Source organism: Rutidosis leptorrhynchoides, chromosome 1 (genome assembly GCF_046630445.1).
Source record: "Rutidosis leptorrhynchoides isolate AG116_Rl617_1_P2 chromosome 1, CSIRO_AGI_Rlap_v1, whole genome shotgun sequence".
In the NCBI taxonomy this organism is placed as follows: domain Eukaryota; kingdom Viridiplantae; phylum Streptophyta; class Magnoliopsida; order Asterales; family Asteraceae; genus Rutidosis; species Rutidosis leptorrhynchoides.
The window spans coordinates 62275788-62347876 of NC_092333.1; the positions used below are offsets into that span (position 1 = coordinate 62275788).

The following is a 72089-nucleotide window of genomic DNA, read 5'->3' on the forward strand; positions in this document are numbered from 1 at the left end:
GGTAACCAGTTACAGACTTTCTGTTTAATTTGCATTTAGCCCAATCAGAATCACAGAATGCATGTAAAGAGAAGTTATTACCTTTGACCAAATTGATACCTCTACCTGGAGTATTTTTAAGATATCTTAAAGTTCTAAAAGCAAGATTAAGATGAGACTTTAAAGGAGCATGCATATATTGACTTAAAACTTAAACAACAAATGAAATATCAGGTCTGGTCAAAGTTAAGTAAATAAGTCTACCAACAAGCTTTTGATATTCAGTCACATTAATAAGCAGACTATCTTTTTCACTTGGTTCACTATTAATATTAGCATTGCATCCAATTGGTGTACCAATAGGTTTACTTCCCAACAAACCATAATCATTAAGCAATTCAAGACAATATTTTCTTTGAGAAAGACAAATTCCATCATTTTGATTAAGAATTTCAATTCCTAGAAAATATTTAAGTTTACCCAAATCTTTTATCATAAACTTTGTTTGCAGAAAAGCTTTGAATTTTTTAATCTCAATTTCACTATTTCCTGTAATAACAATATCATCAACATAGACTAACAAAGCTGTGAAAACATCATCAGAATTTTTAACATACAAAGAATAGTAAGACTTGCTTTGAACAAAACCACTTTCAACAAAAGCAGCATTAAGTTTTTCATTCTATTGTCTTGGAGCCTGTTTTAGGCCATATAAGGATTTTGTTAATTTATACACTTTATTAGTGTTTGCAGCTTCAGTATAATATCCTTCAGGTATAGTCATATAAATCTCTTCTTTTAAATCTCCATATAAGAAAGCATTATTGATGTCAAGTTGATACAATGGCCAATTATTTTGAACAGCCAAAGTAATAAAACATCTAACAGTAACATGCTTTACAACAGGACTAAAGGTTTCTTCATAATCAATATGTTCTTTTTGACTGTAACCTTTAGCAACAATTCTAGCTTTGTATCTTTCAATTTCTCCATTAGCTTTATATTTGATTCTGAAAACCCATTTGGAACCAACAGGTTTTCTGTTAAAGGGTAAATCAGTAATTATCCAAGTGTTATTTCTGTTTAAAGCTTCAATTTCAAGATTCATAGCTTCAATCCAATTAGGATCAAGACAAGCTTGTTGATAACTTTTTGGTTCAATGATTTTATTAAGATTAGAAATGAAAGAATAATTATTTGAATTAAGATTACTGTAATTAACAACTCTTTCAATTCCATATTTGACTTTTCCATCAAAACAAAATCATCAAATTTCTTAGGAAAAATAGTGCTTCTAGAAGATCTCCTTAAATTAGTATTTTCAAAAGAATCATTAGAATTGGTATTGCCCTCAGGGATAAATGTATTATCTTCATGATGTGTTGCTGTAGGACAATGATCATATTCATGATTATCATCACTACTGCCATCACTATGTTCAGCAGCTCTCCCTTCATCATTGGGACTTAGAGTGTTTACAGAAGTTCCAAAAATATCATCAAAAAGACTTGATTGACTTAAATATTTTGTTTGAAAAAGATTTTCAGAAGAAACAGAAAAAACATCTTTATGTTTAACTTTTAAAGGAAAAACAGTCTCATAAAAAGTAACATCTCTAGAATAAAAAATAGACTTGTCCTCAAGACTCAAAAGTTTATTACCTTTTTTAACAGTAGAAAAACCAATTAAAACACACTTTATTGATCTACTTGAAAACTTGTTTGAAGGATTTAAATCAGTTGCATAATAAAGACATCCAAAACACTTAAGGTGGGAGAGATTAGGATCAGTTTTATAAATCATTTCATAAGGAGATTTTTCATTTAGCACATCAGAGGTAGTCCTATTAATCAAATAACATGCAGTTAGAATACAATCAGACCACATGTTCAAAGGTAAGCCTCCTTGGAACATAAGAGATCTTGCAACATTAAGTAAATGTCTATATTTTCTTTCAACAACACCATTTTGTTGTGGTGTATATGAACAAGAGGTTTGATGAACAATTCCTTTACTGTTGGTAAGACTTGTTAAACTTTGATTTATAAATTCATTTCCATTATCACTTCTTATAATTTTAACATGTTTGTTAAACTGATTTTCAACAATGTTAATAAAACTTTTAACATTTTCAAACACATCTTCTTTACTTTTAATCAGAAAAATCCAAACAGCTCTAGAATAGTCATCAACAACAGTTAAAAAATATTTAAAACATTCTCTTGTTTGAACTTTAAAAGGACCCCACAAATCAAGATGAATTACTTCACCTAAATCTGTGGTTTTATGATCACTTAAAGGAAAAGATTTTCTGCTTTGTTTAGCTTTATGACAAATATCCCATGGTCCAGTTAAAACCTTATCTTTTAATTTCATCTTGTCTTTTAGAACATTCAAGACTTGATCAGATGGATGACCAAGCCTTGAATGCCAGATATTAACAGAAGAATAACAATGAGTCTGATTTAAGTATGGTATCTTACCAGCATTATCATTTTTATCAAAAATATACAGACCACCATTTTGATTACCAATCTCCTTGACTTTCTTGTTTTTCAAATCCTGAATATAACATTTATCATTATCAAAGCTTATAATTAACTTATTATCTTTAGTAAGCTTGTGAACAGACATGAGATTAACACATTATTCTGGAACAACAAGTATATCTTTACGAATGATATACTCATTTATAACCAGATTACCAGATCTAACAAAACCAGACAAATCACAAAATTAGGAAACCCTAATTTTCTTCAAACACCAACTGAAGAAATCGAAGAATAGATCACCACGAACGATCTTGCCGCTCTGATACCATGTAAAAAATAACCAATATGATGTTATGCGAGGGGTATATGAAATAGTATTAATTTTTACAAGGAAATACTATTAAATACGATACAATTTTACACAAGTGATTTATTTATTTATAGAGTGGATATACATAAATCTTGCTACAATACTTATAGGCAGTGTACCTAATCGTACAGTAGTGTAGTTTTTAGTAAGTCCGGTTCGTTACACATGGATCTTTTAAACAAGCTTAACGCTATATTTTTAAAAACTATATTTGTAAAAATACAAAAATATATAAGTAATATTATTATTATAAAAGGGGATTTTTACCGTTTAATGACCGGTTTGTCGATTTTAAAACTTTAGTCGCAGTTAAAACCTAATGTAAAATATTAAAAATAAATATAACTTAATTTAAAGCGTAAAGTAAATAACGATAATGAAATTGCGATAAATAAAAGTGCGATAAAATAAAATTGCGATAATTAAAGAGTACGATAATTAAAAATGCAATTAAATAAAATGACAATAAATAAAAGTGAGATAATTAAAAGTGAAATTAAATATGAAATATATAGATTATGCTTATTTAAACTTCCGTAATTATGATATTTGACGTGTTGATTTTAGTTTTATTACCATGGGTTAATTGTCCTTTGTCCTGAATTATTTGATATGTCCATACGGATTTGTCCATAATAGTCCATCAGTCATAATCATAAAGTGCGAAAGTCTTCGTCAAATTATTCTTATTCCCGAAGTCAAATATTCCAACTAATTGGGGATTCGAATTGTAACAAAGTCTTAATACTTTGTTTAATGAATACACCAGGTTATCGACTGCGTGTAGTCCAAGGTTTTACTACTTTGTTAACAATTACACCAATTACCCTTGAATGTAATCCACCCCTGTTTCAACAAGTCTATTAACTATTAATCCAATCCCGTGTCCGGTAAAATGAACAAATATTGGTATTTATAGATATCCCGCCCACCGTACCCAGTCAAGCGTATGTGGTTATATATAAATACGTTAAATTATAAGTCTATATATTAAATTAACGAGGTATCGTTTAGTTAATATAAAGCCCATTAATAGCCCATAGTCTAATTTCTACAAGTGTCGTTCTTTTATCCAAACCCCAATTATGGTACAAAGCCCAATTACCCAATTTTAATATTTAGCCCAACATCACGATTACTTCGGCATTAAATAAGCATAATAATAACTTAGCTACGAGACATTAATTTAAAAAGGTTGAACATAACTTACAATGATTAATAATAGCGTAGCGTTACACGGACAGAATTTCGACTTACACCCTTACAACATTCGCTAACATACCCTTATTATTAGAATTTAAAATTAAAATTAAAATTATAATATATATATATATATATATATATATATATATATATATATATATATATATATATATATATATATATTTACGTATGAGTAAGAAGAAGGAAAAAGATGGTTTTAATCGATCACCAAACTGCGAATTTATAGGCATGTGGCCACAAAAAGTGGCCCATGCGATCGCATGGAAAATATGCCTACAGGCCATGCGATCGCATGGAGGTAGGTACCAGCTCACATAATTTTGTTTTCAAGCTTGTCGACGTTTTTTATAAATAAATATAATATATAAATAATTTTTAGAATTATTTAAATATTATATTATATTTATGTGCATAGTTGACTCATAATTTTTAGTCCGTTGCGTCGATCGTTGAGAGTTGACTTTGGTCCCGGTTCCGGATTTTCGAACGTCCTTGCGTACAATTTAATATCTTGTATTTTGCGTTTTGCGTCTTGTACTCTTGTAATTTTGAGACGTTTCTCATCAATAATTTGAACCACTTTGATTGTACTTTGTACTTTTGAGCTTTTTGATTATTTGCGTCTTCAATTCGTCGAATCTGTCTTTTGTCTTCACCTTTTATTATTTAAACGAATATCACTTGTAAATAGAACACTTGCAACTAAAAGCTTGTCTTTCTTGAGGGATAATGCTATGAAATATATGTTCGTTTTTAGCATTGTCACAATAACACAAGAAAACTTCAATCTCAGCAATCAAGATTCACTTATAGACAAAATTACACAACCGTTTGATAGAACACTAAAGATGAAAAAAGAAAATACTCCAAACTATTATAGAGAATCACACTACAATTGATCTTGCTCAGAATCAATCACCAGAAATTTAAACGGCACATCAAGATGATGTGTATTAAGATGAAAAAGATAAAAACCCTAGAATTGTAATCGAGAGTGATTGCAGATAAAAATAAAGTGAATAAGTTAAATGATAAAAGGATTAAGAAAATCCTTTTATACTACAAATAAATTAATAGGCTTTGGGCTTCATTCCTTGCATAAGTCTAATAAACTTCTTTTGCATAGTCCACTAGCATAATACTTCAAAAGCTTAAGCCCACCGGAACTCAACTTCCACAATTAACCAAAACAAGTCCTTCAGCTTTAAGAAAACATGCAGATAGTACATACACATACTTGCAACAACAAGTAAGTCAACTATGAATGAAAAATAGAAACAAACTAAGCTTGTTAAAAAATGTATAACATTTTCAACACATAGAGCAAACTTAGAACACATGAAAAATGAACCGGGTTGCTAACCTTCAGTAGGAGGGAAAAGAAAGCCGAGTTCGCTCCAATTGGAATTTCAGCTGTGTTAAGGAAGCATCGTATCATGACATAACATATCCCAAAAGTGCTTAATAAATCTGAACGAGTAGCCATTCAAACCCGGAACTTTAGAGCTAACACAATCCCACACAGCCCTCTTAATTTCCTCATCATCAAACTCCCATTCTAGAAAAGAAGCATCCGTATTCGATAACACCTGATGTGGAATGATGATATATTTACTACAATTGCTTTTACTTTCAATAAGCGTAGCCGTCAACTATTAACACAAAAGATAAGATTTTTCTCAAATACCATGTATTTGTTGATATTTATATGAATAGTTAACTACTCACGACTATTTAACTATTTCGCAAGCTAGTTTGTGATAAATACCTCTGTGTTTGCAATATTAACTAATTGTTATAGATTATATTTGATAAAATTTATTTATTGGTTTGGCTCGTATATTTGTTCAATTTAAAACGGTGATGATTGTTAACTTATTTTCTCAATATTATATTTTTTACAATTTATAGATAGAATTATTATTGTAATTATTTAACTGTTAACTGATATCACAACCCACTAAGCTTGTGGCTCAACCTATTCAGCTTGTAGTCTAATTGTGAGATATTAACCCATAATCGAAAGATGCAAAAATTCCATGGAAGTTATTATAGAACTCTCTCCTTAGTTCATATTTGGAATCATGTGAAAACTCTATGAATATCTCTAAAATTATGTACATATATGAAGTTTCTAATACTTTGATCATAGCCATTCATTTCATTTAATGTTATTCATTCATTATGTAGTAAGAGTGGTATAAATATGGGTAACCTCATTTGTCACAACACACATCAAATTTTTTGTATTATCCCTTGTAAAATTCCATCAATCTATATACGTATTTTCCTTTATTCTCATATGTTTTCTAGCGGTTACTTAATCCGTTGGAACATCCGAGTAAGATTGACTTAGTAGTGACCAAGTATCGGACGAGGAGATTAATCAAAATAAGTCCATGACACTGAGCCCACTCATTTTTAAAATCTGGCTCCGCCACTGTTAATTATGTTCTTATTTTTTTGTTATTCAAATATGAAGTAACATTTAAGAATTTTCTTGGTAAGTTAATGAAGCAAAATATATTATTGCTTTTCGAGGCTAAAATTTTGAAAATAAATATATTTTAAGAGTTTATTTACAAATTATTAACAAACTTCTGTTTGTCTTTTTGTTTTTTAAATATACGTGGCAAATAATTTTTTAAACAATTACAATAATGACACCTAGATGTTTTGCCAATATGTCAACCTAAGAATTATTATTTGAAGATATTCATCTTCAAATGAATAACCATCACGTCTCCAAACATATTGATCCACATGATCATGCATTAACACATTCATACATTTATATTCCATCAGAGTGTAATACCTTTAGTGTAAACAGAGCATATCATAAATGATAGTAGATAACCCCTCCATTTCTATTTATAGTGTTTAAAGATCCAATGCAATGCACCCTTTATCTATGCGCTAACTTAAAATTTAGTGTGCGCGCCATTACTGCCCATGTATATCTTGCGCAACTTAGTATGTGCACCCGCACATACGATCTATGATCAATGAGATATCCTTAGAGCAAAAAATATTGTAATAATAATGTTAAAGATCTTTTTATATCGCAAATATTTTCGGCAAAAACGCGCGAGCTTAGTACCACTCGTTATAATTATAATTATTGTAATTTGTAATTAATTATAATCCTAAAAATAACAATAATATTAATGTTTAATATGTAAAATAGTGAGGTAATTTTGGCTGAATTAGAATTCAAAAATGAAAAATGTATTACTCCGTTACCATTACAAATCTCATCGATAAACCTCGTGATTATCAGCCGACTAAAAGCCTCAATCTCTTATTCCTCTCACAACACCTCGTGATTATCAGTTGACTAAACCCTCAATTTAAACAACTTATATTTGAAATCAAATAGCTATAAATTTGTAATCACAATCACTGTTTCAAACGATGTGGAGCAACAATGACACCAGTTTCACTGCACTAGCCTTTCCCTTTGAAACACCTCACCGAAGTTATTTTTCTCCGCCGCCTGCCACCATGCATCGCCGTTTTCGGTATTTCGAAAAGAAACAGAAACCACAAGTTGATGTTGATTTTTACTTAGTTGGTTTCTTTATGGCCCATGTTTAGGCCCGTTCATCATTTATTGTTAGCCCTTGTAGTTGGGTTTTAAGTTCCTATTTTGTTTCTTTCTTTATGGCCGATGTTTAGACCCATTATCGAACCCACCAAGGTGAGCTGCCCATAAGCATAGTAGAAGAGATGAATTTTAATCGAACCCAACATGGCGAACCTGACCAAACCGGAGGGCGGAATTGATTATATAAGTATTCGTTTTAATATAAAGACTAACTTTTAAATTAACAGGTTAGATTTTACAATTTGGTGTACTTTATAACCTCTCCATTTTTCACTCTATATATACATATGTACTCATAATTTGATTTATGTATTGTTTGTCACAGGAGATGATGTACTTAGATATTGTTGCATGTTTTTGAGCATGTTGATAGCTAGTTTTGATGTATTCATGCGTACAAGTTCTAAACCGCCATTCCATAGACAAGCGTACATTCTCGTTCCAAGAATGTTAGTATTCGCCATATGTGCATCAGTTTCAATCCGACGGTTACATCCCCGAATTTGGATACAGACAACACCGTATGCATCCTTCACACTATTCATGGTAGTATGCGTGCTATTGGAGAATACGACTGTACAACTATTAGTGACGTTATTTCACGCATTATAGTATTGTGTTATTTCAAGTAGGGCTGTTAACGAACCGAACTCGAGTGAGCAGGAAGAATTTGAGCTCGGCTTGTTTAACTATTACTCGATTCGAACTCGATTAAAACTTTCATACTTTGTTCGAGTTCGAACTCGATTATTTTTCCTATGTTCAAATTCGAACTCGATGTTCGTTTAAAATTTTTTAAGTCTCGAATTTTAACTCGAGCACAAGCTCGTTTAAGCTCGAACTCGAGCTCGATTAAGCTCATTTAGATCTTAAAAACATCTTTTTCATGGTTAAAAAGAAACTAAAATATTGGTATAAAAATAACTCAAATATTAAAGATAGTTATCATATTTGAATAACTAAATGTATGCATTTATTTATAGCTAATACATTTTAAATATTCTTCAAGTTGAAAGCTTGTTTAACTTCTCTAATTATACTTAGAGTCTCTCCTTATAAGTTTCTTCCACCATCCAATGTGGAATGGAACTTTTTTACTTATTATATTTTTTTCATAATTAACAACAATTTTTTAAATAATATCACATAGATTACTTAAAATTTTATATAAATTTTTTCTTGTGTATATGTGACTGAATCGTACTCAAGTAAAATGAAGGCTTTTCGAAAGTTCTATTCCATTCTTTGCTCCATTAGAAATTTAAAATGGCACAATGTATTAAAAGTTCAAATAGATGCAAATTTACAAATAGAAGTATTATATATATATATATATATATATATATATATATATATATATATATATATATATATATATATATATATATATATATATATATATATAGTAGAAGGATCAAATGAGAACTTTTTTTTTTGTGTGAGAACTCTGAGAACTCCAAAATACCCAAAAATACACTGAAATTCGAGCAAAAAGGGACACGGACGAGCAAAAAAGGGGATAGTCGAGCAAAAAACAGGAAATTCGAACAAAAAACATGATATTCGAACAAAAAAAAAAAAAGGTGGGCGAACAATTTGTGTTCTACATTTTGGATAGTAGAACTAAAAAATGTAGAACACGTTGATAGTCGAACAAAAAACGCGATATTCGAACAAAAATGTGTTCTACATTTTGGTATTCGAACATAAAAAAAAAATTACACTGGGTCTATATATATATATATATATATATATATATATATATATATATATATATATATATATTCCATTTTTTGTGTTTATTGGATGTAATTCAAAATTACAAATTCAAATAGATGTTTCCTATAACTATAGAAAAATGTGAATGTCAATAAACTAAATTTAAAAGTAAAATATTCATCACACGATTTATTTTATAGATATTCTTGATATATAACGAAAAGACTATTCAGTGAAAAAGTGAAATTATGATTTTTAGTTATATTTGTAAATATAAATTTGAATATTCTACATGATGAGTTGTAATCCCTTCAATCCAATAATTTGCTTGAAATTCAACGAACCAATCAGAGCGACATGTGGCGTGACAATCACATGTGATTGAAAAAAAAAAAAATTTTAAAAAAAATTATTTTTGAATTTTTTTTTTCGAAATTTAAAAGAAAAAAAAATTTAATTTAAAAAAAAAAATTATTATGTCAAATCCAATCACGTGTGATTGTAAAACTCAATCACATGTGATTCTGCATGTAAAATCCAATCACATATGATTCAATATTTATTTTTTTCAATCACATGTGATTGAATTTGACATGCAGAATCACATGTGATTGGGTTTTACAATCACATGTGATTGACATGCAGAATCACATGTGATTTACTACATGTCAAATCCTACGTGATTGAAAAAAATTGAAAAAAAAAAATTTTTGAATTTTTTTTCCAATCACGTGTGATTATCGCGTCACATGTCGCACTCTGATTGGTCTCTTAGATCTCAACTTAAAAGTTGGATTCATTTGAATATTCCTCTCTACATGATATATTACTTTAATGTAAAATATTTAATATTTATAAATAATTTATTAATGGCGAAAGATATTTTCGTCATATTTCTTTAAGCGTATATTTATTTTCGTCATATTTCTTCAAATGTATAGTTACTTTTCTTGTATAGTTATTTGTCTTTGGGTTGAGTTAATATTTAACACAGTTAATATTTAACTGTGACGTTTTTTTCAGAAATGAAATATTAAAAGTAGAAGATATAAGTACCATCAATTACCATTACAATAATAAAATGTCTTGTAGCTTAATGGTAAAATGTCGAAAATTTATCCATGTAGTCTTGGGTTTGAAACTCGCAACTATACGTTACTTTATGTTTTTCTGCAAGGCTCTTGGCATTTATTGATATTCGAGAATATAAACTCGAGTAACTCGTTCGAGTATTCGAGCGAGCCGAGTCGAATATTAACTTTTTATACTCGGCTCGTGAAAGTAATCGAACAATATTTTTTGTTCGAATTTGACTCGAGTTCGAAATCGTTAACGCTCGAATTCGAATTAAACGAGCTCAAACTCGAGTAGCTTGTTAAAAGCTCGGTTCATTAACAGTCCTAATTTCAAGGGTAGCAAGGCTCTTGGCATTTATTGATATTCGAGAATATAAACTCGAGTAACTCGTTCGAGTATTCGAGCGAGCCGAGTCGAATATTAACTTTTTATACTCGGCTCGTGAAAGTAATCGAACAATATTTTTTGTTCGAATTTGACTCGAGTTCGAAATCGTTAACGCTCGAATTCGAATTAAACGAGCTCAAACTCGAGTAGCTTGTTAAAAGCTCGGTTCATTAACAGTCCTAATTTCAAGGGTGCCTGAGGCCGAAAAAGAAGAAAAAAAGTAAAGAGGTCCTTAACAAGGGTGTGCGTATACCAAAAATTTCATAACGTTACATTGGATATGTTGATTTTGTTACCTTTTGTTATGTGATGGATTATTATGTTTTGGTTTTTGTAGCTGGAATGTTGGTATTTTAGTATTTTTTTTTGACAAAATTACACAGATAGTCCTTGTGGTTTTCTAAAAAATATAGGGATAGTCCAAACTTGTTTTTTTTACATAAATAGTTCAAAAGTATGCAATTTCTTTGTAGATAGTCCAATATCGGCACAGACGTTAAATTTATCCGTTAACCCCAAGCATGTGCGAGGCATGTGAGGGCATTTTCGTCCTTTTATTCATTTTCTTCTCCAACTCATATCTCACCTTCATTTTATCCTCTTTATCTCAAAACTCAAAAAAGAAACAAACCCTAATTTCTTCAACAAATAGACACACACACACACACACACACACACACACACACACACACACACATATATATATATATATATATATATATATATATATATGACCCGTGGAACCACGGGTTTGTATAAACGAAACAGTTTAATAATATGTTTTAAGTATTAAGTTAATGCAAATGCTAAAGTTATTTAGTTTAATGACCCGTGCAACCACAGAGTCCGACCAAAAATTCGTCAGCTCAACATTTCATCAAACACCTAAAATGGATATTAAATAATCCACATCCAATCATAAGAGATAATATTGGTTGTCGTTTTATTTTAAGAGTGTAAATTAAAATATAATTTTTGTATTATTTTCCTTCTACCTAGCTTTTATACCTATTATTTAATTTTAATAATTAATATATTATTAATAAGATTTAACAATAATTAATTAATAAGATTTAATTTTGATGCAAAATTATATAGATTAATGACATCACCCACCATGCTTAGATTTTTTTTTTCTTTACAAAGAAATTAGTCTAATAATAACATCATTATTATAGAATTTTAATATAACTATATATATATATATATATATATATATATATATATATATATATATATATAGTGGTAGCATCAAGGGGGAAGTAACCATTCGGGGGGAAGAATTTTTTTTTTTTCGTTTTTTGAAAATACTTTGTTTACGAATATTATAGATTGGATGAAAATATGAACATTTAATAAAGACACTTTGTGAAATGTTTTTATTTTGGCGGAAAAACGCTCGAAGAAGTAATATTTAACAATTATCGTGTTTTTCGAGCGTATGTTGAAGTTTTAGATATTAGGGTTTAGATATTAGGGTTTATAGAGTTTAGATATTAGGGTTTAGAAATTTAGGGTTTAAGGTTTAGATTTAAGATTTAGATTGAGTTTTTAACACAAACAGTTTAGAGTTTAGGGTTTAGGGTTTAGGGTTTGTGGTTTTGGGTTTGGGGTTTGGGGTTTTGGGTTTAGGGACTAAACCCAAAACACCAAACCCTAAACCCTAAACTCTAAATCAGACTAAATTTTACTTCATAAAACATGAAGAAAAAAAACGTTAACATTCTTCACAGTCAATATTATCTTGAATGTTATTTTTGTCGATCGTTTTCCTACCTAAATAATAACATTCATCACGAAGTGTCTTTTCTAAATGTTCATATTTTCGTGTGATCTTGATTACTGAAAAAAAGAATTCCAAAAAAATGAAGAAATTTTTTTTTTTGCTTCCCCCCGCTTCCCCCTATTGGTTACTTCCCCATTAATCATGCATATATATATATATATATATATATATATATATATATATATATATATATATAACTTTTTTAGTGTGAGAACTCTAGAAACTAAAAAATACATTGATATTCGAGCAAAAAAAATGGCGGACGAGCAAAAAAGGGAATTCGAGCAAAAATACAAAACACGGACGAACAAAAATTTATTAGTCGAGCAAATTTTTTTTTTTCCGAAAAAAAATGTAAAACACATTTTTGTTCGAATATCAAAATTTTTGTTCGACTAGCTATGTGTTCTACATTTTTGTGTTCGAATTTCAAAAATCTAGAACACATTTTTGTTCGAATATCACAATTTTTGTTCGGATATCAAATTTTTGTTCGTCCTTCTTTTTTTTGTTCGACTTTCTCCATTTTTGCTCGACTATCATGTTTTTTGCTCGTCCGTGTCCTATATTTTGCTCGAATTTCAGTGTATTTTTGAGTTCTCAGGGTTCTCACACAAAAAAGTTCTCATTTGATGCCTCTACTATATATATATATATATATATATATATATATATATATATATATATATATATTTATATATATATATATATATATATATATATTGGGGCATGATCAATGGGGAAGTAACTAATAGGGCAATAGGGGAAGCGGGGGAAGCAAAATTTTTATTTTTTTCGTTTTTTTGGAATTTTTTTTCAGGCATCAAGATCACACGAAAATATGAACATTTAGAAAAGAGACTTCGTGATGAATGTCATTATTTAGGCGGGAAAACGATCGAGAAAAATAACATTCAAGATAATATTGATTGTGAAGAATGTCAACGTTTTTTTTTTCTTCATGTTTTGTGAAGTAAAATTTAGCTCGATTTAGAGTTTAGGGTTTAGGGTTTAGGGTTTGGTGTTTTGGGTTTAGTCCCTAAACCCAAAACCCTAAACCCTAAACCGTTCGTGTTAAAAACTCAATCTAAATTCTAAATCTAAACCCTAAATCTAAACCCTAAACCCTAATATCTAAACCCTACAAACCCTAATATCTAAACCCTAATATGTAAAACTAATATCTAAAACCTCAACATACGCTCGAAAAACACGATAATTGTTATATATTACTTCTTCGAAAACATTTATCACAAAGTGTTTGTATTAAATGTTCATATTTTTATCCAATCTATAATATTCGTGAACAAAGTTTTTTTCAAAAACGAAAAAAAAAAATTGCTTTCCCCCGCTTGGTTATTCCCTATTGATCCTACCACTATATATATATATATATATATATATATATATTATTATTATTATTATTATTATTATTATTACATAATACTACGTACATAATATAAAGCACAAAGACAAAGACATGTCACGTGTCCTTCTGCTAATCACATTTTAATTAAGTTAATCCACATGTGAACCTATGATTAGTGGGATTAATTAACTTTAACAGTCCTCAAATGAGGCCACGTGTCTGCTAACACCGATTAATTAAACCATTATAACGGCGGTACAACCAATTAATTAAACCCTCTCTCTTCACCCCTCTCTCCACCCTCTGCCTCTTCGCCGGAGAATATGGTCTCATGTCGCCTTAATAGAGAACGGCGGTACCACCAATTAATCGGTAACGATTTACTCTTCATAACGGTATAAAATTTATATATTTTTGGGTTCTATGCGAAAAACATCTACAACTCAGTTAGGGTTTCGTTCAAATTAGGGATTTTGATTTCATCGACTGTTACGTGATTGTTTGCTTCGAAAAAGTTGGATTCAACCTTCAATCGTGATTGTTTGATCCACCGTCGTTTACAACTGATAACAGGTATATTTATTCGATTTGATTTCGCTTCTTTTAACAAATAAATGTTTCAGTTATGTTTCTTGACTTCCTGTATAATTGTTTCAGTTAAGTTTTTGTTCGATTCATGATGGTTTTCTGTTATTGGCATTCGATCCAGCCCTGTTTGCTATATTTAAAGATATATCGTAATCCAAAATCGTACATCTATCGTACCTTCATAAGAATGATTCATGTCAGGTATTCGATACTCCGATTTTCATATTTAATATTTAAACCGTATGAAGTTTTTTAAATTTTTTCAATTCTGTTACAAGTGTGTTCCATTTTAAGTGATTTTGGATGTATTTTTTTTGCCACTAGAGTTTGATTATCCTAGCAATGTAGATAAATATTACTCCGTATATTTTTGGGCCTTCTATATAATGTCTATAGGTGGAGTGTTCAATTTAAAGTCACATGAGACATCATCAAGGCTGTTCTCAACAATATATTCGGGCTTATTCCTCTTCAAAATGTAGTCTACAAGACTGTTACGAGAGGTATATACAAATGCCTCTGATTTCATATTCTTAAGTTTGTATTATGAGGTGGCATTTGAACCCGTTTTTTATGAATGAATGTTTGGGTTTAGTTTATCTAAAATGTGGTCAAACAAACAAATTTTGTTAAAAGGGGATTTTAAGATACAATTTTGATAGGTGTAGTGGGTCGAAATTTGTCCAAATTTAGTGCAAGTTATAAAAAAATTCTTCAAATCTCACATCAAAGTTCTAAAAGGTTAAAATTATACAGCCTGCACAGATAATTACCTGCACGTTTGGGTCGGACAATTAACCGAATATAGTCTTATTTTCGATGGTTTTGAGTTATTCATTTCATGACACCTACTCCTTTAGGTTTCTGTTTTGTTACTACATTAAGTTAGCTTGTGATTGATGTCTTATTGGGTCAGACTTTTAAACAGGTCCAAATGGGTTAGGTTGGGTCGGTTTGGGTGTAGGTTGTTTTTGACATCAAATTTTAAACACGTTTGTCTTTGTAGTTTTGGCTGGTGATTTGGTTGTAAGAGTAGTACCTGCTAATAGGCTGTATTTGGACTGTTAAATAGGCTGTTCCTGGACAGTTATTGAAGTTATTTTGGGACAAATTATGACGCTGTTTTGGACAGCTTTTTGGATTGTTTTAGGCAGATTTTAGACAGCTTTTCAACTGTTTAAAAGCTGATAAAAGCTGATTGGGTTCATCTTGACCCATACGAAACTCTAATTATATTATTTTTATGATTTTAGTAACGGTTCCGTTACCCATCGTTATGGTAGGAGTTGGAGAACACACCGTGATGAATCCATTTGATGACAATACACCTTCTTGAGGATTCAACAATTCAGGTTCGTATTTCATCAAACGATATCATGTTGGCTTTTCATTTTTTGTTTTGAGTTTGTTCAATTATCTACTGCATTAACTATCAATGGACCGGTAACTAAGGATTGACTGTTTTTAAAGATATGCAATTTGTGATGAGTGTTTTAAGTGTATGACTTCATGCAGTTATTAACAACATGAGAGTTTTATATCAATCAAGATTGCTTTAAAAAAAAAAAAAAAAAAAAAAAAAAAAAAAAAAAAAACTTGCACATAATCTGATGGACATATATTTAATTTTACAAGTCACACTTTAATATGTATTTTACACATGACGCTAACTGACTATCTATAAACACAATGTCAGGATGATGACCATAGTGATTATGGAAACATAAGGATTTATCTAATGGATCTTATTCTAACAAGGTGACAATTTTGACCCATTTATGTATTTTACATGGTATTCACGTTCTATGCAACTTTTAATCCATAATTTGTTAGCTTTTGTCAAGTTACATCATAAAGTAAGTACATGTGTGTAATACAATTTGTAAATGTTTTTGCTTAATCGCCATTCATGTGTAGTTCAACTGCCTTAAAATAAAAAAAATGCTTTTGTCTCTGTTTTTAAATATATAAAAAAACACAAACCAATTTATGGAGTACATAAGAAAAACGTTTTTGAGGTAAAATAGAACATTTTGATTCACCTATACCAACTAACAAAAAGTACATCAAACATGTTTGTAGTCATAGTCAACCATGGATATTATGTCTTGTGTTGGGTGGCAATTTGGGCATTGTTTGATAGTAAAACATTTGATTGTTTAATTGTTTAAATGATGGCATAATGATGATGATATGTCTACAAAAAGTTTTTGCACCATGGAGCTGGAAGGAGGATAGATGATGATAACTCTTGGTTCTATCAAATACTTTGCATGTTAACCAAATTTAGACAAAAGACAAATAAGAATTCAGGTAGGTTCCTAATTTTTGAGTTTCAAATCACTATTTTCATATTATTATTGTTGTTTAGACATTTAATGTTAAAATTTTGTTGTCGGGGTTGTTTATCTTTTTAACGTTAAGTTTTTATTACCATTCAGGCTTTCTTTGAGTTAGTTTCGTATAGGCTTACATGGTTTTTTAGGCTGCTTGACTCCCAACAAAATCAGGCACTATTCTATTCTACATGGATTACAACAACAACAACAACAACATTACCCAATTCCACTAAAGTGGAGTATGGGGGAGGTTAGATGTAGACAGTCCTTTCCTCTACCCTAAAGTAAAAGGGAAGTCATTCTTCTACCCAGGATACCTATCGGTCCCCAGGTAGAGGAAGTCGTCCCTCCCTATTCTGTAGAGCAGAGACGCTGCTTCCTAGAGACCTCCGACCAGAAAGAACCATGAAATCCGATATGTGAAGTAAAAATATACAAGTAAAATTGATAAAATAGAAACTTTACCATGAATAATGTATACTCCAATACGATATATATAGGTAAATAAAGCATATAACAATATAATGTAATATAACATATACGAAAATATGTGAGTGTCAAATATGCAAGTATAACAAGTCATGTAAGTACAATAAGTATATGTAAACATGTTGGTAAGAAGCATGTAGGTATAATATGTAGTATAAAATAGATGGGATACTATGTAGGCATAGACAAATAAGTATACTATGTAGCATAAAACATGTGATATGTAAGTACGTATAAATTAATTGCTATATAATGTAATGCAAACATGTAACCATATAGTGCAATAAAGCATGTGAATATGCTACAATAAGTATAGATATATTATATATCCATAAAACATGTCCAGCCAATACGTAAAGTCCCACGAAAAAAAGAAAAAAGAAAAAATAATAATAATAATAATAATAAAATAATAAAGACATATATAAAGTGCACACAAGCAAGTAGGCAAGAAATATAATATAAATATATAAAATAAATAAACACCATGTAGAACCTATTCATCTATTCTAATTCTACTCCTCCACAAATTCCTATCAGAAGTCATGTCCTCGGTCAATAAGAGCTCCTTCATGTCAAGCTTCAATCTATCCTCCAACCTACGTTTGGGTCTACCCCTTCTCCTTACGCCCCCAACAACAAGGGTCTCGACTCTCCTAACCGGGGCTAAAAGTGGACGCCTCATAACATGCCCGAACCATCTAAGTCGTCCTTCCCTCAATTTGTTGGTTATGTTCCCAACTTCCAAGTTCTCCCTAAAAACTCCATTTGGTATCATATCTAGCATGGTCTTGCCACACGTCCACCTAAGCATCCTCATTTCTGCCACCTCCATCCTCCTCTCTTGGGCTTTCGTCATTGGCCAACACTCTGAGCCGTACAACATGGCCGGTCTGATTGCGACCTTGAAAAATTTCCCTTTCAATTTAAGGGGTACCTTCTTGTCGCACAACACCCCTTTCGCTGCCCTCCACTTCAACCATCCTACTCGTATACGATGCGTCACGTCCTCATCTATCCTTCCCGATTTGTTAAGCATCGAGCCTAAATATCTAAAAGACTCTTGTGGGGGTAAAATCTGATCCCCAATTCTGACATCCACTAAATCCTCTTGTTCTTCTTCGCTCGTCTTGAAATCGCATCTAAGGTACTCCGATTTAAGTCTGCTAATCCGTAGGCTATTTGATTCTAGTGCAGTCCTCCATTGCTCTAGCCTTCTGTTAAGCTCCTCCTGGGAATCCGAAACTAAAACAATATCGTCGGCGAATATTAGGCACCATGGGATGTTATCTTGTATCCTCTTAGTTAGTTCGTCTAGGATCAAAGCGAAAAGATATGGGCTAAGGGCCGATCCCTGATGTAAACCTACCTCAACCGGGAAAAACTCTGTGTTTCCTACTGCCGTGCGTACGCGAGTCTTCGCCCCATCGTACATATCTCTAATAGTTCTTATATATCTACTTGGGACACCCCTAGCGTTAAGAGTCTTCCAAATCAGCTCGCGCGGGACACAGTCATAAGCCTTTTCCAGGTCTAAGAACGCCATGTGTAGGTTCTTTTGTTTTTCCCTATACTTCTCCATAAGGCTTCTAACGATGTGAATCGCCTCAGTCGACGAGCGTCCTGGCATGAAACCGAATTGGTTCTCTGAAACCTTTGTCTCGCGTCGGAGCCTCGTCTCAATCACTCTCTCCCAAAGCTTCATAGTATGACTAAGTAACTTTATGCCTCTGTAATTACTACATATTTGTGCATCTCCCTTGTTCTTGTAAATGGGGATGACCTCACTGAGTCTCCATTCCATAGGCATCTTTGCGCTTCTAAACGTCGTGTTGAAAAGGTTTGTCAACCATCTAACCCCATCGCCTCCTAGGCACCTCCACGCCTCAATCGGGATTTGGTCTGGTCCTACTGCTTTGTTTCTCCCCATCTTTCGTAGGGCTGATCTAACTTCCTCCTGGTTAATCCTCGTGCAGAAACAGTTGTTTTGATATTCACGAACCTCGTGGAGTTCCTCGTTCCGCTCTGTTCTTTCCCTACCAAAAAGGGATGCAAAATACTCTTCCCATCTTTTCTTAATAAGGTCTTCTCTCACTATACTTTGACCCGCTTCATCCTTGATATATTTGACGTTAACTAAGTCCCTGCCTCTTCGCTCCCTAGCTTTAGCTATTCTATATATGTCATTGGCTCCCTCTTTAGAGTCTAGTTTCCTATATAAATCTTCATAAGCTTTGTCTTTTGCAATTGCTACGGCCTTCTTTGCTTCTCTTTTAGCTTCTTTATATCTTTCTTCTACCCTAGTTCTCTCTGCAGGTGTCCCTTCTCCAAAAGTAATGAGCTCCCTAAACCTCGCCTGCTTTAACGCGACTTTCGTTTGGACATCGTCACTAAGCCACCATGATTCTCTACTACTCTTATGGGCTCTCGATGTCCCTAATGCCATCCCTAAAGCTTCTTTTGCCACCTCTCTGATAGTGGACGCCATGCGGTTCCATAACTGGTCAACGTCAGCAGGGGCTACGTTATCCCCTTCTACACACAATCTATCGGCCACAGTCGTTCTAAAAGTCTCTGCCTTCGCTCCATGTAGGTTCTTCCAAAGGATTCTATGTTGCACAACCTTAGCCCTCCTACGAACTCTTCCCCGGGTAACTAGGTCCATGATCAACAATCTGTGCTGGGAGGAGCACGTATATGCTGGAAGGACCTTACAGTCCCTACATGTCCTAAGTTCCCCTTTACGAAGGAGCAAAAAGTCAATATGGGTGCAACGGCCCCCGCTATAAAAAGTGGCTAACTGAGCATCCCTCTTCTCGAAAAAAGAGTTAGCTACAACCAACTCGTGGGCAATGGCAGACTCAAGGGTTGAGCGCCCTTCTTCATTTCTAGGACCAAACCCAAAACCCTCATGGGCTCCCTCGTAACCTTCTGCCTCCACTCCTATGTGTCCATTCAGATCACCCCCTATAATTAGTCGATGATCCGCTGGGCACCCCCTCACTACCTCATCTAACAATTCCCAAAAACTCTTCTTTTCCGCATCACTTAAACCCGCATGAGGTGCGTACGCGCTAATGACCGTGAAAGTTTCCTCCTTAATAATTAGACTAACCGACATAATCCTATCGCTAAACCTACCCACGTCAATAACGTTATCCTTATGTAGATTTCCCAAAAAGATACCTACCCCGTTCCGTGCTATCCTAGAACCCGAGTACCACAACCTATAGTCCTTAATATCTACCGCCCCTTCACCCTTCCATCTAGTCTCTTGAACATACCCTATGTCCACATTACTCTTGATAAAGGTATCAACGAGCTCAATCCTCTTGCCCGTCAAGGTTCCTATATTCCAACTACCCACTCTAATCTTACCAAGGGTGGCTACCCTACTACCGCCTCTATCCCCTCTAGGCCTACCCACCCATAAACTAGGAGGACATGACCTCAAGTGACCATAGGTATGCGTAAGATCTATATTAACCTATACACCAAAAGATGACCTAAGTAAAAGCTAAAATATGACTATGTTAAATAAGTATTTATAGTTACCTACACTATTAAAAACAGAAGATAAATAGAAATAGATGTAAGTTATAGCTAATATAGATTTCAAAATGGAAAGCAAAAATAACAGTAATATCTATAACTACACAAATATGATATAAATATATGAATATATATAACAATGATATATATATATAGATAAGGGTTTACTCCTAATATATATAAGTATAGGCAGGAATTAGCAAGCAATTAACAAAAAGATAGATCGAGAGAGAGAAACGTAACCGGCCGAAAAGATAAATTTCCGGTTACAAGCGGCGGCGGCGGCCGGCGGGAGAATTGTGGTGAAGCAAAGGGTGGTAATTTCCTATGCGAAGAAACGATCTTGGGCCAGGTATGAGGTCTGTGATTGTTCGCTCGCCGGAAATTGGCCGGAAAAGCTTGTAAATTGACCGGAAAAAGTCACATACGACGGTCGTTCTTGGCGGCGCGTGGGGTCTCCGTCACCGGCGAGAGTGGTCTCGTTCTGATCGTTAGCTATAAACAGGTTAAATGAAAGTGGTGGTGTCTTTTTAAAATCAACAGGTTTGAAGAATTTTGACAAGCAAGATAAATGCACTCTTGGTAATCTTCATGGATTGTGATTCGATACAGGTCATGGTTACAACTGTACTGGGGTCAAATGCACCTCCCTTATTAGTAAAACTCATGCAAGTTTTCACCTTTGGTTCATAATATGCTTCAATCATTAGGCAGGTGAGTTACGATTATGTTTTTAGTTATTGGATATATGCTTATAGTTAATAAAGAGGCCAGTAGTTATTATGATTAGCATAAAGTTGTTGATCAATGATATTTGATTATTGTGTCGTCTATCACTTATGCATTTCAGGAACTCAAATTTGAGGAGTTTATTTTGCTTTTGAGGTACTCATTGTTGTGCAACCAAGTGATCTTCTAAAGCTTTGCTTTTGAGGTACAATCATAAATAAAAATCGTTATTAGTTGTTCTTGATTATATTTAATCTGTTACTTAAATTTTTATTATCATTATGTATTATAAATTAAATTAAATTTATTATTTGTTATATATACGCATACATCTTTTTTTTTTTTTTTTTTTTTTTTTTTTATTATGAATGTTTAAGCTTTTATCATCAAAGTACCAAAAAAAAAAAAAAAAAAAAAAATTTAGGTTCCATGATCCCTACTTTTAATGAGTTATGATTACCTGTTTTTTAAAGTTTTTACTTACTCACAACCTGTAAGTGACCATAGCATTTTCTTTAGGCAATTTAATTTATTTATATTAACTTATTCAGTTGACTAACTAAAAGTTGAATAATCGTCTAAAATTAAGGGACGATGAATTGAGGAATTTGTTTGAATATTGTTGTACTTAGATAATCCGTTTGTTAATTTGCAAACGAGCGATCAAGGTTGTGGATCTTCCAAGATTCAAGGGATAATGTTCTATCAATAACTTATTGTTGCATTCTAAGGTTATTGTTTCATGGCGTTTACGAACTCATTTTTACTATTTCTTTAGTTTCAATACATATACTACTAAAGTGTTTTGTCATTAAACTGGTATCAACAACAAAAATATCGTACAAATAGTAACGAATACGAAAACTATTTTTTAAAGCCACCGTGCAACTCACGGGCTCTTAAAATCTATATATTAATATGTTTCATTTGGGACATTATGCGTAGTTGACGTGTCCATTTTCACATTAGTCGTTCGTAAATGACGAAATGGAACACTTTTTACCAAGTTTAATGAACAAATTGGGACACATTAAAAAGTATGTTTACCAATGTGTAACATTGAAATGATTATGATGCTATATGACAATACCGTTCATTCTTAGGTACACAAAAGTTTGTTAGCTGGAACATAAGTTGACCAAGTTTTGAGTTTGTTTTATGCAATTTGCCAATAGTAAAAATTGTTGCATTCTAATGTGTGGTTATACGGAACAGGACAGTGAAATTAATGGGCTTACAGAGCAGCTGGAAGAGGATTCACGTGTTCTTGAACATCTTCAACTGCAGTTGCTGGATGAACGAAGCAAATGTGCAGACGTTGAACGACAGAATAAAATGCTACAAAATCAGGTTGATATGCTGATGAATATGCTTCAGGACCCTGAAAATATGGATGATGAGATGCCCCACAGGAACCGTAAGTTCTTCTTTAGGAAATCGCCTTATTAAAAACGCCATTTCGTTCTTCTAAAGTTATATGTGTAGAGGATGACAACTGCTGATCATGAGGAAAAAATGACGGCAATGACTGATGATTAAGAAGCAGTCAACTTCAACGTGTTTACTATATGCTTTTAATCAGTGTATGTTACTCCGTAGTAAATAGCAATTGTTGTAAATGTAAAATCCGTTGTATAGTTTTTTTTACGTGTTATTATGTATCAACTGCAGGTTGCTAACAATGTATGCCTTTGATCGTAATATGTGACATTAGCATAGGTACGCAAATACGATGGCATTCAACGACATGACAAAGGATAGAGGTACTGATTGATCATACAAAGACAAGATGGATGTCACAAGCTTGATGTTTAGTTAGTTTCTTTATCTACCTGTTGTTATACTGCAATTTTGCACATATAGGCTGAATAAACAATTAAAATGTCGGATTTAGTAGCAGTAATCAATGGTTTTTGTGTAAAACAAATTGTGATATTGTCTTATCTGTTAATTGATGACACTATACGTTTTCAGTTTGTTTGATTAAGAGTAACCGTGCAACGCACGGACTCTTAAAGGCTAGTATATATAGAATTGCATATCATATTCAAATTAAAATATACAATTCAGTTTCAAATCTCAAATTCGGTTGTTAGGTGACGTATCTCGAACGTCGCGTCATCGCCGATCCCCATACGAAGTGGTCGTAAAATGGAAACGAAACACAATAGATATGTCGGCCATTTTTTGAGGTTTCTAAGATAGGGATTTTAAGAAGTCCAGAGCACACCCACATAGGTGGTTACTTCGTATATGACTTTAATCAAATAAGAACGTAAATTGTTGGTACCATCACCATCGTAAATCATTGTAAATTCCGCTTCTAGTTGTGAACCACCACCAACGAACGAAATCTGCACCGTCAACGTCGTCGGAACAAGAAACATCAACCAGAAAATCGTGTCTTCAAACCACAAAATCGCAACAACGCCGAAGTTGATTCCGGTAACAACAACGTTGTAGTTTAGGACCCTTGTTCAATCACGGGGTTACAATTGCAGATCTTGAACAAGGGATAATGTTTGTGATATTTGAAAGTGTAGATCTAGTGTTTATGGCACACGCTATGACTTAACAGTCATAGAAGCAACATTTTGTAGTTTAGGACCCTTGTTCAATCTACAGGTGGTGAGTTTTGTTATTTGGTGGAGTATGAACTCATAATATTAGAAGCAACATTTTGTGAATTTAATCTTTTATTTGTTGTTGTAGGTTTAAGCTTTTATCTGTTTTTAGATGTATTCTGTAGAAGAAAATGGAAGGGATGATGATAAAAACTTTTGAACCAGAACTAACACTATAACAGTATAAGCAAAGGGCTCAAACTTTTTGAACGCCCATACACACTTTATTGTCCTTGAGGCGATCGTACAACCAAATCCAGTTACTATATATCGAATAACACTAACAATACCAGTTTCTTTAATGGCTATTTGTATTGTATGATTATGATAGCTAATGTATCATTTTATATATCGACAATTTTAGTCACATATGTCAATTATACTGATATCAGTTGCTTTATTAGCGCTTATAAAAAAGAAATTAAAGAAGCATCTAACGGATCACTGCATCTAAACAGAATCTGTTTTGACTAAAAACGCAACCAGAGCATTCGTATTTAGAGTGACATAGGGCAAGCTTAGAACTAGTGGCGGATCTAGGAATTATACACACTGGTTGCACATAATAATAATTAATAAATTTTAATATAAGTTTTTTTTTTTAAGCAACAAACGTCTTTCCTTAAGCCTATTGCTTTTTGTGAGAACAAATGACCATTTGGTTTACATGGTCCTCATTGCCAATATAGTCGCCTTATTTCTCTCTTTGATTATGATTATAGTCTAAATTTCGTTTTCTATCCGCGGGATCCCATGAAAGACCATTTACATCGATTTTGAGCATTGAAGGTGCGGAGCTAAGTTGTGAATTATATTGACTTGAAGATTCTCCATCAACTGATGATATTTTTATTTTTGAAATATTTTTCCATTAAGAACACAATGTCTGAAATGAACATTTTGTACTTATGTAACATTAACATATATCTTTTCCAAACAAAGTCAAAAACACCAACCATTAAATTAGAATACAATTAAACAGAACCATTAAATCGATCCAGTCTTCATGATTTTCCTAAAAATCACGGTATTGACTCGCTTGGACAAAAATCAGTTTTTAGGCAAATCGTCCAAGATTTGAACAAAACCAACCCAAAAAAACAAAATATAAGTCAGCTTCCAGCTCCTTATCATGATCAAGATATAAATTTTATAACAAATACATTAATAACTTCAGTTTTCAGGCATCATCATCATCATGATTTTGAACAAAACCTACCCACTGAACACTTGAATTGGGTAATGTTTCACTGTCAAAATGTGTTCTTTGAACCTAGAATAAAGAATCTTGATATCCATAAATTATAATTATAAGATAGGAGAGATTATTTACCCGAAGTTGTTTGAGAATTGACAGTCGGTCGCAGTTGGCTTGCAAGATACGGAGTATGAGACTGGAAGATGCAGAATCGAATAGACTTAAGAACATTTAACATGGGCTTAAAGGTGCACTCAATTAATCCAATGGTTTCATTACCTTAAGGCCAAAAGAATTTACACTAAATAGGCTTTTTTTTTAATGGTTGCAATTGCAACCAGTACCACCACATTACATCCGCCCAGAACACATGAAAAATGACATTTGCTTTCATTTAATGAATTTAAATCGAATACCTCTCAGAGGTGTTGCACAATTACCTTGCCAAAATGCAACTCCATAAATACATTATAAATCTCAATTGTGCAAAAAATTGAAAGAAAAACACATGTAATATCCAGGCATATCATGCTATTCTTACAACCATTTTATTCTTCTTACCAGCAGATAACAACAAAACTTTACCATCCACAATATCATCAACTTCAATCTTTTTCCCTTCATTATCAACTCTCCCATTATTCAAATACAATCCACCTTGCTTTAACAACCTCTTAGCAGCCCCTTTACTCTCAATTAAACCCGTAGAAACCGATAAATCAACAACACCAACATCCAAAACCCGATCATAAGCCAAAGAACACGAAGGCACATCCTCTGCAATCCCCTCAATCGTCTTCCAATCTAATCTCGTCTCAGAACCCGGCCTCAACGCTTCGGTCGCTTTAATCGCTTCCTCCAAACCATCAACCCCGTGCACGAAACGTGTCACCTCTTCCGCTAACCTAATTTGAGCTGTATTCGGTACATAACCATCTTTCTTCATATCCATTTCAATCTCACTAATCTCATCCAAACTCAAAAAAGTTAAAATCTTTAAAAACCTAACCACATCAGCATCAGGAACAGAAAAGAAATACTGATAAAACTTATAAGGTGACAACATTGTCTCCGAAAGCCAAATCGCACCATCTTCCGACTTTCCAAATTTCGTTCCGTCCGACTTTAACAGCAACGGAAATGTAACACCGTAAACTGAATCAGACTGATGAAGCTTCCGAATCAATTCGGTTCCAGCAGTAATATTCCCCCATTGATCTGATCCACCGATTTGAATCGTCACATTTTCGTTTTTAAACAAGTGAACGAAATCGTAGCCTTGTAATAATTGATAAGTGAATTCAGTGTAACTTAATCCTTGATCAGATGATTCTAATCTTCTTTTAACACTTTCTTTAGCCATCATAGTATTAACCCTAGCAAACCTCCCAACATCTTTTAAAAAATCAAGTAATTTAACATCTTTCCACCAATCATAGTTATTCAAAACCCTAACCCTAACTTCACCATCATTATTATCACCCCTTCTATCTAGAATTTTAACAATTGTATTCGAAATACCAGAAATGTTACGCTCTAGGGTTTGTACATCAAGTTCCGGCCGTTCAAGCGATTTTCCAGAAGGATCACCGACACGGCCGGTGGCGCCACCGACGAGTGCGACGGCAGAATGACCACAGCGGATAAACCACGACAACACAATGATTCCAATTAGGTTACCAAGGTGGAGACTTTCGGCGGTTGGATCAAAACCACAGTATACACTTAGAGACGAATTTGTGCAAATTGAGCGGAGATTTTCGCCGGTGATGGATTCAAGTAAGCCTCTTTCTTCAAGGATTTCCACTACGTTAGGTCGATTCTGTTGTGGTGATTGTGAAGATGAGAAATTGCGAGTGAATTGGTAATGCCGGCGGTGATTTTTAGGGTTTAGGGTTTGTAATTTGGGGAAAAGAGATGAAATTGGGGATTTGGAGTACTTAGGTTTGACGATGAAGAAAGTAGATGTTCTGAAGATGGCAGCAGCGGCTGCCATTTTGAAAAAGTTAATGTTGGAGTTGCCGAAATTGGATAAGGTATTTGATATGATAGATACACCGAGTTATAATTAAAGTTTTGGCACCAAAGTTTCTGTTTTTAAAAAATGACCACTAAACTAATTATGTTCTACACAACACAGGTAACAGTATTTGTTCCTTACCTGCTCGTGCTCGGTATTTAAGTAACTAGGATTACAAAAAAGTATTATTACAATAAGAACATAAATGTCGAATAGTGTAGGATGTTGCATACATTAATAAAAGAATTTGGGCGACTTTCAATTTGTTTCTCTTGTAGCTACTGCATAAATAAATTGGTTAAAATCTAGTCTTAAATCTTAATACACCTCATTGAATACACTCACAACCAAAACAGGATCTTGTCATAAATTGAATACACCTCATTGAAGATAATCTGAACCAAGTCAGGGTTTAAGTTTAACCTCCGACTCTGGAGATGAAAATTCGTCATCACTCACGGCTCGTGAAGAATGAACATCACCGTCACTTGCACTAGACGCGTACTCATGATCGCTACCCCTCTCCTTTAATTCTGCAATCTTCTCTAACGCCATCTTAAAATCCCACCTCTTTTCAACGTTCCACTCGCAACAACACATACCGATCTTCAAAAGTTTCAACATCTCCCCCTCACAGTTACTTGTCCCTTTCATATCTTTATCGAACACTTCACCGGTCCACTCTTCCCGAACCACTGAGTTGACCCATGTCTCCAAATCCGAGTTACCCCCTTTCCCTTGTTTAAGATAGTTTGCCGGAAATATCCCCGTCAGCATCTCTAAAATGAGAATCCCGAGGCACCAAACGTCTGTCTTGTGCGTGGTGCGATCATGGTAACTAAACTCGGGTGACTTGTAAGCAACCATGAATTCTCGAGCATGGTGCTTGTTTACAATAGGAACTAGAGCGTAATCCGCTAAGAGTGGATTAAAGTCATTGTCGAGAAGCACGTTTGACGATTTTAGGTGACCGTGAGGTAACGATAGGTGTGGAAGCTGCTTGTAGAGATAGTCGAGACCCTGCGCTATACCCTTGATTATGTTTAGCCGAGTTGGCCAGTCCAATCCTGGCTCGTTTGGCTTTCGATTCCCTATACGTTTATACAACAATAGACACCATTCAAGTCAGCATATGACATGTCAAGAAACATTATAAGCATAAGCGTTTTATTCAAATAACTATCTTTCTTTACTGAACCTGAATTCTATACCTAGACATGAGAATACCGATCACTTACTTATAAATGGTTCAATTAGGGTTATGTTTTCGTGTATAATGGGTCATAGTGAAAAAGACTAGCAGATTTGGGACGACATGTGGGTCAAAACTTTCCTTAAATTTATTTTTTTTAATGCATAAAATCTCCTAAATCATTTTATCCAAGTTAAAAATCACAAATTAACCCATATTTAGGACCCTGATATCTTTTAAACAGGTCTCAGAATCTTGTGGTGGTCAGGGCCTGAAACAACCAAGAATTAATCCTGTTGGACTGCGTACATTAGAATATGGAGTGGATTACTCGCTGTCGTATAACCGAACATGGAAAACCTTATTACTTTTTTGGGTATGAAAAGATTGTATGTTTTGAAGTAGTACCCGACCCGAAAAATTCGAAACTATGTTTAAATAACATACCATGAAGGTGACTAGCCAAGCTACCATTTTCTGCAAACTCTGTGATCAAAAGCTTTTCATCTTTCTTATAATAGAAAGCCACTATGGGAAGCAAATTAGGGTGTGAAAATCTTCCAAGTCTAGTCAAATGCACATAAAACTCTTCTTTTCTCACATTATTCATATCCCTAAACCGCTTGACCACCACCGCTGGACCATCATTCATGGCCGCCTTGTACGACGATCCAAAACTACCACCACCCAAAACATCAGCCGAAGCTCGTAAGAGCTCATTTAAGCCGAACCTTTCTCGATCACTCCTCACAAACTGAAGCTTCCCGTTGTTTTGTGGTCGTTTGTTGTTCTCTTCTTCATCACTGTGCGTTTGCATATCTTTTGAGCTTGTTCTGTAAGGATTGTTTTTGTTTAGTTTCTTTATTTGGTTGTTTTTGCATTCGTTTTTGGGTGTTCTTTGGGTGCGACATACACGTAAGGTGACGAGTATGAGTGCTAGAACTAAAACGACAAATATGATGGCTAGGATTAGTGCTTTTTGAGTGTGTTTCTCTTTGGTGATCTTGCACGTGCTCTTTACTGGTTTACCACATACATTGTTACCTGTATGAGCCAAACAGGATAACTCAGTCAAGTTAATATAACATCTTCTGTAGTACAGTTAATAGCTTGCTGTCACTCAAATATAGAGCTAATTACACGAATCGTTTTCGTGTTTTATTGTTTTTTCCAACACATCATCCCTGTTGGAATATCATTTCAGTGGACATCCTTGATTTGCAGTTTTGATCGATTGAGTTCTCTTTTATCAGAATAAACAAAATGCCTAGGACTTATATGGTCATAAACAGCAAACAGGGGGGGCGATTGATCAATTAGTTCAGGTGGAGGGACTAAAAGGGTGATGGTACTCTACCAAAATTTAATCATACATCACTACATATATGTTTTACACATAATATTATACAATACAACTCTTTAATGTACGTTTAGTGATCTACCAATAAATTTTGGGTGCTGATTCGTACACCACCAAAATTATTCATACACCACTAAATATGTAACACAGTGTTGTACTGTACAACTCTCTAAAGCATATTTAGTGGTGTATGGATAATTTCAAGTGGTGTACGAATCAGTTCCCATAAATTTTACTTGTGTACTGATCATTCCCTTAATAAAAGTTGATATTTATGTGGGATTTTAATAATCTACTAATTATTTTTATTTAATTAGATATGGATATAGATATGTTGATTGTGTAGGTGTACATGTACTTGCAAATTTGTATACATGTTTTTTTTTTTTCTGTTGTCTTACCTATTGTCATTTTAAAGTCAAATTATTTCTGTTTGTAGAACGTGCTATCCACTTCTAAGTCTTTTGTAAATGTCACTTTTCTTTAACAAGATTAAATATGTAATCTTGTATTGTTTACGAGATTAAAGATTGCACCACAAACACTAGTTTCAACTTTCAATAGTTCTCCTTATTCCTTATGCACGTCTTAAGAAACTGGGTTTCCATTAATGACTTTAAGAAAACACTTAATTCATCAACAAAACATTAAATTATTAAACTTTGTTAATACTTCTCCTAATAACTTTTTAGCGTATTAACAATTTGTATTAATTGGATAAAATGAAAATGTTTGTGAGTTAAGCCAACTGACTTGGTATACAGCTAAACTTAGGAGGTTCTATCTATGCAGTACTCGGGGAGGACGACCCGTAACCTCTCGTGAGGAAATCAGGGCCCAATTACTAGGTCATCTTGAGACGGTTTAAGCAAATGGGCTTGAAACGTAGTAAAAACAACCATTTTAATGGCATTATGAACAAGTACAATGGTTACAAACAAACTGATTCGTACCTGAAAATGAGCTTGGATCCTGATTCCTGAGCCCCGGAGGTATCTGACCCGAAAGTCTGTTATTTGCAAAATTCACTTTCAAGTTTTTCTGCTCAAAATCTGGTATCTCCCCTTCAAATTCATTATCTTGCAACTGCAAATCAACAAGAATGTTCAACCCGTTAAGCGACCCAGGAATTCGCCCTGTAAATTTATTATTCCCGAGCTGCACTTTCCTCATCGAACTCATACCCATAAACATATCATCTCTAATCACCCCCGAAAACTTATTATTCGATAAATAAATTCCTCTCAAGGCACGAATTTTGCTCACATCAGGCATTGATCCTTCAAAACTGTTGTTTGCAAAACTCAGTGTCCGAATCGTAGACAACTCAGCCAATGCATCCATATCTATGGTCCCATTTAAACCCATGTTCTCCAGTTGCAACCCGAACACGGTTCCATCTTTCCCACATATAACACCCGACCAATTCGGTCTCGCCCCGTTACATGGTGCAACATTCGTGTCCCAGTCGTTTAGTGCTGCTGCATTCGCTAGCGACTTCTTGAACGTAATGAGTTTCGTGATGTCATTACTATCTGATAAAACAATTGTAAAACAGAGTAATGTGTAAATAAGAAGCAGCATATGTTTATATGTTGTGTGGTTCGAACCCATATTGGATACGGTTCGGGCCAATTCAGGTGGTGATCAGGTGGATGAAATAGGAGATAAAGAGAGTTGGTAATGATGTAGGAGTGGGGAAATATTAAGGGAGATTTTGATAGAAGACATTTGAGATGGTGAAGTTGACAAAGTCTGTTGGATGATTGTTGCAAAAACATGTGTATCGGCATGGACATGTTAGCCCTGTGTTGACTTTGTCAACCCATCCAGCGGTCCCCGGTAGCCCACTGGAGCCTGGCGAAACACCATCACCCATTTCCCCACAGCATGCCAGGCCCGAGATTCGAACCTGCATCGTTATTGTTGCAATCTTCGCATGCGTGGGACCAAGGGATCATTTGAGCCCGGTAAGAATGGTTTTTGATCCAATTATTTGGAAAATCCTCACCTAGTGGGAATCGAACCCTCACCTCCCCTAAGGGAGAGTGAGTCATTCACCACTAGACTATTGGCCCATTCTTGTCTGTTGGATGATTAGCTAGTGGTTAAGGCCGGCTAAGTCTAGTTTGGCCCAACTCTAAGTGTCAATGGGTTAAGGTTGATTACTTGATATATATATATATATATATATATATATATATATATATATATATATATATATATATATATATATATATATATATATATATATATATATATATATATATATATATATATAGAGAGAGAGAGAGAGAGAGGAAAAATAAATAGAATCGAAATAGAATCGAGTAGGAATATTACTTTGTTTTTTGTTTGTACAATGATATATTTTGATGTGGTTATTTTGAAATATTAATGAGATACAATTTTTTTTTTATTTGAATGTTTCTTGTCTTAAATTTTATCAAAGTTCTTGATCATAGGGTTTCATTCAGTTACGGATCTTATAAGCTTGAGGCAAGTAAATGTGTGATGACTATTCAATTTATGTTGTTATGGATGAATAAAACAAGTCAGGAGGTTAATGTATTTCAAAGCGTGTGAAAGGCTTTTTGATATACATAACTATATACTTTCATTTAATATAGTTTAATGTTAATGAGATTAACGTAACTCAAAAGATAATAACTAGACTCAACAAATCAAACACACTTTCAATAGTTCAAAAAAATTAAATCCAAGATAATTTGAATTTTTTAATTAGTTAATTTAATAATGTGGTCGAAAAACATAAAATAAAAAGGAAAAATATTATAAAGAAAACATACCCCAAAACTTGAACCTCGGTCTACTTGTAGAGAAACGGGAATGGATGTCACTCACCCGCATTCGCTTTTGTAATAAATTAGTGGAGTGTCTCGAGTTGCGTTGGTGAAACGTTTGAAAAAATTTAATTTCGAAAAAGAAGGAAAATATAGAAGGAAAAAGAAAAAATTGAATTAGGTAAAAAATTATAAGTTGAAAAAAAAGTTTCAAAAAAATCCCTTTTAGAAAAGATAATACTAATAATAACAATAACAACAACAACAACAACAATAATAATAATAATAATAATAATAATAATAATAATAATAATAATAATAATAATAATATCAATATTAATATTATCGTTAATAATAATAGTATTAGTAGTAGTAATAATAATAATAATAATAACAACAACAATAATAATAATAATAATGATAATAATAGTAGTAGTAGTAGTAGTAGTAATAATAATAATAATAATAATAATAATAATAATAATAATAACAATAATATTAATACTATTAATATTAATATTAATATCAATATTAATAATAATAATAATAATAATAATAATAATAATAATAATAATAATAATAATAACAATAACAATAACAATAACAATAACAATAATAATAGTGGTTATGGAGTTGAGTTTTAAAGGGTGTTCTTGATAGTACAACTATGTAAGCAAGATGTAGAATTAGTGTGGAGTTGAGGTTTAAGGGGTGTTCTTGATGTTACATGTGATGCCCCGTACAAAACCATCGTGTACGAATCATCAACAACAGGATCATTACAAGGTTAAGTACTATATGCGATTTCAAAAAGAGTTTGCATTCAATAATAAAGTGATGTCTAAACCAACATCGAATGTTTTACAATCCAAAAGCATGCTTCACTAAGTAGAAGCAAATAATAAGTGTATGTGACCACAACGGTCGTTACAAGTCATAGTTCAAAAGTACTAATGTTTGAATGCAAAATAAAGTAGTTCATGCGATAGCAACTCTAAGCAGCGGGTGTTTACGGCACGACTAGTACACAGCGGAAGCTAACCTCAAGCACCTGAGAAAAACATGCTTAAAAATGTCAACACAAAGGTTGGTGAGCTATAGTTTAAGTATAACAGTAAGTAAGGTAGGCCACGAGATTTCAGTGCTACAAAGAGCATTTCAAAACAGTATGATAAAGTATATGTTAACCGTGGGCACTTGGTAACTAACTTAACGTTTATACCCCCTGAAAGTACACTTGGCAAGTGCGTATGTCTACGAAGTATTAAACACTCGTTAAATGCTAGCGCTACTAGCCCGAGTGGGGATGTCAAACCCTATGGATCCATATCTAAGATTCGCGTTCACGATTCAAAAACCAATGATTAAACGTTACCGAGCTAAAGGGAATGTTTATGCCGTTGTATAACCCACACATATATAAGTTTAAGTACTCGTGCCTAGTATGTAAAACATAAAATCCGCATGTATTCTCAGTTCCCAAAATAAGTTAAAGTAAAAAGGGAATGCTATAACTCACAATGATAATGTAGTCGTAAAGTCGGTTCGAAAAAAGTGTGCAAGTAATCGGTCCGAAGGTCCTCAACCTAAGTCAAATAGTACTAAGTCAGTAAATCGTCCGAATAGGTTTAAAAGTATGTAAATAAGGTCTTAAGGGTCATCATCATTCATCATCAAACAAAAGGCGTAAAGTAAGTTTCGTTTATGAAAGTAGTTTTAAAACAAAGGCTGACTTCAGTCAGTCACCACGGCCTCTACCCTTACTGAATTAAGGTGAGACCAGTGGCCATGGCTCCTTATATGAGTCCTTTAAGTGTGGTAAAATTTACAGAAGCAAACTCGTCTTCGTTTGACCGTGGCGACGGTCTAAGTGCGAGTAGGTCAGAAATTTATGCACAACGTTAAAAGGACATAGTGACGATCGGAGGGCCATAAATCCTAAACCGTAACTCGGATTAAGACGAGTCTTATATGAAAAGTTATCTACTCGAAAATATCTATTTTAAAATCAAGGTCTCAGTAGCCCAGGTCTACTGGTTTGTTACAGAATCAGTAGGACAGAGGGCTGTAAATAGAAAACAGGAAGTTTAAAGTGAGTTCCGGTGGTCTTGGTGCTTGATGTTCATCATGGTTCTCATCCTTGATGCATATAGCTTCAAGTGTACAACTCATTGATGTGTTTACATCATCTTTACCAAGGTTGGACCATGTGATGACCCGGAAATTTCGACTAAATTTAAACTTAATCTTAAATGATTAATGACTTCGACACGATAAGCAAAGCCTATGAAGTTGAATCTCAAAATTTTGAACTATTCAATTACCCTTCGGTTGTTCTCAACGATTCGCGAACCATTATATGTAAACAGATACATATATATACTATAACTTGAAAACGTAACAAAGTTTTAATTGCATGATACCGTACATTAAACTTATTGGTTTATATATCTATTTGAATATATATGATTTCAAGTTATTTAGTAAACGATAGTAACATTCGATTATTGATTCGATTGATATTTAGATAAGTTAACTAAAACGTTTAAGATGAACAAGTAAAATACTAATTTGCTACAGTATTTTCAAATTGCTACAGTACCCAAAATGCTACAGTGTTTTCAAAAATCACTATTTGCTACAGTGAAATTGACTTTGCTACAGTGAATTGCTACAGTAAAAAATGACTTTGCTACAGTAACTTTGCTACAGTAACACTATTTCAAAATGAAAATGTATATATTATATATATATTAACAAATAGCGAGACGATGATTTATAGAAGTAAATGACCAAAACATTTGAAAGTTTAAGATATACTATGAGTGGTATAGTTTATGGATAATTTAAGACTATATTTTGACAAAGGTACGTGACACGAAACGTAAAATGCAAGTTTTCTAAAGGTACGAAAGGACATTCGAAAAACTGGAACCGGGACATAAGTCGAGTGATGACGTACGACTTATCAGAACAAAAATTACAAGTCAACTATGCACGTGAATTTAATATAATATATAATTAATTATTTAAATTATATATATTATATTAATATTTTATCATGTCGACAAACAAATGGACAAATGATTCTGAGCTGGAAATTGAGGCCATGCGATCGCATGGCCATCATGCCCAAAATCCATGCGATCGCATGAGGCAAAATTTCAGGCCAAGTGCTATAAATTCTCGAGTTTTGGCCAGATAAATCACACACACATATATATTATTTTTACTCCGTATTTATTTATTTTATTATTATTATTATTATTATTATTATTATTATTATTATTAATAAGATTATTATTAATCTTATTATTTTTATTATTAGTGTTATTATTTTTGCGATACAAAAATAATAATGTACATAAAATATTACGACGGAGTGCTGTCCAAGTAATTTTTCAAAACGAGTTTCCGAGAAAGCTAGAGCTAAGGAAAATATGGGTTATTGCCAAGGAGGTTATGGGTAATATTCGGGGGTATTTTTGTGAATCAAACCTCGTGCTTATTATCTCCAATGCGTCTACGTGCTTTCCTGCAATATTGTATATCAATATTAAACTGTGAGTTTCATAAGATCCCTTTTACTCTCTACATTTTTGGGCTGAGAATACATGCAAATGCTTTATTAACCGATATACAATATTTATATGCGTGAGTTTCATAAGATCCCTTTTACTCTCTACATTTTTGGGCTGAGAATACATGCAAATGCTTTATTAACCGATATACAATATTTATATGCGTGAGTTTCATAAGATCCCTTTTACTCTCTACATTTTTGGGCTGAGAATACATGCAAATGCTTTATTAACCGATATACAATATTTATATGCGTGAGTTTCATTGATCCCTTTTTAATTGCTTTTGCAATATATTTTTGGGCTGAGAATACATGCACTTTATTTTAAACGCAATGGATACAAGTACATACTAAATTCTACACTGAGTTTGAACCGAAAATCCCTTAGCTTTGGTAACTAGTAACTGCCAGTTATAAGAACTGGTGGGCGCGAGTAGTAGTATATGGATCCATAGGGTTTGACATCCCCGTCTGTTCCAGGTATAGAAAGAAACTCTAGCCTGAACTATAAAACAGACGTATGCTATTTGAAGTTAGTACACATTGGATTGCGTGTATTGTACATGTTGGTTGCATGTTAAACGAGGGGTACTTATTATAAACGTTAAAGCTTAGTTTCCAGGGTGCTCAACTTTGTAGAACCGATTGATAAACGTTTCGGATGAAACAACTGAAATCTTGTGATTCTCCTTTTATGTAAAACCTATTGATAAACGTTTTGAATAAAACAACTGAACTTTTGTAATCCACATTGATATACGGATTATGTGTAATATTAAAACTATGAACTCACCAACCTTTATGTTGACACTTGAAGCATGTTTATTCTCAGGTCTCCTAGAAGTCTTCCGCTGTTTGCTTATATGTTAGACAAGCTATGTGCATGGAGTCATACATGGCATATTTTTCAAGGAAACGTTGCATTCACCAAATCATCACCATGTATCTTATTTTGACTGTACTGTCAACGGAAGTACTATTGTAAACTATTATTTACAGTGATTGTCTATATGTAGAAATCATCAGATGTTGAAAACCTTTGATTTAAATATTCATTTAAGGTGTGCCTTTTCAAAAGAATGCAATGTTTACAAAACGTATCATATAGAGGTCAAATACCTCGCAATGAAATCAATGAATGACGTATTGTCCATATGGATTTGGAGCGATCGTCACAGACCATCATAACTGTGATGACCCGGGAATTTTCGATCAAATTTAAACTTTAATCTTTATATGTTTCCGACACGATAAGCAAAATCTGTAATGTTGAGTCTCGAAAGTTTTGAAATCTATATTCATGTAATCAGTTACCTTTGACTACTCCCAACGATTCACGAACAAGTTGTTTGTAATTAAATAGGTAATTAAATATATATATTTACATAGGTGTAAATGATATAGATATTGCATGATGGAAATGATAATATTTAATTCCATGATGAGGTAACATAATATTTTAAGTAATGATATATATACTTATAAATATAAAACAAGTAAATTTTCATATATATATATATACATACCTTATAATTAGTGTTCAAACACATATTATATAATGATATATATATATATATATATATATATATATATATATATATATATATATATATATATATATATATAATGTAATAATTCGATATGTGAAAGTATTATTAATATTATTGTTATTATCATTATTATTTCTATTGTTCTTATTATTATTAGTTTCATAATTATTATTAAATCTAATATGAGATATAATTGTATATATGAGAATTGGATATGTTTAAGTCATTATATTATTATTATTAATATTATTACTATCATTAATAATATTAATATTTATATAACTAATTTTATTGGTATCATTAATAATAGTATTATTATCATCATTATTATTAAATATAGTATTGTTATCATTATTAGTACACTTAATAATATGGATAATAATATTAGTATTATTATTAATATTATTTTCTATTGTTATTATTATTTGTTCATAAATATTAGATATCAAAATTCATATAATTAATGTTATTATTATGATTCATTATATATATATATATATATATATATATAAATACATAGATATATATATATACATATACAAAATACAAATTTATATATAAATACATATATAAATATATAAAGGTATATAAAAACAATATATATCTAAATAAATATGAGATAAATATGTAATTTTGTTGTATGTCGTTGTTTTAACGGAGTAAATTGTCTGCTGGAATTAACAAGTCAATCTGATCCTTTATGAAACAAACAAAATCTGTTAGAAGTGGATTTCACTTTTAATTTTTTTATATTTTCCATTGTACTGAAAGAATATTTTGTGTAGATCCATTCAACTACAATCCAAATGATAGTTGTCATTTAGCTGTAACTATAATAGTTAACCACTACATACCCTCTGCAGAATGCAATTCGAAGAAAAACAGATATCAATTTGGAAAACAACAATTGATAAATTCATCTAGGATTACTAACATATATGGCATGAGAGTTGCTGCACATTTCTCTTGCTACACTTAACTCATTTGAAAACCCACAACCGGTTCTTGTTGAAACCATCAACACTTCCACCGCCTCTCGTCATGTGAACCCAACACAACCATTGTCGAATATCGGGTTCGATAGCTACACAATGTTTAACATAATCATCACCCATCGACACCCTTTCAAACTCACCATAAACCGGCAGCCACCACCTCCATAATCACCTCCTTCTTTCACTCTCTCTCTTTCTCTCTCACGTTCACCTTTCCCTCTCTTAACTGTGATCGAAGACCACCTCACCATAATTATAAACACTATCACTCGTTATTTTCATTATACAACCCAAACCATCATCATCCTCTTCGTTAAATAGTGCTGCTATACTTCTGTTTTTCTGATTGCTAAATCACGAACCACAAAACCATCACAATCCCATTGGCTGCAATAGTTAACATCGGCTGCTGCAATATTCGTTTCTTTCTTCCTGCTTCTTTTATCTTCTTAGTTAACCAAACACCAATATCACTATCTCGATCCTTTTTTTTTCGCTTACAAAAGATTCCTGTGGCCTGTTCATGCTGCTGTTATGACTGCTGTACAGCGAAATTACAAATATACAATAGATAAAGATGATGATGATGATGATTTAAATAGAGCGATTATGATAAAAGAAGAGATAATGATTAAGAATAATGAGTGGAGTTGCTGTTATTTACGTTTCAGTTGAAACCGAACCCCACCCCCTTTAATTCCTGTCGACCTAATTCATTGCAAAAGATGAGTATATGCTGATCGATTTTGAGTAAATGTGTGGGCTGCTGTAGGCCCTTAAAACCTACTACCAAACCATACTTCTATTTGCTATGGACCGAGACTTGTTGTTTGTTGGGCTGGAACCCAAGATGGTGAATGGAGAAGATACAAACCCATGAGTGAACGTAAGGTATATGATGATTATAAGAATAGAAAAAAAAAAGACTGTTATATAAACGGGTTATATAATGGCTAATCTGGATCCATAACAGAAAAACGTGATAGCTGGGATGGTTAAGTGAACTGCTGCAGTAACGGAAGGTCAAGGGTTCAAACCCGTGCAATGGCATTTTTATTTTTAAAGCTTGATTTAAAAGGTAGTTTTGTTATCATTATCATTATTATTATTATTATTATCTAACTAGCATTATTAATATCATTAGTATTAAAAATATCAAATTTTATAAAAATTATCATTTTTGTTATTATTAATAATATTATTAGTAATACAAGTATCATTAGAATTATTATTAGTGTTATTATCATGATTATTAGGATTATGTTTACATTTAAATTCTTATTATTATTATTACTTCATTAAACATTATTATTATCACTACTATTATTACTACAAATAAAGTGACAAATGTTTTTATCCAAAATTATTACTTTCAACATCATTATTAAATCTAATTATTTATTATCATTAATTTGGTATTATCTTTAAATTTAACAAATACATGATATTTGTATATATAAGTATATTTAATACGCATAACCTAATTATATTAATATACGAAATAAAGATATGTAAAATGATAATAAAACTTATAAAATATTAAATATATAAACTACAACATTAATAATAATATATAAATATGTTCGATTTTGATTATAAGTTTTAATATATATATGAATGATATAGGTCCGTGAATCCGATGCCAACCCTACACTTGTTAAATGTCGTCATATGTATTTTTACTACAAAATACATTAGGTGAGTTCATTTGATTCCCTTTTACTCTTTACATTTTTGGGACTGAGAATACATGCGCTGCTTTTATAACTGTTTTACGAAATAGACACGAGTAAATGAAACTACATTCTATGGCTGGATTATTAAACCGAATATGCCCCTATTTAGTCTGGTAATCTAAGAATTAGGGAACAGACACCCTAATTGACGCGAATCCTATAGATAGATCTATCGGGCTCAACAAGCCCCATCCAAAGTACCGGATGCTTTAGTACTTCGAAATTTATATCATGTCCGAAGGAGGATCCTGGAATGATGGGGATATTCTTATATGTATATTGTGAATGTCGGTTACCAGGTGTTCAATCCATATGAATAATATTTTTGTTTCTATGCATGGGACGTATATTTGTGAGAACTGAAAACAAAATCTTGTGGTCTATTAAAATGATGGAAATGATTATTTATGTTAAACTTATGAACTCACCAACCTTTTGGTTGACACTTGAAAGCATGTTTATTCTCAGGTACGAAAGAAATCTTCCGCTATGCATTTGCTCATATTAGAGATATTACTTGGAGTCATTCATGACATATTTCAAAAGATGTTGCATTCGAGTCGTTGAGTTCATCAAGATTATTATTAAGTCAATTATATTTGGATATATTATGAAATGCTTTACATGCCTGTCAACTGTCGATGTAACTAAAGTTTGTCTTTTAAAAACGAATGCAATGTTTGTAAAATTTATCATATAGAGGTCAATTACCTCGCGATGTAATCAACTGTTGTGAATCGTTTGTAATCGATATGGACTTCGTACGGATGGATTAGGACGGGTCTTTACAGTTGGTATCAGAGCGGTGGTCTTAGCGAACCAGGTCTGCATTAGTGAGTCTAACTGATAAGTCGTTAGGATGCTTTAATGAGTCTGGACTTCGACCGTGTCTGCATGTCAAAAGTTTTGCTTATCATTTCGTGTCGAAAATTATCTGCTTATCATTCCTAGTCTAGACACATCTTGCTGCATTGATTGCATGAATAGTGTATAGACAAATTCATATCTTAGCGTATCTGCTAGTTCATATCTTAGCGTATCTGTTATTATTACCTTTGCCTGACAACTTCCGTAGATTCCTCCATAACTTATGGGATTTTAGTATTATATATGCATATGTAAATTATGTATTGCAGGGTACTAATCTACATCCTATAATCTATTTTTATCGAAAATCCTTTATCTGATCGTACGAGATGAATCCTGCAACCAGTTCGAGTCCCTCAGATTCTGATAGCTATTCCGATAGTTATTCCGACAGCTATTCCGACATAGATGTTCACCTAAGCTCCGAAAACAGCGTCATCGGCATGAATCAACCAATCAACCATTATCAATTCATCTGATGGGTTCGTAGTTGACTTAATTAATGGAAACGCGCAGAAGGCAATCCCTTCCACCAAACGAATTCACCTCTTGACAATGAACCTGAAGCGTTTACCGGCGAACCTGCTCGAGACACCATTTTCAGTCTCATTTCCAGGGTAACTCGACAAGATCATATTCTATCCACAATTCTGAACCTTATTCATCCGCTCGTTCTGACCGACAATCATCCTGGAGTAATAAGTCAAAGAACTTCGCGCTCGAATAATCAATTCGGAGAATATGGTGCAAAATGTACCAGCTTCAACAACATCACCGGCACCAACAGTACAATCAATAACAGCATCAGTACCATCAACAATCCATGCTTCAATATCATCATATGTACTTTGAGTATGATCTTCGTTCTACGTATCGTTCTACCTCATTTATCTTCATTTGACATGGCGAATATGTAATCTCTAAAGTTTTAGAGATTATTTATTCTAGTTCCAACCGAAAAGCAAATGAGTTTAATATCATATTAACTCATTAAATCCATGAATACATCTGAAGAAAATATATATGTATATGTGTTTTCATAAAGATTGTAATTAAAAATTCTCTTGTACAAACTATTAATGGTGAAAATATTTTAACGGATAGGTAATACCCGAGGAATATTTAAATTTCACATTAATAAGTTACATTGTACGTTCTTCGAATCTGATTCAACAGTCATTTACTATCCTACTTGCAACCACAGCTATACGAATCCGTTCATCACAGAATAACTATTTTCATTCAATTTCATATTTGGATTTTGACCTATCAGAATCCGACAAGTGGCATAATGAAGAAAACATGAGACAAAATAAAATTTGTTAGAAACAAACAAATTAACTATGAGAAATTTTGTTAAGAATCCACGCTAACGAAATCCTAGCTAACTGTTCCTAGCTAACTGATTACATTTTGTTTATCGCAATTTATTTTATCGCAAATTACATTCTCGCAATTTTATTTATCGTCATTAAATTTCTGTTATTTACTTTACGCACTTTATTTATCGTTATTTAATTTTCTGTTATTTATTTTACGCACTTTAAATATCGGGACACGTATACAAGGTTTTGACATATCATATCGACGCATCTATATATATTATTTGGAATCACCATAGACACTCTATATGCAGTAATGATCGAGTTCTCTATACAGGGTTGAGGTTGATTCTCAAATAATATATATACTTTGAGTTGTGATCGAGTCTGAGACATGTACACGGGTCACGATATTTAGTAATTAATTCGAATATTATATATTAAACTATATATGAATTATTTGACTGTCAACTGTGGACTATCGACTGCGGACTAATAAGATCGGACAATTAAAAATGAAATAAAATATTGATTATAAAATATGAAACTAAACAAATTCTTCAAGTTGCCACTTGATTTCATCTTAAACCTCATTTGTATCTTGACGATTCAAATCTGCGTTCAAACCTTTCATGATTCTTGAAAACACCTCAATCGATAGGATGAACCAACCGCATTTCATCTACGGAAGAAAAGATTGATACATATAGTTATGCCTCTTAAAAACACTCGGAACCTGAGTAAACATTTAACACGTATCTGTGCTAATTCCTTTAGTGTTATTATTACCCAAAAATAACTTGATGATTCCTTTCAAGGTAGCCAATTTTGTCACAGCTTCAGCAAGTCAACTTCGACTTTTCATTCGAAACAATATTATTATCACCTTGATATATATGTATGTTCTTTTATTGTTATCGGGAAACCTTTTATGTTCCACCATAGTACCATCAGCGTTTAATCATCTAAAAAAACAATTCCCTTGAAATCACCTCGAATTGATAACCGATGATTCAGATATGGTAGCATTAAATGCAGAGGAAACAACAAAATCATAGATGGTCTAAACGGCCAACAGTTTGATAATAAAGAATGGAGTATGGGAAACATTCAATAGAAAATTTAGTACCGAAAAGCGGATTATGCGAAACTTTGAAGGAAGCCGTGGACAAATCACAAAGAATAAGTTTGACTTCAAAGAATCCAAATAGTTCAATGCCTGCTAAAGTCTTTAGCGAATATCTTACTCTTTACTCTAAACCCTTACGGACAATAGTTTCTATCATCCTCTGATCTTAGAAATTCCAAGATATCATCGTATCTTTTATTATAAATATCCTCCATATTTCTGGAGATATTTTTATAACTATTCTTATCTGAAATCATTAATCTCTTCGTGCTATCAGTATTACATCATATAGAAACTGTCAGTTTCTATATTCTGTAAACTTTCGAGCTTAAAATATGAATGTTATTGAAGTAATGTTGGGAACTGATGCACGAGTTAGCATAATATAATGACACTTGATCAACGTGATTATATTACAGTAAGTCATGCTGAGTTCTAAATGAAACATGATGATTCACAGATCATAACGTCATCATGTGTCATGTTACATAACTCTTTCATTCTACATAACCTCCGAACATATCAAGAAGAATATATTCTTGATAGTTCTATCTTCTGTAATTTTAATAAATTTGAAAATCAAATAGTGCTACCACGTTCCACCCTACTTAGAACATTATAATCATTCGAAACTCTATACCTATGAATTCTGGACCATTATTCGCTTGATTCAAAGTCAGGAAGAGAAAACAAGAGCATGAAGCTCCAATATATAAGGGAAAATATATAGCCAACAACAACACCGAAATTACAAACTATGGATATCAGTGCGTATAGCAATATAAAGACACGGGAGGATTATAAATACAATAATCCCTAGAGCATAGTAGAAATAAACAGATTCTTCCAGTGGGAGTTGGAAAAGAAGAACGATCATTGCGATAGTCAGAATAAGAACAAGGATTAGAACCAGATTAAGCATTATTATAATCTTTTAGATATATGAACTGAGAAAGAAGGTATAGAAGTGGTGGAAACTAATGGAACGGAAAATGTAAATTTATAATGAAAGTATCAGACAGAGTAATCGGGGCAGATCACCGTATTTAATTATAGAGATCTTAATTCCCTTATTTGCCGAAGAGTCAAATCTTTTAGATTTCGAAAATTTTCTTAAAATCCCTTGAATTCCGGAATTCAACCCTGACTCTGTCAAAAGTTATGATGAATCTTTACTTTCCTATTTCACTCTTTGGTAATAGCTTCATTCGTACTCTTCGAATAATCGAATTATTTTATCCATATTACTCAATGATAAAAAAAAAAAAAAACTCTAATTACCAACTCAAAATCGTCATGAAAACATTTTTATTGTTAGTCATGACGACCTCACTCAAATTTCGGGACGAAATTTCTTTAACGGGTAGGTACTGTGATGACCCGGGAATTTCTGATCAAATTTAAACTTTAATCTTTATATGTTTCCGACACGATAAGCAAAATCGGTAATGTTGAGTCTCGAAAGTTTTGAAATCTATATTCATGTAATCAGTTACCTTTGACTACTCCCAACGATTCACGAACAAGTTGTTTGTAATTAAATAGGTAATTAAATATATATATTTACATAGGTGTAAATGATATAGATATTGCATGATGGAAATGATAATATTTAATTCCATGATGAGGTAACATAATATTTTAAGTAATGATATATATACTTATAAATATAAAACAAGTAAATTTTCATATATATATACATACCTTATAATTAGTGTTCAAACACATATTATATAATGATATATATATATATATATATATATATATATATATATATATATATATATATATATATATTGATGTCGAACGAGGTGTATATAAAATAGCTTATATTTTACGCAGAAAATACTATTAAATACGATACAATTTTACACAAGATATTTATTTATTTATAGAATGGATATACTTAAACCTTGCTACAACACTCATAGGCAGTGTACCTAATCGTACAGTAGTGTAGTTTTTAGTAAGTCCGGTTCGTTCCACAGGGAAATCTTTAAACAAAGCTCAACGCTATATTAGTTTACTTTTATAAAAATACAAATATATATATAAGTAATATTATTATTATAAAGGAGGGTTTTTAACGTTTAATGACCGGTTTGTCGATTTTAAAACTTTAGTCGCAGTTAAAACCTAATGTAAAATATAAAATAAATACAAGACTTTAAATTAAAGCGTAAAGTAAATAACGATAATGAAATTGCGAATAATAAAAATGCGATAAAAATTAAATTGCGATAATTAAAAAGTACGATAATTAAAAGTGCGATAAAATGAAATAACAATAAATAAAAGTGCGATAATTAGAAGTGCAATTAAATATAAAATAAAGGAAATAAAATATGATATAAAAGAATTATGCTTATTTAAACTTCCGTAATCATGATGTTTGACGTGTTGATTTTAGTTTTATGCCCATGGGTTAATTGTCCTTTGTCCTGGATTATTCAATATGTCCGTCTGGTTTTTGTCCATAACAGTCCATCAGTCATAAATATAAATTGCAAGTGTCCTTGTGAAATTATTATTATACCCGAAGATAAATATTCCAACTAATTGGGGATTCGAATTGTAACAAGGTTTTAATACTTTGTTTAATGAATACACCAGGTTATCGACTGCGTGTAAACCAAGGTTTTACTACTTTGTTAACAATTACACCAATTACCCTTGAATGTAATTTCACCCCTGTTTTAATTATTCTAGTGGCTATTAATCCATTCCCGTGTCCGGTTAAATGAACGATTATTCGTACAAATAAATACCCCGCCCATCGTGTCCGATCGAGTGTATATGGTAATTTATAGGGACGCCCAATTGTAAATCTTTATATTAACATTAACAAACTTTCATTTAGTTAAACAAATATAAAGCTCATTAATAGCCCATAGCCTAGTTTCCACAAGTGTCGTTCTTTTATCCAAACCCCAATTATGGTACAAAGCCCAATTACCCAATTTTAGTAATTAGCCCAACATCATGATTACTTCGTTTTAAATAAGCATAATAATAACTTAGCTACGAGACATTAATATAAAAAGGTTGAACATAACTTACAATGATTAAAAATAGCGTAGCGTTACACGGACAGAATTTCGACTTACACCCTTACAACATTCGCTAACATACCCTTATTATTAGAATTATAATTAAAATTAAAATATAAATTATAAATATAAATATATATTACTTATGAAGAGGAAGAGAAAAAAGATGTCTAAAACTCGGCAGAAAACTGGCTTTTTATAGGACCTGACCAGCAATCTCATACCATGCGACTCGCATGGTTTTGTGCCTCTGGCCATGCGAGTCGCATGGCCACCCTGGATTCAGCCAACTACTTTTGTTTTCTTCTTGCCGACGTAATATAATAATAATAATATATATATAATATAATTATATATAATTATATATATATTATATTATATTCTTGTGCATAGTAGACTAGATATTTTTGGTCCGTTGCGTCGGGCGTTTCTTCTTGGCTCAGGTCCCGGTTCCGGATTTTCGGACGTCCTCGCGTATTATTTTAAATCGCGTACTTTGCGTTCCGCAACTTGTACTCTTGTCATTTTGAGACGTTCCTCATCAATATTTTGAACCTTTTTAGTTGTATCTTGTACTTTTTAGCTCTTTGGACCTTTTTGTCTTCAATTTGTCGAATCTGCCTTTTGTCTTCACTTTTTAATATTTAAACGAATATCTCTTGTAAATAGAACAATTGCAACTAAAAGCTTGTCTTTCTTGAGGAATAATGTTATGAAATATATGTTTGTTTTTAGCATTATCAAATATTCCCACACTTGAGCGTTGCTTGTCCTCAAGCAATATCGTATTGAAATACTAGAATCACTTCTTTATTCTTCACACTTTGTACATCAGTGATTTCTATACGGCGGTATAAACAATGGTAGTAACGATATGGTTTACAGTCCCACATGACTATAAAAATTTAGATCCATTAAGGAAATTGGATCTTTTATGAAAACATTTGATCTTTTGAAAATTAAATCTAGTTTTTACCCTAGATAAGTTTTCCGGAATAACCCTTTACCGGTGTTTGCAAAATATTTTTGTGGGTTTGGTGGGTTTCAGATTTGAAAATTTTAGTTCAAAACTTGCGGTTTTGTGTCACCCACTTGCTAACCTTGTATTTGGAAAGCAACACGTCTAGTTTACTTGTTCCGTATATTACCTTTCGGTAAACTACCGTCCGGTTGTAAAGGAAAGCGTTGAACAAGCAACTGTTAAGGCAATGTCCCGTGACATGCTTTTGATTATGGTTTATAACGTGTCAGACGCAATTACTATCCTTGGTAGGAGCAATAGTAAAGCTCACCCTTATAATTTTTCGGTCTGGCACAAGGTCCTGTCTTTGACCATGTTATGCAACCACCGTTCTTACGGTTGACACCCGATTTAGTTCAGGTGACCTAATGAATTCCAGGTGAATTCCTAGGATTTTACGTTCAATGGTAATGAACGCATTGAAAATAGGGTTTTCAGAAAACAAATCGGTTTGTATTTTTGATCAAAATATTTTCTCGTTTCAGCTCGAGTTTTAGATATCATTGAATTCCATGAGTTTGAATTCTCAATCTTTACGGTCAATCTCTAGGATTGAGTAATATCAGTCTTAAAAGCTGATTTTTAATCTTTAAGGAGATTATCCTTTCTGGGGATCTGATTCATTAGTCTTATCCAGCTAATTTGCATGGTGCCCCCCCATTGTACGAGATAAATCCTTCTCATGGTTAGGATAAATCTGACCACTTGGCGACCCTGTTTGATGATGAGGTCCGTGGATTTCCTGCTGATTTTAGTGATGACTTTTCTAGATTTTTCGTCAACCTACAGCTGGTCTGAACGACAACTTCATGACCTAAATCAAGAAGCGCGTGTCTTTTTCGGAAGACTTTACTTCCTTTTAGTGATGGAATTGATTCATCGTGTAGATCCATCTCTTCTTTTCTTTCATTGGGTAAAACAGTTTAGCTTAGTCCAAAGCAAAAGTATTTTCAGTTATTTGTTACAAATATATGTGGCATATGTTTAAAATAACTTGGTAAATTTTCCCACACTTGGCTTTTTATTTTTCTTTTTATCGTCCTCTATTCCATTTTTAAATGAATTTTAACATTTTAGTTTGTTTCTCAATTTATGTCCTTTCCGAGGTAACAATAATTTCGGTGTTAAAACCTAGTTTTATCGTTCATAAATATGTATAAACATGATTTGAATTCATTTAATTGAAAATTTTGAAAAATTTTACTAGAATTGGGTAGTCAGTATATAAGACTAGGGCTGTTCTTTTTTTATCAGAGAGCACTAGATTCTAATACAACTACTGCTTTACTAGTATTTTTAATGGTAACCAAGTGTTTAATATTAAAATTTTAAAATCCGAAAGAATTTAACCCCTTCCCACACTTAAGATCTTGCAATGCCCTCATTTGCAAGAAATCAGTAACAATTTAAATTATTGAGGGTGATTTGTGTGAAAATTATTAAATTTTTACCAAAGTTTCCTAATATATTGGCGTTTGTTTGCTGAATGATAAATGGTGCACGTCATTTGTTCATTCCGTCTTGTTGTTATTTCACATACATTTTGCATCATTGTCGTCAAAATTACTTGCTTTTGCTGAACTTAATGCCAGTCTTTGAAAACGCGTTGTTTCACCCTGTTTTGTGCATAAAATAGAATACATACAATACAAATATAATCATACATGAAATTTGAAATGGAACTTTGGCATCCCACTTTCAAACTATAAGAAAAATATTAGTACACAATAATAATAAAATATCAAACATTACATAAACGTAATAGAAATGTTAAGTGTTTAAAATAATAAAAAATAAAAATTACCAATTTATCTCTACTGATCAGGAGGTGGGTTAGGAGGAAAATTAGGATATGGATCCCAATTCATGTTCGCGTCCGGGTTCCATGGCTGATTATAGGTGTACTGGTATGCTGCGTTATAATCATATGAATCATAGGGTGGTCTCATCTCTGGCTGATGTGCGGGATAGTATGCGGGTCGGGTCGGATAATACATCTCACCAGGCTGCAACTGGCTTATAATTTGGCGCTGATGATAATCCCATCGGCCATGCTCTCGTTGCCGGGAATGCTCGTAGTCATTCCGGCGTTGCCATGCCTCGTACTGCATATGCCTATCATAGTTCGTCATGTATTCATCCTCCATACGAATACCTAAATCAAGAGCAGTCTCCCGAACAACTCCTATAATGTTGTTCGCCTCCTCCATCTCGTCATCCGAACCTCTCTCTACCTGTCGCTGAGGTCCCTCGTATCGATGTACCCGACCACGTCTCATCAATAATACCCTTGCACCGTGATAAAGGTTTGAACTTATAGTTTCACCTCCGTCCTCTATTTCGTTCATTGGACCCCCTTGGTGCTTATCTACACCTAAATACTCTCCAATGAGAGTAATGAAAATACCACCACCTATAATACTCCCCGATTTCATCCCCGAAACTACATTAGCGAGATAATAACCAACACAATAGGGAATGTTAACGAAACTCCTCGGGTCTCTAATACACTTGAGGTAGAACAAATCATTTACGGTCAATTTCTCCTTATTCCTACCCCTTTGTGTGATTGTGTTTGCTAAGAATCTATGAATCACCCGGAGTTCAGCTCTGTCTATATCTAAGTATGTATGATTTCCACTGGCGTGAAATTCATTAAAGTGGGACATACGCCTCCAGACAGCGTTAATATCAAATTCCCTATCTACCCTTTCTCCTTGGGCAATCAGGCTATTACAGTCGGGGCTCAAAAGTTCAGCAGGGGTGTAAATCTGTAAGGCCCTTGCTAAATCTATCATGGACATTCTGTACATTCGTCCACCTAACAGAAACCTAATAAAGCTTCTATCATCTATCCTCCTAACATCACTGTTTAACTTAATAGTACTAAGTAATTCTATACACCATTCCCTATATATGGTTCTACGAATGGAAAATAGGCGCATCCAATCGTTAAACTGAGAATTACCATACCTTTGCACCAATAATTGCCGAATCGGTTCGGCAAGGTCAACTGTTTCCAAAGGTACCCAGTCAATTGCCCTTGGCATTTCAACAACCTTAAAGTAGAGAATGTGCATGTTCTTTTGATAATCTGGATACTCTATCCAACATCTATCAAATCTCAGATTTGGGTGTAACTGATCTTCATTAATGTCTAAACTCAGAATCCTTTGATGTGGAGCGAATTGACGAAACTGATTCACGAATAATTGATCTTGATCGTGATAAGGAATATGTTGCTCCTCCTGTTCTTCTTCTTCTTGTTGCATATGTTGTTCCTGTTCATGAAACATTTCCGGTTCGGGCTCTGGTTGCCTGGACGATGATGCTCCTGAACCTCCAGTATCGGCTTTCTGCAAAACACATTAAACACAAAATTTGTGCATCCAAATATGCATTAGTGTTAGCAAAATAATAACTTGAAACAATTATGATGACCTGTTCAATTCATAACACATTTTATACACATTTTCTTAACACTAACAATTCTACACTTTTACCTACGAAAATGTGTACACTGTTTTATCACATTTAAACTCTTAAACATGTCAACAATAATCATTATAGCAATTAAACACTTGTTACATGGCATTCAAATCAAACTAGTGTTCATTTTCATATTTTTGTTAAGTCTATACTTTGTCAAATAAGCCTATATGAAAAATGTACATCAAGTTCATAAGCATTTATCTCAAATAACATGCCAAAATAATCACTACTAGCAATGAAACAAGTTTCAAATAGCCTTTATATCAAATTATCCAAGTTCATGAATTTTTGGACTTAAAAAGTCCACTTTAATTCTCAAAAACATGTTTAGGCTCAAAGTTTGGATCAATTAACTACCTAAACATGTTACACTACTTAATTTAGCAACAATTCATGACAAAAATCGGCCATAACCTGTTTATAACAAAAAGCCCCAAATTGCTCAAGAACACAAAAATTCGAATTTAAAGAGATTAGGGGTGAAATCTTTACCTTTCTCCTGAAGGGGTTGAGACTACTGAATCTAGGCATGATTATTGTGAAGTTTTGCAAGAAATTTGGTAAAAAATGGCGGATTTTTGAGAGGATTTGGGAGAGTTTTCGTGTATATGTGTGTGTGTTGTGAATGAAGCAGAACTCGGCTGCCTTTTTGATCCTGTCCAGTTTTTTACAGCCATGCGAGTCGCATGGCTGCCTGCCCATCCCCATGCGACTCGCATGGGGGCCAATTTCCAGGTATTTTTGTTTTTTTTTTTGTTTTTTTTTTTTTTTTTTTTTTTTTTTTTTTTTTTTTTTTTTTTGCATACTTTAAATCAATAAGATTAAAAATAATGATAATAAAAGTTCTCGTCCCTCCCTCGGGTAAAGCAATTTCGGTTCAAAGACCTAGTCTTCAACTTACGACGAATTTTAAAAATCATATTTTTAACTTAATGAGATAAAGTAAATTTTTGTTTTTAAATTCACACAACTTAAATATAAAATTCAAAATTAATATTAAAAATTAAAAATTCACACCAAACTTAAAATTTGAAATGCATAAAATTTTAAAAAAAATTCATATTTTAAAAATTCACACTAGACTTTATAAATTCATATTATAAATTCACACCAAACTTATTTTAAAAATTCAAATATTTACAATTTTAAAAATATTGTTTTTATAAAGTTTACAGTATTAACTTAAGATTTAAATATTAATTTTAAAAACATGGTAAAAATAAATTTAAAAATCTTTTTGTCTTTTTATCCCACTTTAATCAATCAAATATTATCAAAAATATGCGCCCCTCTTTTCGGTAAAGTAATTTCGGTTCCAAGACCTAATTTTAACTCATGACGAATTTTTGAAATATTTTGGGTTGATTGATTAAAGATATTTATACCTTAAGAATAAACGTTAAATTTCGCAGTGATGTAATAAATTTTTGAATGATATCAATAATTTCGGTCGCCAAACCTAATTTTATTTAATACCAATTTAATACTTTTTAGCGAACAAATTAGCATTTATTATCAAAAGGTTAAAAATAAAAATAAAAATAAAAACTGTACAGACATACCTGTGAAATAGATTTCTTAGTTATATGATCTATTATATTCATAAGATAGTCGGTTTAATTGGTCTTCCATGGCTGCATAGGCGTAACCTCGAGCATTCATTGTCTTTTCTTCTAAACATATGAACGGTCCGTCTCTGCATAAAGTAACAAATTCGGTATTTGAATAGGTTTGATTATTTGAACATTTACCTCCATGTGACCATTTTCCGCATTTGTGACATTTTTCTAGGTGTCGTGCTCTTCTTTTCGCTGCGGATTTTGATTTTCCTTTACCAAATTGTAACTTATTATCTTCGCATCTGGATCCTTTTCTAACTCCGTCCATTCTTTCTCTGATTACTGATACTAATTCACTCGGTAGTATGTCATTATTTCTTTTAGTGATCAAAGCGTGTAGCATTAGACCATGGTTTAATTCACAGGCAGTCTTCATTACGTAAAAACCTAAAAAAAAATAAAAATTCAGAATGGGGGAAGAAGACTAGTTCTTTAGGGTCTGCTAGGGAAAGACCATATGTGTTCCATTTTCGAGAACTACACGAAAACAGACAATCTAACTCTAACAGAAATACATATTATCCTTTAAAGACTTGATTCTCCCCACACTTAGTTAGCTGTGGTGTCGAAATTGTGATTAACTTCGTTGTCGACTTCCATCGGACCCTGTATGTAATGTTTAACTCTGTGACCATTAACTTTAAATTCAATCCCATTTGAATTTATTAATTCTATCGTTCCGTATGGGAAAACTCTTTTGACTATGAATGGTCCAGACCATCTTGATTTCAATTTTCCAGGAAATAGCTTGAATCGTGAATTGAAAAGAAGAACTCTGTCTCCTTCTTTAAATTCTTTTGAATTTCTGATTCTTTTATCATGCCATTTCTTCGTTCTTTCTTTATAGATTAACGAATTTTCGTATGCTTCATGTCTTAATTCTTCTAATTCGTTTAGTTGACTTAATCGTAGACGTCCGGCTTCATGTAAATCAAGATTACATGTCTTCAAAGCCCAAAATGCTTTGTGTTCAATTTCTACTGGAAGATGACACGCTTTTCCATAAACAAGTCTAAAAGGTGTGGTTCCAATTGGAGTTTTGTAGGCTGTTCTAAAAGCCCAGAGTGCATCCTCCAATTTAATGGACCATTCCTTCGAATTTGATCCTACGGTTTTCTCTAGAATACGTTTTAAAGCTCGGTTGGTATTTTCAACTTGTCCACTTGTTTGTGGATGATATGCGGTGGAGATTTTATGAGTTACTCCATATCTTTTAAGAACTTTCTCAAGTTGATTATTACAGAAATGAGTACCCCGATCACTTATTAAAGCTTTCGGTGTTCCAAACCTTGCAAAAAGACGTTTTAAAAAGTTTACTACAACTCGTGCATCGTTAGTTGGGAGAGCTTGTGCTTCCGCCCATTTAGATACATAATCAATGGCTACGAGTATATATAGATTATTATGAGATTTTGGAAATGGACCCATAAAGTCAATACCCCAAATGTCAAATACTTCACATACTTGGATGACATTTTGTGGCATTTCATCACGTTGACTTATTTTTCCGGCCCTTTGACATGCATCACAGGATTTGCAAAGAAGGTGTGCGTCTTTGTAAATTGTAGGCCAATAGAATCCAGCTTCATAAACTTTTCTTGCTGTTAGTTGAGGCCCATAATGCCCTCCTGTTGGTCCTGTGTGACAATGGTTTAAAATTTTACTAGCTTCATCTCCAAATACACATCGGCGTATTATTCCATCGGGACAACTTTTAAACAGATGTGGATCTTCCCAGAAATAGTGTTTTATATCACTGAAGAATTTCTTTCGTCTTTGGTACGATAATCCTTTTTCAAGGAATCCACAAACTAAGTAGTTTGCATAGTCTGCAAACCATGGGATTTCTTTATAATCTATCTTCAATAGATATTCATCAGGAAAGTTGTCTTGTATGGCCGATTCATTCAGAACTTCTAATTCGGGATTTTCAAGACGAGAAAGATGATCAGCGGCGAGATTTTCTGCTCCTTTTTTATCTCGGATTTCAATATCAAACTCTTGTAAGAGTAAGATCCAACGGATTAATCTTGGTTTAGCATCTTGTTTTGAAAATAGGTATCTAAGAGCAGAATGGTCGGTATAGACCACCGTTTTTGCTAGAACAAGATATGATCGGAATTTGTCAAAAGCAAAGACAATAGCAAGGAGTTCTTTTTCAGTAGTTGTATAGTTCGTTTGTGCTCCTTGTAATGTCTTACTAGCATAATATATAGGTTGAAATCGTTTTTCAATCCTTTGTCCTAAAACGGCTCCCATTGCAAAATCACTTGCATCGCACATTAGTTCAAATGGTAGATTCCAATTTGGTGTTATCATGATCGGTGCATTAGTGAGTTTTTCTTTAAGAATATTAAAAGATTTGATACATTCATCTGAAAAGATGAATGGTGCATCCTTTTCTAGGAGTTTATTCATAGGAGTGGCAATTTTAGAAAAATCTTTTATAAAACGTCGGTAAAAACCGGCATGCCCTAGAAAACTCCTAACTCCTCTAACATTGGTGGGATGTGGAAGTTTAGCAATTACATCTATTTTAGCTCTATCCACTTCAATTCCTTCTTTTGAAATTTTATGTCCAAGAACGATGCCTTCTTTAACCATGAAATGGCATTTCTCCCAATTAAGTACTAGATTTGATTTTTCGCATCTAATTAGCATTCGTTCCAGATTAACTAGACATGATTTAAATGTATCACCGAAGACTGAAAAGTCATCCATGAATACTTCCATGCATTCTTCTATCATGTCGTGAAAAATTGCCATCATACACCTTTGAAAGGTTGCAGGGGCGTTACAAAGTCCAAATGGCATGCGTTTGTAAGCAAAAGTACCATAAGGGCACGTGAATGTGGTTTTCTCTTGGTCCTCGGGTGCTATTGGAATTTGAAAATATCCGGAAAATCCATCTAGAAAACAATAGTAACTATTTCCGGCTAATCTTTCCAACATTTGATCTATGAAAGGTAAGGGAAAGTGATCTTTTCTGGTGGCGTCATTTAATTTTCTATAATCAATACATACACGCCATCCTGTTACAGTCCTAGTAGGAATAAGCTCATTTTTCTCATTTGTGATGACAGTCATGCCACCCTTCTTAGGCACGCATTGAACTGGGCTTACCCATGGACTATCAGAAATTGGATATATCAAACCTGCATCTAGCAGTTTAATAATCTCTTTTTTAACTACATCTTGCATATTAGGATTTAGTCTTCGTTGGCGTTGCACATACGTTTTATGACCTTCTTCCATAAGGATTTTATGTGTGCAATACGAAGGACTTATTCCTTTAATATCATGAATCTTCCATGCAATGGCTGGTTTATGAGCTTTCAACACAGAAATGAGTTGTGATTTCTCATTTTCAGTAAGAGAAGACGATATTATTACAGGTAATTCAGATTCACCATGTAAGTAAGCGTATTCCAAATGGTTTGGAAGTGGCTTTAACTCTAATTTCGGAGGTTCTTCTATCGATGATTTATATCGATATCTGTCTTCTTCTTTTAGCATTTGAATTTCTTCTGTTGTTGGTTCATATCCATTAGCTATTAGTGTAGCTAACATTTCAGCTTCATCAATTGGTTCATTTCCTTCTCCTAAGGAACATTCTCCTGTTCCTTGTAATTCTGGAAATTCTTCTAATAATTCTGCATGTGCATCTATAGTTTGAATATAATAACATGTATCATCTGCAGATTGTGGTTGTTGCATGGCTCTATCCACTGAAAAGGTAACACTCTCATCCTCTATACTTAGGGTCAGTTTCTTACCGAACACGTCTATCATTGCTTTAGCCGTGTTTAAGAATGGTCTTCCTAATATGAGAGGAACTTGAGAATCTTCTTCCATGTCCAAAACAACAAAATCTACTGGAAATACTAAAGTACCAACTTTAACTAGCATGTTCTCCATTATCCCTCTAGGATATTTTATTGATCTATCGGCTAGTTGTATGCTTATTCTGGTTGGTTTCAATTCTCCAAGGTCTAGTTTAGCGTATAGTGAATACGGCATTAGATTTATACTAGCACCTAAGTCTGCCAATGCTTCTATTGAACTAAGACTACCCAGAAAACATGGAATTGTGAAACTTCCTGGATCAGATAGTTTTTCTGGTATCTTATTCAACAGCACTGCTGAACAATTAGCATTCATAGTAACAGCCGAGAGTTCTTCCATTTTCTTTCTATTCGTGATTAGATCTTTCAAGAATTTAGCATATCTTGGCATTCCTGAAATCACATCAATGAAAGGAAGATTTACATTTATCTGTTTAAACATATCCAAGAATTTGGATTGCTCGGCTTCAAGTTTTTCTTTCTTCATTTTACTCGGATAAGGAAGTGGTGGTTGATATGGTTTAACATAAGGTTTAGCCTTAACTGTGTTATCTTCATTAACCTTCTCAACTACCGGTTCTTTTTCCTTTTCTTTATCAGGTTGTGGTTCTTGTGGAGTAGGAATAGTTTTATCAGAAGTTACAGGTATTTCAGGTGGTTTAAGTGTTGTACCACTTCTTGTGGTAATAGCTTTAGCTGTTTCATTCCGGGGGTTAGCATTTGTATCACTAGGTAGACTTCCCGGTTTTCTTTCACCTATTAACCTTGCTAGGTTACTTACTTCTTGTTCCAGATTTTGAATAGAAGCTTGTTGATTTCTAAATGCTTGAGCATTTTGTTCATTGGTTTGTTTCTGAGATGTGAAAAACTGTGTTTGAGTTTCAACTAGCTTCGTCATCATATCTTCTAAATTTGGCTTTTTATCATCGGTTTGTTGTGGTGGTTTGTTTTGAAAATTAGGTCTTTGATGATTGTAAGTATTATTGGATACTTGTTGATTGCTAGGACCTTGTTGGTTGTTGTATGGAATATTTCGGTTATAATTCTGGTTTTGATTGTAAATCGGTCTTGGCGGTTGATAATTATTCTGATAATTATTTCCAGGCCTTTGGTTTATGTATGAAATATTCTCTCTTTGTTCCATTGTTAATTCAATACTAAGACAATCTTTTGTCAAATGTGGTCCTCCACACTGCTCACAACTAATTCGTATTGAGTGAATATCCTTAGTCATCTTTTCCATTCGTCTCTCCACAGCATCTATCTTTGCTGAAATGGAATCTAAGTCATGGCTAGAATCGGCTCTAGCTGCTTTAGATGATCTAATGATATCTTTTTCTTGGTGCCACTCATGTGAGTGGGAAGCAGTGTTATCAATAATTTTGTAAGCATCAGTTTCGGTTTTCTTCATAATCGAACCACCAGCTGCTATATCTATGTCTTTTCTTGTAGTGATGTCGCATCCTTGGTAGAATATTTGTACTATTTGACAGGTGTCTAAACCATGTTGCGGACATCCTCTTAACAACTTTCCATATCTTGTCCATGCCTCATATAGAGTTTCATTTGGCTTTTGTGTGAACGTAACAATTTCTGCTTGAAGTCTTACGGCTTTAGATGCAGGAAAGAATTGTTTAAGAAATTTATCAATTAAAACATCCCATGTATCGATCGCCCCTTCAGGTAACGATTCCAACCAATCTTTGGCTTCTCCCTTTAAAGTCCAGGGAAATAACATGAGATATATCTGTTCATCCTCCACTTCTCGTATTTTAAATAGTGTGCAGATCCTATTAAAGGTACGTAGATGTTCATTTGGATCTTCCTTTGGCGCACCACTAAATTGGCATTGATTAGTCACCATGTGTAGAATTTGTCCTTTGATTTCATAATCTGGCGCATTAATGTCTGGATGAGTAATTGCGTGACCTTGGCCAGTGCGTTTAGCTCTCATTCGGTCTTCCATACTTAAAGGTTCCAGATTCTCCATAATTGAATTTGTTGAATCGGTATCACTAGATGATTCTGATTTAATAGTTCGTTTCTCAACAATCTCTGTTTGAATGATTGGTGGTTCCGGAGGAAAGTTTAATGGTTCAGGATCTATGAACCGTTCCTGAATATTTTCTGGATTCTCAATTGTGAGGTTTGTTTCAAAAACTGGATTATCGGAAATTTGAACTGAAGTACTTGGTCGACTGGATGACGATTCTAAAGAAAAATCAACGGCGGTTATATTTGTTAAACGATGTCTTGATCGAGTTACAGGTGGTGAACGTACAAAAGGTGATGAACGTCTTGCTCGGTGCATTCACAGAATATCCTATTAGTTTTAAAAAGGAAAGAAAAATTATAATAAGTTATCCAATCAATAGACTTTTCTGATTTTGCCCACGTTTCGAATAGCCAAAAGATGCAGCAGAGGGGCAGGATTCGTTTGGTCTCAATATAATTGAGGACTGTTTGGCTCCAATAACCCGGTCCACGTACAAATCCAACTATTACTACGAACCAGAAAATTTTTATGTCTATCAATTTAACTACTTAAAATAAATTTTCGTAATTTTAAGAAATTTAGATAAGAAGTAGAAAAAATTCTAAGTCCTAAAACTAGAATAGCGAGAAATAAGAGAGAAAAAGATTGCGCGTCGAAAAATGTCGAAAAAGAAAAATGATTGAAAAATAAAAGGTGACGGAAAATTAAAAGAAACTTATAAAAACTTAAAAATACTTAACTAATTTAACCTTATTACTACAACTAACTTAAAATTATAATCGCAAATTGAAATTACTAATTGGAATGATAATTGATACATAGTAAAAGGTCTAAAAATATTAAAGCTTACAGGAAAAACTAAATCCCAAATGGAAATAACTTAAAAAGAAACTAAAACTTAAAAAGGCGTCGCAAAATTCTAAAGCACCTAAATGAAAAAGCACTTAATGAATTCTACGGCAAAGCCTAAAAATCTAGGAGTAAAAATAACTATAGCAAAAACTAAGTTTAAAATTAATTATGAGCTAAAAATACAAATATTACGCTACAACGATTAAAAAGGGACAAAATATAAAAATATACGAAAAGTTGTAAAAATATTAGATTTTATAAAAATATTATTTTTATATTTTATAATTTAAAGTATTAAGTATTATATAATTAAAACTAGTTAAAAGTAATAATTAATTTAAATAACTAAAACTTAATTAATAATAATAAATAAAACTAGGGTTTAAATAATAATAATAAATTAATACGCATTAAATGCAAAATTAGGGTTTGAATGTGGCCCTGTCAGACCCTTCATGCGAGTCGCATGGTTTTAGGGGTTGGGTCATGCGAGTCGCATGACTGAACTGGACCAGTTCAACTGGACTGGTTCAAATGACGGGTCACGTATTATTTTATATTTAATTTCTTTTTTTCTGTTTTAAATTAAAATAAAATATATATATATAATTAGAATAAAAACTTAAAAATATACTTAAAATACTTTATAATTTTGTAAAAATAAAAGAAAAACTTAAAAATATACTTAAAATACTTTTTTTTTTTTTTCGATTTTAAAAGCTTTTTTTTTTTTATATATGTTTTTTAATTTTTAAAAAAAATATAAATTTTACAAAAACTAATTATAACTTAAAAATTAAAAATATGGCGTTTTGCTTCGGCGAGCATTCCCCGGCAGCGGCGCCAAAAATACTTGATGTCGAACGAGGTGTATATAAAATAGCTTATATTTTACGCAGAAAATACTATTAAATACGATACAATTTTACACAAGATATTTATTTATTTATAGAATGGATATACTTAAACCTTGCTACAACACTCATAGGCAGTGTACCTAATCGTACAGTAGTGTAGTTTTTAGTAAGTCCGGTTCGTTCCACAGGGAAATCTTTAAACAAAGCTCAACGCTATATTAGTTTACTTTTATAAAAATACAAATATATATATAAGTAATATTATTATTATAAAGGAGGGTTTTTACCGTTTAATGACCGGTTTGTCGATTTTAAAACTTTAGTCGCAGTTAAAACCTAATGTAAAATATAAAATAAATACAAGACTTTAAATTAAAGCGTAAAGTAAATAACGATAATGAAATTGCGAATAATAAAAATGCGATAAAAATTAAATTGCGATAATTAAAAAGTACGATAATTAAAAGTGCGATAAAATGAAATAACAATAAATAAAAGTGCGATAATTAGAAGTGCAATTAAATATAAAATAAAGGAAATAAAATATGATATAAAAGAATTATGCTTATTTAAACTTCCGTAATCATGATGTTTGACGTGTTGATTTTAGTTTTATGCCCATGGGTTAATTGTCCTTTGTCCTGGATTATTCAATATGTCCGTCTGGTTTTTGTCCATAACAGTCCATCAGTCATAAATATAAATTGCAAGTGTCCTTGTGAAATTATTATTATACCCGAAGATAAATATTCCAACTAATTGGGGATTCGAATTGTAACAAGGTTTTAATACTTTGTTTAATGAATACACCAGGTTATCGACTGCGTGTAAACCAAGGTTTTACTACTTTGTTAACAATTACACCAATTACCCTTGAATGTAATTTCACCCCTGTTTTAATTATTCTAGTGGCTATTAATCCATTCCCGTGTCCGGTTAAATGAACGATTATTCGTACAAATAAATACCCCGCCCATCGTGTCCGATCGAGTGTATATGGTAATTTATAGGGACGCCCAATTGTAAATCTTTATATTAACATTAACAAACTTTCATTTAGTTAAACAAATATAAAGCTCATTAATAGCCCATAGCCTAGTTTCCACAAGTGTCGTTCTTTTATCCAAACCCCAATTATGGTACAAAGCCCAATTACCCAATTTTAGTAATTAGCCCAACATCATGATTACTTCGTTTTAAATAAGCATAATAATAACTTAGCTACGAGACATTAATATAAAAAGGTTGAACATAACTTACAATGATTAAAAATAGCGTAGCGTTACACGGACAGAATTTCGACTTACACCCTTACAACATTCGCTAACATACCCTTATTATTAGAATTATAATTAAAATTAAAATATAAATTATAAATATAAATATATATTACTTATGAAGAGGAAGAGAAAAAAGATGTCTAAAACTCGGCAGAAAACTGGCTTTTTATAGGACCTGACCAGCAATCTCATACCATGCGACTCGCATGGTTTTGTGCCTCTGGCCATGCGAGTCGCATGGCCACCCTGGATTCAGCCAACTACTTTTGTTTTCTTCTTGCCGACGTAATATAATAATAATAATATATATATAATATAATTATATATAATTATATATATATTATATTATATTCTTGTGCATAGTAGACTAGATATTTTTGGTCCGTTGCGTCGGGCGTTTCTTCTTGGCTCAGGTCCCGGTTCCGGATTTTCGGACGTCCTCGCGTATTATTTTAAATCGCGTACTTTGCGTTCCGCAACTTGTACTCTTGTCATTTTGAGACGTTCCTCATCAATATTTTGAACCTTTTTAGTTGTATCTTGTACTTTTTAGCTCTTTGGACCTTTTTGTCTTCAATTTGTCGAATCTGCCTTTTGTCTTCACTTTTTAATATTTAAACGAATATCTCTTGTAAATAGAACAATTGCAACTAAAAGCTTGTCTTTCTTGAGGAATAATGTTATGAAATATATGTTTGTTTTTAGCATTATCATATATATATATATATAATGTAATAATTCGATATGTGAAAGTATTATTAATATTATTGTTATTATCATTATTATTTCTATTGTTCTTATTATTATTAGTTTCATAATTATTATTAAATCTAATATGAGATATAATTGTATATATGAGAATTGGATATGTTTAAGTCATTATATTATTATTATTAATATTATTACTATCATTAATAATATTATTATTTATATAACTAATTTTATTGGTATCATTAATAATAGTATTATTATCATCATTATTATTAAATATAATATTGTTATCATTATTAGTACACTTAATAATATGGATAATAATATTAGTATTATTATTAATATTATTTTCTATTGTTATTATTATTTGTTCATAAATATTAGATATCAAAATTCATATAATTAATGTTATTATTATGATTCATTATATATATATATATATATATATATATATATATATATATATATATATATATATATATATATATATATATATATATATAAATACATAGATATATATATACATATACAAAATACAAATTTATATATAAATACATATATAAATATATAAAGGTATATAAAAACAATATATATCTAAATAAATATGAGATAAATATGTAATTCTGTTGTATGTCGTTGTTTTAACGGAGTAAATTGTCTGCTGGAATTAACAAGTCAATCTGATCCTTTATGAAACAAACAAAATCTGTTAGAAGTGGATTTCACTTTTAATTTTTTTTATCTTTTCCATTGTACTGAAAGAATATTTTGTGTAGATCCATTCAACTACAATCCAAATGATAGTTGTCATTTAGCTGTAACTATAATAGTTAACCACTACATACCCCTCTGCAGAATGCAATTCGAAGAAAAACAGATATCAATTTGGAAAACAACAATTGATAAATTCATCTAGGATTACTAACATATATGGCATGAGAGTTGCTGCACATTTCTCTTGCTACACTTAACTCATTTGAAAACCCACAACCGGTTCTTGTTGAAACCATCAACACTTCCACCGCCTCTCGTCATGTGAACCCAACACAACCATTGTCGAATATCGGGTTCGATAGCTACACAATGTTTAACATAATCATCACCCATCGACACCCTTTCAAACTCACCATAAACCGGCGGCCACCACCTCCATAATCACCTCATTCTTTCACTCTCTCTCTTTCTCTCTCACGTTCACCTTTCCCTCTCTTAACTGTGATCGAAGACCACCTCACCATAATCATAAACACTGTCACTCGTTATTTTCATTATACAACCCAAACCATCATCATCCTCTTCGTTAAATAGTGCTGCTATACTTCTGTTTTTCTGATTGCTAAATCACGAACCACAAAACCATCACAATCCCATTGGCTGCAATAGTTAACATCGGCTGCTGCAATATTCGTTTCTTTCTTCCTGCTTCTTTTATCTTCTTAGTTAACCAAACACCAATATCACTATCTCGATCCTTTTTTTTTCGCTTACAAAAGATTCCTGTGGCCTGTTCATGCTGCTGTTATGACTGCTGTACAGCGAATTTACAAATATACAATAGATAAAGATGATGATGATGATGATTTAAATAGAGCGATTATGATAAAAGAAGAGATAATGATTAAGAATAATGAGTGGAGTTGCTGTTACTTACGTTTTAGTTGAAACCGAACCCCACCCCCTTTAATTCCTGTCGACCTAATTCATTGCAAAAGATGAGTATATGCTGATCGATTTTGAGTAAATGTGTGGGCTGCTGTAGGCCCTTAAACCCTACTACCAAACCATACTTCTATTTGATATGGACCGAGACTTGTTGTTTGTTGGGCTGGAACCCAAGATGGTGAATGGAGAAGATACAAACCCATGAGTGAACGTAAGGTATATGATGATTATAAGAATAGAAAAAAAAAAGACTGTTATATAAACGGGTTATATAATGGTTAATCTGGATCCATAACAGAAAAACGTGATAGCTGGGATGGTTAAGTGAATTGCTGCAGTAACGGAAGGTCAAGGGTTCAAACCCGTGCAATGGCATTTTTATTTTTAAAGCTTGATTTAAAAGGTAGTTTTGTTATCATTATCATTATTATTATTATTATTATTATCTAACTAGCATTATTAATATCATTAGTATTAAAAATATCAAATTTTATAAAAATTATCATTTTTGTTATTATTAATAATATTATTAGTAATACAAGTATCATTAGAATTATTATTAGTGTTATTATCATGATTATTAGGATTATGTTTACATTTAAATTCTTATTATTATTATTACTTCATTAAACATTATTATTATCACTACTATTATTACTACAAATAAAGTGACAAATGTTTTTATCCAAAATTATTACTTTCAACATCATTATTAAATCTAATTATTTATTATCATTAATTTGGTATTATCTTTAAATATAACAAATACATGATATTTGTATATATAAGTATATTTAATACGTATAACCTAATTATATTAATATACGAAATAAAGATATGTAAAATGATAATAAAACTTATAAAATATTAAATATATAAACTACAACATTAATAATAATATATAAATATGTTCGATTTCGATTATAAGTTTTAATATATATATGAATGATATAGGTTCGTGAATCCGATGCCAACCCTACACTTGTTAAATGTCGTCATATGTATTTTTACTACAAAATACATTAGGTGAGTTCATTTGATTCCCTTTTACTCTTTACATTTTTGGGACTGAGAATACATGCGCTGCTTTTATAACTGTTTTATGAAATAGACACGAGTAAATGAAACTACATTCTATGGCTGGATTATTAAACCGAATATGCCCCTATTTAGTCTGGTAATCTAAGAATTAGGGAACAGACACCCTAATTGACGCGAATCCTAAAGATAGATCTATCGGGCTCAACAAGCCCCATCCAAAGTACCGGATGCTTTAGTACTTCGAAATCTATATCATGTCCGAAGGAGGATCCCGGAATGATGGGGATATTCTTATATGTATATTGTGAATGTCGGTTACCAGGTGTTCAATCCATATGAATGATATTTTTGTTTCTATGCATGGGACGTATATTTGTGAGAACTGAAAACAAAATCTTGTGGTCTATTAAAATGATGGAAATGATTATTTATGTTAAACTTATGAACTCACCAACCTTTTGGTTGACACTTGAAAGCATGTTTATTCTCAGGTACAAAAGAAATCTTCCGCTGTGCATTTGCTCATATTAGAGATATTACTTGGAGTCATTCATGACATATTTCAAAAGATGTTGCATTCGAGTTGTTGAGTTCATCAAGATTATTATTAAGTCAATTATATTTGGATATATTATGAAATGCTTTACATGCCTGTCAACTGTCGATGTAACAAAAGTTTGTCTTTTAAAAACGAATGCAATGTTTGTAAAATTTATCATATAGAGGTCAATTACCTAGCGATGTAATCAACTGTTGTGAATCGTTTGTAATCGATATGGACTTCGTCCGGATGGATTAGGACGGGTCTTTACAATAACCCTTGTGCAAGTCTAAGACATGTAGCACAACTTCACTTAAGAGTTGTAAGAAGTTTGATGAACCAAAGTTACATCAAAGTCTTAGATCTAACACATACATGGACTTTAAAGCTAATAACAAGTTACAAACTTGAAAGTAAACTAACTAATCAAGATCTTAAGATGTAGAACATAGTTCTTAGTTAGATCTTGAAGATCCAAGACTCAAAAGTCTAGATCAAGCATAAGTATACAAAGTTATATTTAAAGAAAACTTATTTGTGTGTTCTTGAACTTTCAAAGTTAACTTTTAGTTCAAGATTAATGAGATCAAGACTAACTTGTAGTTCTTGACCATTTAAACTAATTACATGAAATTAAAGTGCAAGAATGAAGAAGTAAACTAAGTAAAATAAGTAATTTGTTCATGGTTGTTCATACTTTAAAGATTCAAACCAAAGTTTGATCTTTAGAAAGTAAACTTTAAAGTTTACTTCATGAACTTCAAGTATGAGTTACAACACATGAACTTTAAATCTTTTGACATAATGTATGTAGAACATAACTAGAAAGTTAGTTCTTGTATGTTCTTGGAAATACAAGATTAATATGAAGAATCAAACTAGAAAGTTTATTCTTGTAACATGAAAGTAAGTAACAACAATTAACAAGACAAGTAGTTAAACAAAATCAAGAATAAGTAACAATCAACAAATGATGATGATGGATGATTTAGGATTCGGTTTTGTTAAAGAAAAAGTGAAGAAAAGAAGTCCAAGTTGCTTACAAGTTTAGAGAGAATATGTGAGAAATGTTTGAGAGAAAGAATGCAAGTAATTGTGTGTGTGTTTTTTAGAGAGTAAACAAGGAATGAAGTAATGCAAAAATGAAAACAAAACACTCCTTGTAGCCATCCCAAACCCACGGTCAGCTGCACACAAGGGAGGGGAGGTTTAGTTCAATGGTTCCTTGAATGTTAAAGCTTAAAAGTGTGGTTAAATGAGGTGCATGCATGGGGATAACAAGTAATTAGATTCCAAATGAACCAAACTAACTAGTTACATCTAAAATGATACTTACATGTAGTAACAATGGGCTAGTTAATCCATTTAGGTGTAGGGTGGGTTTATAAGCCCATATTCAAGAGTCCATTACACTAATCAAAGCCCAAGTTCAATAATTAACAAATAAAGTCCAACAAAAGCCCAAGTAATTAACCAACAACCTTAGTTAATTAAAATGATTAATAAAACTAATCATGAATGTAAATAATATGTGAAAATATTATTCGTGTAAGTTTCGTGTGTCACAAAGACGTTTCGGGCAATTAAAGTCAAGTTCGGGCAATCATGACAACATGTAAATGTAATAACATACATTCGTTTTATCACACGTATTAATAATAATAATATTTAATAAATAAACGTTGGAAATTCCAGGGTCGTTACATTACCCACCTGTTAAATAAAATTTCGTCCCGAAATTTAAGCTGAGGTAGATGGAGGAGTCGGGAAAAGGTGAGGATACTTCCGCATTATTTGATCCTCTCGCTCCCAAGTAAACTCAGGTCCTCGTTTGGCATTCCATCGCACTCAGACGATCGGAATCTTGTTGCGTTTCAATGTTTTGATCTCACGATCCATAATTTCAACAGGTTCTACCACAAAGTAGAGTTTGTCATCAATTGTAAGTTCTTCCGGTGGTATGATAAGTTCGGGTGCAGCAAGACACTTCTTCAAGTTTGACACGTGGAAGGTAGGATGAACTGAGCTCAATTGTGCTGGTAGATCCAAACTGTATGCAACGAGTCCAACACGTTCCAAGATTTCAAAAGGACCAATGTATCGTGGGTTTAACTTTCCACGTTTTCCAAAACGGATCACACCTTTCCAAGGTGCAACCTTCAACATTACACGATCACCAACGTTGAATTCAAAGTCCTTACGTTTAAGATCAGCATAACTCTTTTGACAATCGCGGGTAGTCTTAAGTCTAGCTTGAATCTGAGCAATCTTCTCCGTGGTTTCGTGGACTACCTCGGGTCCGATGATTTGCTTTTCGCCTACTTCGGCCCAACAAATAGGAGATCGGCACTTACGGCCATACAATGCTTCAAAAGGTGCAGCATTAATGCTAGAGTGATAACTGTTGTTGTACGAGAATTCGGCGAGTGGCAAATGTCTTTCCCAAGCCTTTCCAAAATCTATGACACATGCACGTAACATGTGCTCCAAGGTCTGAATCGTACGTTCACTTTGCCCGTCAGTCTGAGGATGATAAGCAGTACTCATGTCAAGACGAGTTCCCATGGCTTCTTGCAAAGAACGCCAAAATCTAGAGGCAAAACGGGGATCGCGATCTGAGATGATCGATAAAGGTACACCGTGACGAGATACAACCTCTTTAATGTATAGTTGAGAAAGTCTCTCCATTGTATCCGTTTCCTTCATCGCTAAGAAATGTGCAGATTTGGTAAGGCGGTCAACAATAACCCAAATGGTATCGCATCCGCCCACCGTCTTTGGTAGCTTGGTAATGAAATCCATTGTTATTCGTTCCCACTTCCATTGTGGGATTTCTGGTTGTTGAAGTAAACCAGAAGGTCTCTGATGATCGGCTTTAACCTTCGAGCAAGTCAAACACTTACCAACATAAGTCGCAACGTCCTTCTTAAGATTCGGCCACCAATACTGTTCTTTAAGGTCGTGGTACATCTTGCCCGCACCGGGGTGAATCGAATATCTCGACTTGTGGGCTTCATCAAGTATAAGGTTCCGTAGATCTCCATAATAAGGTACCCAAATTCTTCCGGCATAACATCGAAGTCCAGATTCTCTAACCTCGAATCGAGAGACAAGTATGTTCAAATGTTCGTGAGATATGTTCTCCTCCTTGAGAGCCTCATCTTGGGCTACTCTGATCTGGCTGTTGAGGTTCGAATAGATGGTGATGTTCAGAGCCCTAACACGAAGAGGTGCCGTCCTCTCCTTTCGGCTTAAAGCGTCAGCTACAACATTGGCCTTCCCAGGGTGATAACGGAGTTCATAATCGTAGTCGTTGAGCTTCTCGATCCATCGACGCTGTCTCATATTCAGTTGCTTCTGATCGAAGATGTGCTGGAGACTCTTGTGATCGGTGAAGATAGTGCTCTTAGTCCCATACAAATAGTGTCTCCACAATTTAAGCGCAAAGACAACGGCTCCAAGTTCAAGATCGTGCGTAGTGTAGTTCCGCTCGTGAATCTTCAATTGGCGGGAGGCATAGGCAATAACCTTTGATCGTTGCATCAGTACACAACCAAAACCACTCTTCGAAGCATCGCAATAAACAACGAAATCGTTACTGCCTTCGGGAAGCGATAGAATAGGTGCGGAGGTTAACTTCTTCTTCAAAGTTTGAAATGCTGATTCGTGTGCGGGTTCCCAAATGAACTTCTTGCCCTTGTGAGTCAGCGCGGTCAAAGGACGCGCAATCAGAGAAAATCCTTCGATAAACCTTCGGTAGTAACCGGCGAGACCTAGGAATTGGAGAATATGCGTCGGAGTAGTAGGGGTTTCCCACTTGCTGATGGCTTCAATCTTGGCGGGGTCAACTTTGATACCCTGGTCGCTCACAACATGACCCAGAAATTGTACTTCCTTCAACCAAAATTCACACTTGGAGAATTTGGCGTAAAGTTGCTCTTGTCTCAAGAGCTCGAGCACTAGTCGGAGGTGTTGCTCATGTTCTTCTTCGCTCTTAGAGTAGATGAGGATATCATCTATGAAGACGATAAAAAACTTATCCAAGTACGGCTTGCAGACACGATTCATGAGATCCATGAATACGGCAGGTGCATTGGTTAATCCGAATGGCATCACGAGAAACTCATAATGACCATAACTAGTTCTAAATGCAGTTTTCATCACGTCACTTTCCTTCACCCTCAACTGGTGATAACCGGATTGTAAATCGATCTTTAAGTAAACGCTCGATCCTTGTAGTTGATCAAAAAGATCGTCAATTCGTGGAAGAGGATACCGATTCTTGATAGTCAATTTGTTGAGCTCACGGTAGTCGATACACATACGGAAGGATCCATCCTTCTTCTTTACAAACAACACAGGTGCACCCCAAGGCGAGAAACTTGGTTGGATAAATCCACGGTCAAGTAGTTCTTGTTGTTGGCTTTGTAATTCTTGCATCTCGGAAGGTGTGAGTCTATAAGGTGCGCGTGCTACAGGTGCAGCTCCTGGCACTAAGTCAATCTGAAACTCTACGGCTCTCTGCGACAATCCAGGTAATTCCTCTGGGAAGACATCAGAAAATTCGTTCACAATTCGAACGTCGTTCACTCTCTTCACCTCATTTTCTACCGCTTTTACATGTGCTAGGACAGCAAAACGTCTCTTCTTCATAATCTTTTGCGCTTTCACGCAATTAATGAGGTTCAACTTCGAGGTACATCTCTCTCCATAGATAACCAGTGGTTCGCCATCTCCTTGTGGTATGCGAAGTGCTTTATCTCCACAAATAATATCTGCCTTTATCTTGCTCAACCAATCTATACCGACGATCACGTCAAAACTTCCCAGTTTGATTGGTATCAAATCAATTTCGAAATCTGCACCAGCTATGTTGATAATAGCTCCTCGACTAATATGGTCAACTTTTTCAAGTTTTCCATTGGCGACCTCGACAAGCATACTCTCTTTTAACGGGACTAATGACCAATTAATCTTATCGCAAAAATGTCTACATACATAACTTCTATCCGCACCAGTATCAAACAAGACAGAAGCTAAAAGGTTGTTGATTTTGAATATACCTGTCACCAAGTCGGGGTTTTCGCGTACGTCCCTTTCATTAACATTGAAAGCTCTAGCGCGGGGTGGTCCGCCGTCTTTTCACTTGTTTGGGTACGCATTTCTGAAATGGCCCGTCTGCCCTCATTCGTAACACTTCTTCGGCCCTGTGGGGTTCGGCTTCCCATTCAAAGTGGTGACCTTGCAGTCTTTTCCAACATGCCCAGACCGTTGGCACTTCTCGCAGACAACATTGCAATACCCAGTGTGGTGTTTGTAACACCTCTTTCATTGTGGTAATGTTCCCTTGTAGTTTGGGTTGGAGTTGATGTTGTTGTTGGGGTTAGGGTTTCCATCGTTGTTGTGCCTCTTGGCGGGGGTCTGGTCATAGGTTCTCCTCCTGTTGTTGTGGTTGTTGTTGTTGTTGTTGTTGTTGTTATTATCCCACTTTCGCTTTTTGCTACTACCAGCTTCAAACTTAGCCTTCTCCGGCTCATCAATGAGAATCTGATTCATGAGGGTATGCACCATGCGCATTGCTTCGGGAACATTCGGTGGTTTGGACGATGTGACATTTCCTTTGATGGACTTAGGGAGTCCCCAGAAGTATCTCTCCATACGCTTGAATTCCGGGGTGACCATTGTCGGACACATAAGAGCTAGTTCCAAGAATCTCCTGTTGTAACCGTCTAGGTCATTTCCAACGGCCTTTAGCTACATGAATTCCATCTCCATCTTTTGTATTTCGGTTCTCGGACAATACTCATCAATCATTGCCGCTTTGAATTCCTCCCATGGCGTAGCATATGTCTCATCAATGCCTTTCGCTTGAGCTAACGTGTTCCACCACGTTAGTGCGCCGTCAGATAGCGTGCAAGATGCAAACTTGGTCTTATTGTCCTCCGAACAGTTGCTAACTCGGAATAATGATTCAAGTTTCTCGAACCATCTGGTGAGACCAACCGGTCCCTCGGTTCCACTGAAGTTATGTGGTT

At 33.3% G+C, this 72089-nt stretch overlaps 2 protein-coding genes and 1 long non-coding RNA gene across 10 annotated transcripts; 1 reads left to right on the top strand and 2 right to left on the bottom strand.

Moving 5' to 3' along the window:
- The first annotated feature begins 14297 nt into the window (after window positions 1–14297).
- LOC139860578 (uncharacterized) lies at window positions 14298–23683 on the top strand. Of its 8 annotated transcripts, none has more exons than XR_011763221.1 (11): window positions 14298–14382; window positions 14479–14583; window positions 14668–14799; window positions 14939–15101; window positions 15882–15950; window positions 16295–16356; window positions 16806–16911; window positions 21591–21692; window positions 21829–21912; window positions 22923–23290; window positions 23379–23683. It is a non-coding gene; the product is annotated as an uncharacterized lncRNA (long non-coding RNA). The 8 variants fall into 8 exon arrangements; XR_011763223.1 differs by having other exon boundaries at window positions 14995–15101; window positions 15852–15950; XR_011763217.1 differs by having other exon boundaries at window positions 14995–15101.
- Window positions 23684–25469: 1786 nt separating this feature from the next.
- LOC139860599 (tyrosine--tRNA ligase, chloroplastic/mitochondrial) lies at window positions 25470–27529 on the bottom strand. The gene has a single exon (XM_071849349.1). It carries the CDS (start codon window positions 27523–27525, stop codon window positions 26056–26058), a length of 1470 nt encoding a protein of 489 aa, XP_071705450.1. The 5' UTR covers window positions 27526–27529; the 3' UTR covers window positions 25470–26055.
- Window positions 27530–27865: 336 nt separating this feature from the next.
- LOC139860610 (pollen receptor-like kinase 4) lies at window positions 27866–31685 on the bottom strand. Its single transcript, XM_071849353.1, has 3 exons — window positions 31055–31685; window positions 29189–29785; window positions 27866–28640 (listed from the first exon to the last, which is right to left on the bottom strand). Exons 1-3 carry the CDS (start codon window positions 31683–31685, stop codon window positions 27955–27957), a joined length of 1914 nt encoding a protein of 637 aa, XP_071705454.1. The 3' UTR covers window positions 27866–27954.
- Window positions 31686–72089: the final 40404 nt, after the last annotated feature.

What these genes read in the sequence shown, in the direction of transcription:
- LOC139860599 (XM_071849349.1), bottom strand. Translation starts at nt 27,525, where the DNA reads ATGGCAGCCGCTGCTGCCATCTTCAGAACATCTACTTTCTTCATCGTC.
- LOC139860610 (XM_071849353.1), bottom strand. Translation starts at nt 31,685, where the DNA reads ATGCTGCTTCTTATTTACACATTACTCTGTTTTACAATTGTTTTATCA. An exon ending in GGATCCAAGCTCATTTTCAG is followed by an intron (nt 29,786 to 31,054) that starts GTACGAATCAGT and finishes TGGCTCATACAG; the next exon opens with GTAACAATGTATGTGGTAAA. An exon ending in CTTGGCTAGTCACCTTCATG is followed by an intron (nt 28,641 to 29,188) that starts GTATGTTATTTA and finishes ATAAACGTATAG; the next exon opens with GGAATCGAAAGCCAAACGAG.